This window comes from Dromaius novaehollandiae, unplaced genomic scaffold (assembly GCF_036370855.1).
Source record: "Dromaius novaehollandiae isolate bDroNov1 unplaced genomic scaffold, bDroNov1.hap1 HAP1_SCAFFOLD_27, whole genome shotgun sequence".
Classification (NCBI taxonomy): domain Eukaryota; kingdom Metazoa; phylum Chordata; class Aves; order Casuariiformes; family Dromaiidae; genus Dromaius; species Dromaius novaehollandiae.
The window spans coordinates 3,450,435-3,521,392 of NW_026991415.1; positions in this window are offsets into that span (position 1 = coordinate 3,450,435).

The window sequence follows — 70,958 nt, forward strand, 5'->3', positions numbered from 1 at the left end:
TGCATTTGTGTATATCTGGGCTGCAGAACCTCAGCTGTGGCACCAGGGCTGAGCGCAGCGTTGTTGCTGTGAAACCTGTTCCCAAGAGCCAAGGACACCAGGTATGCAAAGGCCAAAGTTCAGCACAGGGACGTGCTGGTGTAGATGGCAGACAGCAATGTAATGATGATATGAGGCACCGACTAAGAGAGCAAACCCTGCAGTACCCAAGGCCAGAGAGAAACAGAGCTGGGCCATGCAGCCATGGCAGGAGAGGTGTTTGGTGCCTGAGCTGAGTCTGTAGCACCTTGGGACCTGTGACGGAGGTGACCAGATGTCCAGGAAGGACAAGGTACCCCTGAGAAAGTCCATGGGCCTGACCAGCCTGTGATCCAGCCATGCTGCAGCTGAATCATTAGCACAGTCCCTGCTCATATCATTGGGAATCAGAAAAGGTTTAGGGAGAGGAAAATGAACAGGGTTTGAGAGTCTAGGCATATGCGCGCAGACCTCAGTGTGATGTGCCTTCCTGCTGGACACCTCATGCATTTGACAGCCCTGCAGGCCTCTTGTCATTGCATTAATTCAAATATCTGCCCTGAATTACATGAGCTATTTGCAATGTTTGGAATCTGCATATATTCTAGCTTCAGAGCGAGGGGAGCTCTTGCAGTAGTAGACATCAAGTGTCATTTCAGATGGCCAAGACAATTCTCCACCCGGCCCCTAGCTGATGCTCCACAAGGATGGGGGTCTCCTAGTTGCTCCATCAGAGCAAGGGACACTGGCACATGTGTTGGACCACCTCTGGCACCTCAAATGTCCAAAAGTGTGTGTGTGTAAACAACTGGCACCCACCCTTCATCTCCATTGATCACAGTGGAAGCTTAGAAAAGGAGATTGTGTGCAGACACCCATTCTATGCACCCCAAACCTTGGGCAAGGGGAATCCCACCTCCTGTGAGTTTGTGGAGTGCATGGGAGGCTGAATCCCAGTCCATCCCAAGGGACTTCTCAAGGGGCATTGGATATATTGATTTCTTCCTCTAAATCAGTCCCTGAAGCACAAGTCAAGGAACTGGCTTCTTGTCTTTTGCAGGTGTCCTGTCTTCTTATGAGACGGGAGCAGGGCCTTCCAGAGTTGGACATTGCCACCTCTCTCATATAACTAGCTTCTGGTGAGAGCAACTGCAATCCTGAAATCAGTCTCTCTCCATTGTTTAGGGAGGGACCATCGGTGAGTATTTTCGTCCACTTCAGTGGACATTTCCCTTGGGTGACCCTGCTGCCTTTCAGGAGCTGTCAGCCCTGGAGCCCCAGGAACATCTCGAGGGTGCACACGGTACAGAGAAAGTCACCTCTTCAGCTGGGCCTCTGCTCCTGAGCTGGGCCTGGCTCCTGGGACTGCAGGAGCCCATGGCAACCTGGCAGGTGCTGCAGACAGCTCTGTCCTGGTGCAGCTCCTCTTAAAGGAGCAGCAAGACTCAGGGTGCTGCCTGCAGGTGCCAGGATGAGATGAGCGATTCAGAAGTTAAAGACAGTCAGCAACAGGAGGATGGCTGAGAGCTCACTGTGAGGAGAAATCTTCACCGCCCTTGACACAGTAAGTCTCTGTCTGCAGGACAACGCTGCTGTGGTTCCCGGCGGGCTCTTCTGCAGCTGGCACCTTCCACAGCTGATAGGGTCGGTCAGGGAGGCTATCCCAGCTTCTCCTGTTTGGAGCAGGTAGTGCTTAAGAGCAGAGATTCCCAGCCACACCATCACATTGACAGGGCATCACAGCTACATTCTTCAGAGGGTGGTGCAGGGGTGTGAAGCCAGGGAGTGCACCCAGGTCTGCCCAATGCTGCGTTTCAGAGCAGTGTCCCTGCACCCCTGGGTGCTGTGTGCCTGGGGCAGTGATTCTGCTGCCTGCAATGGTCAGCACTCAGCCTGCCCAGGGAACTCCCCATGATGGTGCTGCAGGGAGAAGCTGTGGGTGGAAGGAGCGACCCGCATCAGGGCAGGTTCCTTCTCATGTTGAGAGGGTGCTGCATGGGTCAGGGCTGCTCTCAGCTCCAGCTCACCCACAGCACATTTTCTGAAGGGGAATTTTCGGAAGGAAAGTATATGCTGGTCAAACCTGCAAAGGGCAGAGCTTTCCTTCCTGAGTCTGTGCTTAAGCTTTCCTTCTTTGAACAGGTTTGGAAACAGAGGTGCTGGGTTTAGACAAGAAACTGCAAGCCCTGAACTGTTGTTACACTGAGAGATCAAAAAGTCTGCAAGGAACCTCAACAAATCCTTTCAGCCACCCCTCTGACTATGACCAGCACAACCAAAATGTTTATTAGCCTCTTCAGGGTTGGTCCTAGCTGCTGCTTAGCACCTGCAAATGTGGAGATGCCCCTGGGACAGTGCCAGGCAGCAGCAGGATGATGCATGAAGGAGAGGAAACCTTTAACAGGAAAGGCTATGGGGGAGAGGGTGGATGTGGGCAATTCCCTCACAGTTTCTGCAATGCAGGTGCCTTGCCCTGAATGACCATCCCATTTCTCCTCTGCCACCCAGCAGAGCCTCTGCCCTCAAGGCAAGGGATCCAGGACATGAGTCACCCCCTCTGCAGCCTGACCTCCAGGAGAACAGATGTGTGACACAGTGGCTGAGAGTAAAACCTCCTCTGCAGGGTGGTCTGCACAGCTGGGTAAGATGCAGGCTTTCCTGCGTGCCCATCCGGAGGTGTTTGCATGGGAGGGAGGTGTCCAAGACCCCTTCTAGTCTGTGGGTCTTTGGGCCATGCAGTCTGTAGGGCTGGGGAATGCACCAAGGCTCCCTGAGGAGACATCCTCTTTTGGGCAATGCACTAACCCAAATATTTTTGCCCCTCAGCATTCTGTAGTAATGGGAAAAGCAAAGGATTTCTATCCCTTAAGTAGATGTGCCCCATGTGTGGTGAAAAACTGCCCCCCACACCCCACCCCCAAATGCATGCTGCTCTTTGCTATCTCCATGCACCCAGTGTGGCAGAGCATCTGGTGAGAGCTAGGAGACTGAAGTTACAGGTGAGTTTCAGATATGAAAAATCCGTTTTGTTCTGGAGTCATACTTGTGGTTGGGCTGGGTACCAGGGCTACGCTTGTGTGCACATCCAGAGCACTTCGGTTCTCAGCTCCTTGCCTGGCCCGAGAATTTCCTGGCCAGTCATCTGCACAGATGGGAGAACAGGTTGTCATGAGACAATGGACCACCTTGAAACTAGGTGACTGACTGGACCTAGGCAATTAAATATTTGACTGAGAGTTATGGCAGCCCTGCAGGTGGGAATTTCTGAAGGTTCTAGAAATCCACCCCATGGCAAATCCTGCTGTGTCTAGTCCAATTTGTATGCTGAAATGTGTTGATAACATCCTGGGTGGAGTGTCCCAAAGTGTCCTTGCTGCAACAGTGGTCAGCTTGTGCATAGCTAAGACACTTGTAAAGAGTCAAATAAAAAATGTTCCTGCAGTAATTGTCACATACTATGCGGTTAAGGTGTATCAAGAGCAATGAATTATGCATGGACTGGGTGGTCACATCAGTCCCCAGCCAAGGGGATTGGAACTGAGCCAAACAGCAGTTCAGCAGTCTCACCTTCTCCAGCTGACAGCCCTGCAAGGACACTTTGTCACTGCACAATGACTGACCTTCCTGCTTTGATTCTGAGTGTCTGTGTAACAAGCAGGGCTGACTCCTCTGGAGCCCATGGACAGAGGACTCTGCTCCTCATGGCAGACTCAGAAAGCACAGACTAGAGCACAAGTAGAGGAGGTAAAGGAAGGTCCTGCTGTTAAGGAGAAAGGAAATGTGGGGAGTTGCTCTGAGAAATGCTGTGGGTTTTGTTCCAAGTCAGTCCTAACTTGTCAATATCTTTTCCTCCCTGCACAGTCCCCTCTGCCCAGAGGCAGCAAATGTCCAACAGCAGCTCCTTCAACGAGTTCCTCCTCTTGGCGTTTGCGGACACACGGGAGCTGCAGCTCTTGCACTTCTCACTCTTCCTGGGCATCTACCTGGCTGCCCTCCTGGGCAACGGCCTCATCATCACAGCCATAGCCTGTGACCACCGCCTCCACACCCCCATGTACTTCTTCCTCCTCAACCTCTCCCTCCTCGACCTTGGCTGCATCTCCACCACTGTCCCCAAAGCCATGGCCAATTCCCTGTGGGACACCAGGGCCATTTCCTACTCAGGATGTGCTGCCCAGCTCTTCCTGTTTGTCTTCTTCTTAGGAGGAGAGTTTTCTCTCCTCACTGTCATGGCCTATGACCGCTACGTTGCCATCTGCAAACCCCTGCACTACAGGACCCTCATGGGCAGCAGAGCTTGTGTCAAAATGGCAGCAGCTGCCTGGGGCACTGTTTTTCTCAATGCTCTCCTGCAGACTGCTAACACATTTTCAATACCACTCTGCCAAGGCAATGTTGTGAAGCAGTTCCTCTGTGAGATTCCCCAGATCCTCAGGCTCTCCTGCTCAGAATCTTACCTCAGGGAAGCTGGCCTTCTTGTGGTTAGTCTTTGTTTAGGCTTTGGGTGTTTCATTTTCATTGTGCTGTCCTACGTGCAGATCTTCACTGCTGTGCTGAGGATCCCCTCCGAGCAGGGCCGGCACAAAGCCTTTTCCATGTGCCTCCCGCACCTGGCTGTGGTCTCCCTGTGTGTCAGCACTGGCATCTTTGCCTACCTGAAGCCCCCCTCCCTCTCCTCCCCATCTCTGGATCTGGTGGTGGCTGTTCTGTACTCGGTGGTGCCTCCAGCAGTGAACCCCCTCATCTACAGCATGAGGAACAAGGAGCTCAAGGAGGCACTGAAGAAATTGATCCAATGGGTCGAAGATCAGCAGCAATAACTGGGGATCTGGAATCAGGACTCTGTGTTGCACATGTCTCTTTTTTCTTACTTTTCTCTGATACGTTCTTGCAAAAAGAAAAAAAAAAAGGTCAGTTTAGTGTGACTTGTCCTCAGATATCTCATCTTTGAATCTGACCCAGAGGCTGTGTTGAAGCGGGAAGCCAGACTTCCCCCTTCATTAGCAGAGATGGGGGAACCTCAGAGCTCCCTACTCTGAGCTGCTCAGACGCCCTCAGGGCAATGAGGAGGGTTTCCCTCTGCAGGGTCTCTTCAAGGGAGTTCAAGGGCACAGAGTCAGGCTCACACGAGTGTAGGCAGGGTGAGACCACAGGTTCCATGTCCATTAGGAGAGCTCAGCTCCCCTGGACACAGGGTGTGTTCTCACACCCCTCTCCTGCAAGAGTGGCAGCCAAGTGTCACCGTGGGCTGGTCCCTTCCCTCTACAGCGCCCCAACACTACAAGTAGAGGGGGAGGGGAGGGGAGGGGAGGGGAGGGGAGTCAAGCAGCAGCTTGTGGAAATAGACCGCGTGCTTGGCAGTATCATCCCCCCACTGCTGCAGCAGGCGTTTCCTCACTGCAGCCTTCCTGTGGGGGCTGCAGCTTTCCTGGAGACATCTCCTCGCACAGCAGCAGGACTTTCTCTTTTTAGAGCTCTTCTCTTCATTTCCATGCTGGCCTTCTGTGCTCTGTGCTGTGGATATGGTGGATAGGGTCCAGGAGTTCTCCTGACCTGGTGGTGCTTGGGTTGTGTTTCCATGTGCGTGTGTCCTGGAAGTACAGGCAGGACCAGACACTGGGCACCCTTATGCCAGACCTGGCCTGCAGAACAACATTTCCATAATAAAAGGGGATCTCCCCTGTGATGTGCCTGAAGTCTGTCCTTTCTTCAGAAGATGGAGTCAAAAATAAACCCAAGGGATTGCACCACAAAAGGGCCTGTTCTTCTGCTTGTGAACTCCATGGGATCCAGGAGACAAGCTCAGAGTTCTTGGCTTATCTGTTAGGGACTGAGGGCTGGATTCAGGGTTCATCTGTCAGTGACCAGTGGAGATGGGGAATGGTCTCTGAATTGCCTGCATGGGGCTGTCCCACAGGTGACAGTGCTGATAAGATATGCCCATCCTTCTGGAGGGGAATCTGAGCCCCAGGAGAGCTCAGGGGATCTCCAGGGACAGTGTGTGCGTGGGGGTGGGCAGTGAGTGGAGCCTCACAAAGTGAGGGATGGACCATGGTGGGGTAACCAGAAGGTAAAGCACTAAATCCAGGTATGCATGGGGAAAGGAGGGCTCTGCAATCCCTGCAGAGGCAGTGGGGACCCAGGAGGCCCAGGGAAGGGGCACTGGAGAGTGATTCCTGCACCCTCAGTGAAACACCACAGGCTGGAGCTGGTGCCCACCCAAACACATCTGCCATTGCAAATGTCCTGGGTCCCTCTGAGCACTGTCCATGAGCACATAGCTGTGCCAGCCAGTATCAGTGGTGGTGATCCCTGCCCAGCTGGGTCTGCTTCCGGCTCCAACCAGCATTGCCTGAGCTGAGTCAGGAGCCACCCCATGGCCACATGACCCCACAGCCTGCTAGGGAACAGCTCTCTAGGGAGCAGAGACATTTCAGCAGAAAAGCGGACGGCATTCAGAGATAGGAAACGAGGAGAAACAGGTTTCTCTGTGCACCAGCTCGGGGCAGGCGGGTCTGTCCCTGGGGCAACAGGAGCTGCTGGAGGGGGCTGCAGGGCCAGGACTCTCGTGCTGTGCTGGGCAGCGGGGTGGGCATGGAGGGGCTGCAGGCAGACAGGGAGGGGGATGTGCTGGGCACAAGAGCAGGGGAGACAGAGAGTGACTGGCCTCACTGCAGGGCCTCATCCCCCTTGCCAGGGAGCTGCTGTCCTTGTCCTTGGGGCTGGCCTGAGTGACACTGTGGACATGTCTGTGCCTGGCCCTGCACCTCTCAGGTGCTGACCAGACCCTGTCCCCATTCTGCTGACCTGACTCCCCATCTCTGCTTTGGACCTGCCCTCTCCCTGAAGTCAGGAAAGCCTTGGCAAGGAGACCTGTTGAGGGAGAGTTAAGGCACGGACTCCTGATGCGGGTGAATCAGAAGACCCTTTATTGAGGTTTTACATGTATACTTCTACTCATACAGATTTTTCATACATAATCTTTCTTATCCGTGATTCGCTAAAGATCATTTTTCATACATCTAGCTCTAGTCTATAATTGGGTTAAGCTACAGGGACACGCGGCACATTGTCTGGATTAGTAAGATGCTGACTTTGTCTTTCTCTGCTTCTTACTTCCCCATTTTCATCCTGCACAAACACCCTTCTTCCTCTTTTCTCATCGTTCACGGTCCTTCAGGGACTTTCCAGCAGCTCTATCGAGCTGCCTGCTAGCTCCTCCACATCCAAAAATGCTGCTCTGTCTTTGCTGGACAGCCACGGCCCAAGACAGAACGACGCATGGGACTGGAGACGCTCACGTGTCCCTAGCTGGCACCTGGCAGAAAAATACCCTCTGCCCAGCAATGGGTGCTTCCTGATCACACTCCTTGTGCTGAGCCTCAGCATCAAATCTGTTCCTCAGTCCTGCACCACCTGCTGCCAAAAGGAGGCTTTTCACCAGAAAATGTCACAGATGGGGCTGCATGTCCCCGTTATACCATGAAGTGTGACCCAACTTGCCTGACAGGAGCAGAAGTACCCGCTTCCAGCACACAGAATCTACAATGCCTGCCCAAAGCTGGGAATCTGGTTGGAAGATGGACACACGTGCAACAGGAAAACAGCCCAGCTAGGAATGAGCATCTCCCATGGCCTCCTCCTCCTCCTCCTTCAGCAAATACTGCTGCAGGGAAAGGTGTCATGAGGAAAAGCAAATAAGAGGAAAGGAGGGGAAAAGCAGCCTTGGTTCAGATCTCAGAGCAAGCAGAAACACTCCCTGGCATTTATTCTGCATCCTGCCTGCAGATCCTGGCAAGAGCTTTGCAAGCTCAAGGCCTGAACCTCAGTGCACAGAAGGCAGCAGGCTGCCAGCATCCCTGGCTCTCGCCACCAGGGCAGCCTGGGCCCTACAAGGCAAATCACGTCCTCACCTCCAAGGGCTCCCCAGCTCCCCAGCCTGGCAGCACTCCCCACCCACAGCACTGCTCTCTCCAGGCACCTCCTCCTGGGATGAGCACCAAGACGCTGGGGCCACCACCCATCCCCACCACAGGGCACCCCACCACTGTGACACGCTGCACCCCCCACCCCTCCCTTCACAAAAGGCTCCCAGCCAACACGCGCCTCTGCAGCAGGGACACACAGGGCACAGCACCACACAGGGCAGCAGCCAGGGCACCCCCAGGGCCACAAAACACACACACACCAACTCTCCAGCCCTTCCATTCCCTTCCAGTCCTCCAAGGCCTTGCAACAGGCCCTTCCTCTCAGCAGCCAGGCACAGCCCTGCACTGCTCACTTCCCACCTCCAGGAAGCAGAGGACAGAGATATCGTTCCGGTCTTGGAGGAGAATCTCTGAAGCAGCCTGGTGTTTTTGTGGTGCAGAATTATTACAGCACACAGACCCTGGAAAGCAGTGATTACTAACATCACTGCTCACACTAGCACATCATTCATTTAGCAGCATAAACATTCTAGCAGGACTCCCTCATCCACCAGTAGCAGGTTGTAAGCCCACATTATTAGCAAGAACTACAGAGTCAACCCTCATGCCTATGTTTACCAGAGAACATCATCCACATTTTAAATGTAGCACTACTAATTCACAATGATGGAGTGGAATAAGATTTGTATCAGATGGTGTAGAACGTTATTGTCTACCTCTGCTTGTTTTATTAGTTGCATCTCTATACTGCTGTAGAGCTCTGCAGGTGTCAATGCCTCCTCCTGGCACACTCACCACACCCAGAAGTGACCTCACCACCAACATCCAAGCCATGGGCCTTCTCCTGGCCTAGCAGCTGCTCAGATGGAAGTAGCCTCACAGGTTCATACCACCACCAGGTGCCTGCTGATGGCCTATGGCTTTCAGACAAGGAAGTTTCCTGAAGTTATTTCCCCTGCCATGAACATGCTGCTGCCCTACCAGGTACTTTGATCAAGGAGACCTCACAGTCTCCTTCCACACCCATCTGCCTGCTGCTGGCCTATCAGGGACTCAGGTAGAAGTGACCTCACAAACAAATGCCCAAGCCATTAGCCAATTGTGAGCCTTGCAGAGACAAGTGACCCCACAGCGACTCTCCCAGCAATGTGCCTCCACACAGCCTACCAGGCACTGAAACAGAGCTGAGCTCACAAACATCTCTCCACCACATCCTGCTGCTGGCCTCCCTGCTGCTCTGGAGGAAATGACCTCAAAGTCCATTCCCACCAAGGGGCCTGCTACTGGCCTATCACATACTGACACACAGCTGACCTCACCAGCACATTCCCCACTTCACAGCCTGCTGCTGGCCTATCAGCTTCTCACCCAGAAGGCACCTCACAGGCACCTTTACAGCCAGGCGCCTGCTGCAGCTGCAGAGGCTGCTGGGACAGGAGGGACCTCAGAGTCAGTTCCCAGCCAGGTGCCAGCTGCTGGCCTGCCAGCTGCTCTGTCTGCAGTGACCTCACAAGGACCTTCGCAGGCAGGGGCCTGCTGCTGGCCTATCAGGGCCTCAGAAGGAGATGACCTCACAGTCCCCTTCACAGCCAAGTGCCTGTCACTGGCCTACAAGCCTCTGAGACAGCAGCTACCTCACGATAACTTCCCCAGCCATGAGCCAAATCCTGGCTTGTCAGCTGCTCAGGCAGAAATGATCTTAAAACCATAAACCTGAGCCACAGGTCTCCTGCTGGCCTGGCAGCTACTGACCAAGAGCTGATTTGACAGTGGGGATCTCCTGGCCCAGCTCTCGCAGACAGCCATGACCTCCCTGCCCACAGCCCGGCCACACGGCTATTGCCACCTGCAGCTGCCCCTGCCTCCCCCAAGGCTCAGCCAGCTCCTGAGCAGCCGCCCGGACTCACCCCCATGGCCTCACAAGGATCACAGTGCAGCAAAACACCCACAGTGCACCAGTTACTGCCCCAAGAGAACATCAGCTCCTGCCTATGTATCATCCAGCCCATCAAACCTAGGAATTGGAGGAAGGCCTGCAAGTAATTCTTGGCAACGTCTCCTAACAGGAGGATTGCATGGGAGCAGCGACCATGGAGCTGGAGACAGCAGGGCCTCATGGCCCAGGCAGAGGGAGAAGCCTTCCCGCAACTCCCCAGTCTGGTTCCTGCCCCAGTGCTGAACACACCCAGCAAATCCTCCCCACCCCCAGGACAACAAGCACTCTCCTGCTTGGGGCCCAGACACTCTGAGACACGGGGAAGGACTGCGGCCAGGGCATCTCAGCGGGGGAAACCAGCAGAGCCGGGATTCAGCAGCTCTGCAGCCCGGCCTGGGAGAAGGGCTAATGGCATCGGCCAGGGCAGCACTGGCCGCCCAGCAGCTGCCAAGGCCCTGCAGGAGCCCAGCAGCTCCCAGCACAGAGCTGCTCTGCAAACACCCTCCCGGCTGCTGCCAGGGCCACAGGGCTGCGGCCCAGCAAGAGGCCCAGAGCAGCCGCCGCGGCTGGGGCCCGGCGGGACCCGTGGGGACAGCCTCTCTGCGAGCCCTGGGAAACGCCCTGTTCAGGACCAAAGCGAGCGTGGGGCAGGGCCCTGGTGAGGCCCCCAGCAGCCTGCTGCACTCCCATTGGCTGACGGAGCCATCAGTCCAGCCCAGCCCGCCCTCCTCCCCTTGCCGGCCAGTCGGAGGGCAGCACTGGGGGCGATGCCATGGCAACACTGTGGCCCTGTGTGACCCGGTGGGCAGCCCCTCCCCTCCCCTCCTCCCCCCTCCCCGCGGTGGGGTGCCATGTTGTGGGCGGCAATGCGGGGCGCAGCGGGGCCTGGGGGCAGCCCGGCACCATGTGCCCAGGCAATGCTGGGCCCCGGGGCCCAGCTGCTGCCCCACAGGGGCTGGACTCTGCTGCAGGGGCCCCGCGGGGCTCCTGGCTGCCCTGCACCTGCGGGCCATGTTGGGTGTGGGGGAGCAGCCCCGGGGCTGCTGCTGGTGCTGGCTCTGCTGCCGGTGCGGGAGCCCTGGGCATGGCCAGGGTGCCAGAGCCCATTGGCAGCGTCCTGTAGGAACTCTGCAACAGGGCTGTCACGGCAGCCCCCACCCTGTGCAGCCACCCCCACAGCCCGGGACCCACAGCCCATTCTGCAGTTAACAGTCTCTGTGCGACCCCTCAGGAAGGAGCGCCCAAAGCCCTTACCCTCAGTGCAGAGCCGCAGGAGCGTTGGGAACAAGGAACTGCAGTCTGGGCTCTTGGTGGTGTTCGAGCAGTCCTCCATCTCAGTGCACCCTTGCCCTCGGCTCACCTCTCCAGATGAGGGGGAAGGACGCTCTTCCTGTCTCATCACCCAAAACTCCTCTCCAGCATGCCCCTGCTCCTCTGCCTGTTGGTGAGGGGCCCCAGTGCAGCTCTTATCATCTCTCCTTGCCATAGAGTGGCTCCAAAGGGCAGTGGTGGAGAGTGCACAAGTGGTCCCCAGCAGTGGTTGGGCCTCGCAGGGAAGTGAGGGCACTGCTGTGCCACCAGGGAGACCTCTCTGTGATGCAGCACATCCCACTGTGACCTCAGCTAGTGTCATCTGGGGGCTCAGGAGGTCACTGCCGTGGAGATGGCACAGCCAGGGAGAGAGCAGAGAGATTTCTCCTCATGTCCTGGAAAGCCGTCACCTCCCTTCACCCCAGTTATTTTCCAGAACTTGCTGATAAATCCTTCAGGAATGTCTCCAGATGGTGGCAAAGGCTGTGAAATATCTAAAATGGGGCACTGGAGAAGTCACTTCTGCACCCCTCCACTGACAGATCTCTACCTTGGGAAGACTTCTGGGGAAGCCAGGGCTTCAGGGCTGGTTTAAGTTTTGGCATTTTTCAAAGCCAGGATCAAATTCATGTGAGATCAAACAGCACAAAGCACGGCCAAGGGCTGAGGTGCTTTGGTGAGCTTCAAAACTGGTTTCTGTTGTGGGTCGGGCTGAGGTGCTTTGGTGAGCTTCAAAACTGGTTTCTGTTGTGGGTCGCTCTTTTGTCAAAGTAGGGTGTAGGACAATATGGGACAGGACTTAGCCTGCCTCCTTTAGGCACCGAAGCAGGCTCTTTGTTTTTAAGAGTCCTCAGCAAGGTTTCTCCATCTGTGGTGCTTAAGGTGAAGATGATAGGCCAGAGAAGAGCAAATGTGCCCTTAATGCACATCATCTGGAGGGTCAGGCCAAGGGGCAAATCTGGGGAAGTTTTTCCTTTTCCCATGCATTTTGTCCAGCTTTGGGCTTTCTGGCTGAGCCTTCCCTGAGCCTAGGGAAAGCCCTTTCTCCTCCCTGGTTCTCTTTTGGGCCTTGGGCTTTTCAGTGTCCCCTCAAAGCAGTGCTTCTTGCCTGAGGGTCACTAAAGCCTCTGGCACCCTGGACATACCCAGCTGCCAGCCAAACTCTCCTGGGGAGCTTTACAGCCCTGGCACCCTGCATCTCCCACAGTTTTGACTGTGGGCATCTCAGGACATGCCCACACACCCCAGTGCTGCTGTCCAGGCTCCAGTGCAGAGCCTGTAAGTCGGTGCAGTGCCTCAGGACCTGGAATTTGGCTCCTTCAGAAGTTTGTGAGGTGACCAGCTCCCACCTCTGCAGCTGCTGAAGCTTGAGAACATCCCTACAACCAGTCTTCCTCCCCTTCCTAGTGTTGGCATAGTCCCAGGGTGACTCTTGCAGAAGGGAGACTCCATCCCCCTTGAATGCTGTCAGAGATGGGGCTTTCCAAGTCACTGCCAAAGGAAGGACTCGTTTACTTCTTTGGGTTGCTTATGCAGCCTGTGGCACCCCCTCTGTGACGCTGTGAGCCCAGCTGTGCACCCTGAGGTCTCTGCCCTTTCTCTGCCCTGTCTCCTGGGTGTCTACCCAAAGTCTTGCCAGTGCACCAGGGCCATGGGAAGTGTTGCTTTAGAGAGCTCACTTGAAGCTATGACATGTTGTGGAGCTGAAGGCCTGATGGAAGCTAGTCTGGGACACTGCCATGCTCCCATGCCCCCTCCTGCTCTTGGCCCGAGGCTTCATGAAGTTCTCTGGGGAAAGTGGTGGGTTTGGTGTGGGTGGGATGGGTTTCCCTTGACATGCCTGAGTCTTGCCTGGGTTGCTTTGAGGGCCCAGGAAAATCCCTCTTCTGTAGGGGCTTACAGAGTGTGTTTTCCAGACCTTTGTACATTAACACAACCTGGTGCAAGATGCCCAAGAGCAGGATGACCCCCAGCATGGCCATGGACTGCCAGGAGCTTTATGACTCTCTCTTGTTTCCACGTGTCCTGATTACATTAACAATTTCTAACATCCCCTTTACAGCACGCTGTCTGGATACTGTAACATTGCAACTCCTTCCATTACCCTTCGTTCATTCCCGTACTGTGCTGCTGATTTACACTTTGGGGAGTTTAAAGCTTGTTCCGTCTTTCAGGAGTTTGTTCCTCTGGGCAAGTCCTTCATTCTGTTTCTATCTGGCATTTCCTATCTATCCAAAAGATTTCTAGTCAGGATATCCCTTCTGGACCTCACTGGAGGCAGCTTGGACTTAGCATACAGTTGAGGAGTGTAATTATTTTTAGGAAACTGCATCATGTTTTTAATTTTTTTTTTGCTTGCAATGAAGAAAAATTCTTCTGTGTCTATTTGCAGCTCGTTCTCTAAGGAAAGCAGGTGGGAAGTGGAGCATATGAGCTGTAACATTCTGTTGCAGACTTCAGTGGAGAAAGGTTTGACTTTAACAGGAGTGATGCAAGTCCCAGGGGGCTGATGAGGGAAAAGGCAGGTTTAAGGAGATGGGGAAGAAGATTGCCCATACAGCGTCTGACCTCTGGGACACTGCTTTTCCTACATGTCCACACTTCATTAGGAGACACTCTGGATCTATGTCATTTGGAGAATGTTGCTGTCACTTATTGTGAAAGCTGAATAAAAATACTAATCATAAAAAGCTTAAAAAGCAGAAATACCTTTACACTACGTTCTAACTGATGTCACTGTCTTTCAACTACACTGCTGAAACCAATTAGCCATACATTACTTGAAGAAAATTATAGAGAGAGACGTGGTTCATCAGGGCTTTTTGCATTGTAATGAGCCCCATGGTGTATTTGGTGCTGAGTCCATGAACCTCAGCTATTGCGAGGAGATGGAGCAAAATGTTCAAGTCAAAGTCAGAAGCAAATCTCAAACTGTTGTAGAGTGTTAATAGATCCCTCTGAGGGCCATTACCAGCAAAGACTCACTGGGGGTTGATGAGAGCAGAACATTGTAATCACCGATTACAGGCAGGCAAAGGAAATGTGCAGGTGGCTCTGACACCATGTTAACCCTTGGTGTGTTTTTCAAGCAAAACGGCCAAGCATGGACACTGAGACTCTGGGAAGGGAGATCCTTTCCCCCACATGTTTTCCATGGCTCTTCCTGGGGGCAGTGTGCAGGTGCGGGTGTGCAATGTTGAGTGCAGGACAATGACATGAGACCTGCTGGGCTCCTCAGGGGACAAGGGGACAGTGAGGCCCTGGTGCCTACTCACAGGCCTCAGTGGCAGAGACAACAGCCATAGGGGACAAAGACATCAGGTCTGTCGGAGGCTTTCAGCCTGTTTCAGGCAGTTGGCCTTCCTTGCTGCCCGGGCACACTGCTGTCTGACTAACTTGCATACTAACTGGTGTGCAAGTATACTGTGGGAGAAAGTGTCAAAAGCCTTCCTAAAGTCAAGGTACACAGTGCTTTTAACACAGAAGGCCATCAGGTTGGTGAGGCATCATTTCCCCTCAGTAAATCTTTGCTGACTGTTCCCGTCACCTTCTTCTCCTTTGTTTACCTAGAAAGGGGATCAGAGAAGACTTGGTCCATGACACACTCCTGTCACCCTTGCTGACCTATCTGGCTTGGCTGTGCTCAGAACGTGTCCTCCACACCCTCCAGAATCCTCTTGGACTCTTTCTAGCCTGCAGCATTGTCATCCCAGGATATGCCAGGGAGATTAAAGTCTTCCCATAGGAGCCAGGGTCTGTGATCCACAGACTGCCTCAGGTTGCCTAAGGTTGCTTTTGTAGTTCTGCAACAGCTGGTGCATCTCCCCTTCTTCTTGTTTTGTGGCCCAGGCTTTGTGCATTTGTGTATATCTGGGCTGCAGAACCTCAGCTGTGGCACCAGGGCTGAGCGCAGCGTTGTTGCTGTGAAACCTGTTCCCAAGAGCCAAGGACACCAGGTATGCAAAGGCCAAAGTTCAGCACAGGGACGTGCTGGTGTAGATGGCAGACAGCAATGTAATGATGATATGAGGCACCGACTAAGAGAGCAAACCCTGCAGTACCCAAGGCCAGAGAGAAACAGAGCTGGGCCATGCAGCCATGGCAGGAGAGGTGTTTGGTGCCTGAGCTGAGTCTGTAGCACCTTGGGACCTGTGACGGAGGTGACCAGATGTCCAGGAAGGACAAGGTACCCCTGAGAAAGTCCATGGGCCTGACCAGCCTGTGATTCAGCCATGCTGCAGCTGAATCATTAGCACAGTCCCTGCTCATATCATTGGGAATCAGAAAAGGTTTAGGGAGAGGAAAATGAACAGGGTTTGAGAGTCTAGGCATATGCGCGCAGACCTCAGTGTGATGTGCCTTCCTGCTGGACACCTCATGCATTTGACAGCCCTGCAGGCCTCTTGTCATTGCATTAATTCAAATATCTGCCCTGAATTACATGAGCTATTTGCAATGTTTGGAATCTGCATATATTCTAGCTTCAGAGCAAGGGGAGCTCTTGCAGTAGTAGACATCAAGTGTCATTTCAGATGGCCAAGACAATTCTCCACCCGGCCCCTAGCTGATGCTCCACAAGGATGGGGGTCTCCTAGTTGCTCCATCAGAGCAAGGGACACTGGCACATGTGTTGGACCACCTCTGGCACCTCAAATGTCCAAAAGTGTGTGTGTGTAAACAACTGGCACCCACCCTTCATCTCCATTGATCACAGTGGAAGCTTAGAAAAGGAGATTGTGTGCAGACACCCATTCTATGCACCCCAAACCTTGGGCAAGGGGAATCCCACCTCCTGTGAGTTTGTGGAGTGCATGGGAGGCTGAATCCCAGTCCATCCCAAGGGACTTCTCAAGGGGCATTGGATATATTGATTTCTTCCTCTAAATCAGTCCCTGAAGCACAAGTCAAGGAACTGGCTTCTTGTCTTTTGCAGGTGTCCTGTCTTCTTATGAGACGGGAGCAGGGCCTTCCAGAGTTGGACATTGCCACCTCTCTCATATAACTAGCTTCTGGTGAGAGCAACTGCAATCCTGAAATCAGTCTCTCTCCATTGTTTAGGGAGGGACCATCGGTGAGTATTTTCGTCCACTTCAGTGGACATTTCCCTTGGGTGACCCTGCTGCCTTTCAGGAGCTGTCAGCCCTGGAGCCCCAGGAACATCTCGAGGGTGCACACGGTACAGAGAAAGTCACCTCTTCAGCTGGGCCTCTGCTCCTGAGCTGGGCCTGGCTCCTGGGACTGCAGGAGCCCATGGCAACCTGGCAGGTGCTGCAGACAGCTCTGTCCTGGTGCAGCTCCTCTTAAAGGAGCAGCAAGACTCAGGGTGCTGCCTGCAGGTGCCAGGATGAGATGAGCGATTCAGAAGTTAAAGACAGTCAGCAACAGGAGGATGGCTGAGAGCTCACTGTGAGGAGAAATCTTCACCGCCCTTGACACAGTAAGTCTCTGTCTGCAGGACAACGCTGCTGTGGTTCCCGGCGGGCTCTTCTGCAGCTGGCACCTTCCACAGCTGATAGGGTCGGTCAGGGAGGCTATCCCAGCTTCTCCTGTTTGGAGCAGGTAGTGCTTAAGAGCAGAGATTCCCAGCCACACCATCACATTGACAGGGCATCACAGCTACATTCTTCAGAGGGTGGTGCAGGGGTGTGAAGCCAGGGAGTGCACCCAGGTCTGCCCAATGCTGCGTTTCAGAGCAGTGTCCCTGCACCCCTGGGTGCTGTGTGCCTGGGGCAGTGATTCTGCTGCCTGCAATGGTCAGCACTCAGCCTGCCCAGGGAACTCCCCATGATGGTGCTGCAGGGAGAAGCTGTGGGTGGAAGGAGCGACCCGCATCAGGGCAGGTTCCTTCTCCTGTTGAGAGGGTGCTGCATGGGTCAGGGCTGCTCTCAGCTCCAGCTCACCCACAGCACATTTTCTGAAGGGGAATTTTCGGAAGGAAAGTATATGCTGGTCAAACCTGCAAAGGGCAGAGCTTTCCTTCCTGAGTCTGTGCTTAAGCTTTCCTTCTTTGAACAGGTTTGGAAACAGAGGTGCTGGGTTTAGACAAGAAACTGCAAGCCCTGAACTGTTGTTACACTGAGAGATCAAAAAGTCTGCAAGGAACCTCAGCAAATCCTTTCAGCCACCCCTCTGACTATGACCAGCACAACCAAAATGTTTATTAGCCTCTTCAGGGTTGGTCCTAGCTGCTGCTTAGCACCTGCAAATGTGGAGATGCCCCTGGGACAGTGCCAGGCAGCAGCAGGATGATGCATGAAGGAGAGGAAACCTTTAACAGGAAAGGCTATGGGGGAGAGGGTGGATGTGGGCAATTCCCTCACAGTTTCTGCAATGCAGGTGCCTTGCCCTGAATGACCATCCCATTTCTCCTCTGCCACCCAGCAGAGCTTCTGCCCTCAAGGCAAGGGATCCAGGACATGAGTCACCCCCTCTGCAGCCTGACCTCCAGGAGAACAGATGTGTGACACAGTGGCTGAGAGTAAAACCTCCTCTGCAGGGTGGTCTGCACAGCTGGGTAAGATGCAGGCTTTCCTGCGTGCCCATCCAGAGGTGTTTGCATGGGAGGGAGGTGTCCAAGACCCCTTCTAGTCTGTGGGTCTTTGGGCCATGCAGTCTGTAGGGCTGGGGAATGCACCAAGGCTCCCTGAGGAGACATCCTCTTTTGGGCAATGCACTAACCCAAATACTTTTGCCCCTCAGCATTCTGTAGTAATGGGAAAAGCAAAGGATTTCTATCCCTTAAGTAGATGTGCCCCATGTGTGGTGAAAAACTGCCCCCCACACCCCACCCCCAAATGCATGCTGCTCTTTGCTATCTCCATGCACCCAGTGTGGCAGAGCATCTGGTGAGAGCTAGGAGACTGAAGTTACAGGTGAGTTTCAGATATGAAAAATCCGTTTTGTTCTGGAGTCATACTTGTGGTTTGGCTGGGTACCAGGGCTACGCTTGTGTGCACATCCAGAGCACTTCGGTTCTCAGCTCCTTGCCTGGCCCGAGAATTTCCTGGCCAGTCATCTGCACAGATGGGAGAACAGGTTGTCATGAGACAATGGACCACCTTGAAACTAGGTGACTGACTGGACCTAGGCAATTAAATATTTGACTGAGAGTTATGGCAGCCCTGCAGGTGGGAATTTCTGAAGGTTCTAGAAATCCGCCCCATGGCAAATCCTGCTGTGTCTAGTCCAATTTGTATGCTGAAATGTGTTGATAACATCCTGGGTGGAGTGTCCCAAAGTGTCCTTGCTGCAACAGTGGTCAGCTTGTGCATAGCTAAGACACTTGTAAAGAGTCAAATAAAAAATGTTCCTGCAGTAATTGTCACATACTATGCGGTTAAGGTGTATCAAGAGCAATGAATTATGCATGGACTGGGTGGTCACATCAGTCCCCAGCCAAGGGGATTGGAACTGAGCCAAACAGCAGTTCAGCAGTCTCACCTTCTCCAGCTGACAGCCCTGCAAGGACACTTTGTCACTGCACAATGACTGACCTTCCTGCTTTGATTCTGAGTGTGTGTGTAACAAGCAGGGCTGACTCCTCTGGAGCCCATGGACAGAGGACTCTGCTCCTCATGGCAGACTCAGAAAGCACAGACTAGAGCACAAGTAGAGGAGGTAAAGGAAGGTCCTGCTGTTAAGGAGAAAGGAAATGTGGGGAGTTGCTCTGAGAAATGCTGTGGGTTTTGTTCCAAGTCAGTCCTAACTTGTCAATATCTTTTCCTCCCTGCACAGTCCCCTCTGCCCAGAGGCAGCAAATGTCCAACAGCAGCTCCTTCAACGAGTTCCTCCTCTTGGCGTTTGCGGACACACGGGAGCTGCAGCTCTTGCACTTCTCACTCTTCCTGGGCATCTACCTGGCTGCCCTCCTGGGCAACGGCCTCATCATCACAGCCATAGCCTGTGACCACCGCCTCCACACCCCCATGTACTTCTTCCTCCTCAACCTCTCCCTCCTCGACCTTGGCTGCATCTCCACCACTGTCCCCAAAGCCATGGCCAATTCCCTGTGGGACACCAGGGCCATTTCCTACTCAGGATGTGCTGCCCAGCTCTTCCTGTTTGTCTTCTTCTTAGGAGGAGAGTTTTCTCTCCTCACTGTCATGGCCTATGACCGCTACGTTGCCATCTGCAAACCCCTGCACTACAGGACCCTCATGGGCAGCAGAGCTTGTGTCAAAATGGCAGCAGCTGCCTGGGGCACTGTTTTTCTCAATGCTCTCCTGCAGACTGCTAACACATTTTCAATACCACTCTGCCAAGGCAATGTTGTGAAGCAGTTCCTCTGTGAGATTCCCCAGATCCTCAGGCTCTCCTGCTCAGAATCTTACCTCAGGGAAGCTGGCCTTCTTGTGGTTAGTCTTTGTTTAGGCTTTGGGTGTTTCATTTTCATTGTGCTGTCCTACGTGCAGATCTTCACTGCTGTGCTGAGGATCCCCTCCGAGCAGGGCCGGCACAAAGCCTTTTCCATGTGCCTCCCGCACCTGGCTGTGGTCTCCCTGTGTGTCAGCACTGGCATCTTTGCCTACCTGAAGCCCCCCTCCCTCTCCTCCCCAGCTCTGGATCTGGTGCTGGCTGTTCTGTACTCGGTGGTGCCTCCAGCAGTGAACCCCCTCATCTACAGCATGAGGAACAAGGAGCTCAAGGAGGCACTGAAGAAATTGATCCAATGGGTCGAAGATCAGCAGCAATAACTGGGGATCTGGAATCAGGACTCTGTGTTGCACATGTCTCTTTTTTCTTACTTTTCTCTGATACGTTCTTGCAAAAAGAAAAAAAAAAAAGGTCAGTTTAGTGTGACTTGTCCTCAGATATCTCATCTTTGAATCTGACCCAGAGGCTGTGTTGAAGCGGGAAGCCAGACTTCCCCCTTCATTAGCAGAGATGGGGGAACCTCAGAGCTCCCTACTCTGAGCTGCTCAGACGCCCTCAGGGCAATGAGGAGGGTTTCCCTCTGCAGGGTCTCTTCAAGGGAGTTCAAGGGCACAGAGTCAGGCTCACACGAGTGTAGGCAGGGTGAGACCACAGGTTCCATGTCCATTAGGAGAGCTCAGCTCCCCTGGACACAGGGTGTGTTCTCACACCCCTCTCCTGCAAGAGTGGCAGCCAAGTGTCACCGTGGGCTGGTCCCTTCCCTCTACAGCGCCCCAACACTACAAGTAGAGGGGGAGGGGAGGGGAGGGGAGGGGAGGGGAGTCAAGCAGCAGCTTGTGGAAATAGACCGCGTGCTTGGCAGTATCATCCCCCCACTGCTGCAGCAGGCGTTTCCTCACTGCAGCCTTCCTGTGGGGGCTGCAGCTTTCCTGGAGACATCTCCTCGCACAGCAGCAGGACTTTCTCTTTTTAGAGCTCTTCTCTTCATTTCCATGCTGGCCTTCTGTGCTCTGTGCTGTGGATATGGTGGATAGGGTCCAGGAGTTCTCCTGACCTGGTGGTGCTTGGGTTGTGTTTCCATGTGCGTGTGTCCTGGAAGTACAGGCAGGACCAGACACTGGGCACCCTTATGCCAGACCTGGCCTGCAGAACAACATTTCCATAATAAAAGGGGATCTCCCCTGTGATGTGCCTGAAGTCTGTCCTTTCTTCAGAAGATGGAGTCAAAAATAAACCCAAGGGATTGCACCACAAAAGGGCCTGTTCTTCTGCTTGTGAACTCCATGGGATCCAGGAGACAAGCTCAGAGTTCTTGGCTTATCTGTTAGGGACTGAGGGCTGGATTCAGGGTTCATCTGTCAGTGACCAGTGGAGATGGGGAATGGTCTCTGAATTGCCTGCATGGGGCTGTCCCACAGGTGACAGTGCTGATAAGATATGCCCATCCTTCTGGAGGGGAATCTGAGCCCCAGGAGAGCTCAGGGGATCTCCAGGGACAGTGTGTGCGTGGGGGTGGGCAGTGAGTGGAGCCTCACAAAGTGAGGGATGGACCATGGTGGGGTAACCAGAAGGTAAAGCACTAAATCCAGGTATGCATGGGGAAAGGAGGGCTCTGCAATCCCTGCAGAGGCAGTGGGGACCCAGGAGGCCCAGGGAAGGGGCACTGGAGAGTGATTCCTGCACCCTCAGTGAAACACCACAGGCTGGAGCTGGTGCCCACCCAAACACATCTGCCATTGCAAATGTCCTGGGTCCCTCTGAGCACTGTCCATGAGCACATAGCTGTGCCAGCCAGTATCAGTGGTGGTGATCCCTGCCCAGCTGGGTCTGCTTCCGGCTCCAACCAGCATTGCCTGAGCTGAGTCAGGAGCCACCCCATGGCCACATGACCCCACAGCCTGCTAGGGAACAGCTCTCTAGGGAGCAGAGACATTTCAGCAGAAAAGCGGACGGCATTCAGAGATAGGAAACGAGGAGAAACAGGTTTCTCTGTGCACCAGCTCGGGGCAGGCGGGTCTGTCCCTGGGGCAACAGGAGCTGCTGGAGGGGGCTGCAGGGCCAGGACTCTCGTGCTGTGCTGGGCAGCGGGGTGGGCATGGAGGGGCTGCAGGCAGACAGGGAGGGGGATGTGCTGGGCACAAGAGCAGGGGAGACAGAGAGTGACTGGCCTCACTGCAGGGCCTCATCCCCCTTGCCAGGGAGCTGCTGTCCTTGTCCTTGGGGCTGGCCTGAGTGACACTGTGGACATGTCTGTGCCTGGCCCTGCACCTCTCAGGTGCTGACCAGACCCTGTCCCCATTCTGCTGACCTGACTCCCCATCTCTGCTTTGGACCTGCCCTCTCCCTGAAGTCAGGAAAGCCTTGGCAAGGAGACCTGTTGAGGGAGAGTTAAGGCACGGACTCCTGATGCGGGTGAATCAGAAGACCCTTTATTGAGGTTTTACATGTATACTTCTACTCATACAGATTTTTCATACATAATCTTTCTTATCCGTGATTCGCTAAAGATCATTTTTCATACATCTAGCTCTAGTCTATAATTGGGTTAAGCTACAGGGACACGCGGCACATTGTCTGGATTAGTAAGATGCTGACTTTGTCTTTCTCTGCTTCTTACTTCCCCATTTTCATCCTGCACAAGCACCCTTCTTCCTCTTTTCTCATCGTTCACGGTCCTTCAGGGACTTTCCAGCAGCTCTATCGAGCTGCCTGCTAGCTCCTCCACATCCAAAAATGCTGCTCTGTCTTTGCTGGACAGCCACGGCCCAAGACAGAACGACGCATGGGACTGGAGACGCTCACGTGTCCCTAGCTGGCACCTGGCAGAAAAATACCCTCTGCCCAGCAATGGGTGCTTCCTGATCACACTCCTTGTGCTGAGCCTCAGCATCAAATCTGTTCCTCAGTCCTGCACCACCTGCTGCCAAAAGGAGGCTTTTCACCAGAAAATGTCACAGATGGGGCTGCATGTCCCCGTTATACCATGAAGTGTGACCCAACTTGCCTGACAGGAGCAGAAGTACCCGCTTCCAGCACACAGAATCTACAATGCCTGCCCAAAGCTGGGAATCTGGTTGGAAGATGGACACACGTGCAACAGGAAAACAGCCCAGCTAGGAATGAGCATCTCCCATGGCCTCCTCCTCCTCCTCCTTCAGCAAATACTGCTGCAGGGAAAGGTGTCATGAGGAAAAGCAAATAAGAGGAAAGGAGGGGAAAAGCAGCCTTGGTTCAGATCTCAGAGCAAGCAGAAACACTCCCTGGCCTTTATTCTGCATCCTGCCTGCAGATCCTGGCAAGAGCTTTGCAAGCTCAAGGCCTGAACCTCAGTGCACAGAAGGCAGCAGGCTGCCAGCATCCCTGGCTCTCGCCACCAGGGCAGCCTGGGCCCTACAAGGCAAATCACGTCCTCACTTCCAAGGGCTCCCCAGCTCCCCAGCCTGGCAGCACTCCCCACCCACAGCACTGCTCTCTCCAGGCACCTCCTCCTGGGATGAGCACCAAGACGCTGGGGCCACCACCCATCCCCACCACAGGGCACCCCACCACTGTGACACGCTGCACCCCCCACCCCTCCCTTCACAAAAGGCTCCCAGCCAACACGCGCCTCTGCAGCAGGGACACACAGGGCACAGCACCACACAGGGCAGCAGCCAGGGCACCCCCAGGGCCACAAAACACACACACACCAACTCTCCAGCCCTTCCATTCCCTTCCAGTCCTCCAAGGCCTTGCAACAGGCCCTTCCTCTCAGCAGCCAGGCACAGCCCTGCACTGCTCACTTCCCACCTCCAGGAAGCAGAGGACAGAGATATCGTTCCGGTCTTGGAGGAGAATCTCAGAAGCGCCCTGGTGTTTTTGTGGTGCAGAATTATTACAGCACACAGACCCTGGAAAGCAGTGATTACTAACATCACTGCTCACACTAGCACATCATTCATTTAGCAGCATAAACATTCTAGCAGGACTCCCTCATCCACCAGTAGCAGGTTGTAAGCCCACATTATTAGCAAGAACTACAGAGTCAACCCTCATGCCTATGTTTACCAGAGAACATCATCCACATTTTAAATGTAGCACTACTAATTCACAATGATGGAGTGGAATAAGATTTGTATCAGATGGTGTAGAACGTTATTGTCTACCTCTGCTTGTTTTATCAGTTGCATCTCTATACTGGTGTAGAGCTCTGCAGGTGTCAATGCCTCCTCCTGGCACACTCACCACACCCAGAAGTGACCTCACCACCAACATCCAAGCCATGGGCCTTCTCCTGGCCTAGCAGCTGCTCAGATGGAAGTAGCCTCACAGGTTCATACCACCACCAGGTGCCTGCTGATGGCCTATGGCTTTCAGACAAGGAAGTTTCCTGAAGTTATTTCCCCTGCCATGAACATGCTGCTGCCCTACCAGGTACTTTGATCAAGGAGACCTCACAGTCTCCTTCCACACCCATCTGCCTGCTGCTGGCCTATCAGGGACTCAGGTAGAAGTGACCTCACAAACAAATGCCCAAGCCATTAGCCAATTGTGAGCCTTGCAGAGACAAGTGACGCCACAGCGACTCTCCCAGCAATGTGCCTCCACACAGCCTACCAGGCACTGAAACAGAGCTGAGCTCACAAACATCTCTCCACCACATCCTGCTGCTGGCCTCCCTGCTGCTCTGGAGGAAATGACCTCAAAGTCCATTCCCACCAAGGGGCCTGCTACTGGCCTATCACATACTGACACACAGCTGACCTCACCAGCACATTCCCCACTTCACAGCCTGCTGCTGGCCTATCAGCTTCTCACCCAGAAGGCACCTCACAGGCACCTTTACAGCCAGGCGCCTGCTGCAGCTGCAGAGGCTGCTGGGACAGGAGGGACCTCAGAGTCAGTTCCCAGCCAGGTGCCAGCTGCTGGCCTGCCAGCTGCTCTGTCTGCAGTGACCTCACAAGGACCTTCGCAGGCAGGGGCCTGCTGCTGGCCTATCAGGGCCTCAGAAGGAGATGACCTCACAGTCCCCTTCACAGCCAAGTGCCTGTCACTGGCCTACAAGCCTCTGAGACAGCAGCTACCTCACGATAACTTCCCCAGCCATGAGCCAAATCCTGGCTTGTCAGCTGCTCAGGCAGAAATGATCTTAAAACCATAAACCTGAGCCACAGGTCTCCTGCTGGCCTGGCAGCTACTGACCAAGAGCTGATTTGACAGTGGGGATCTCCTGGCCCAGCTCTCGCAGACAGCCATGACCTCCCTGCCCACAGCCCGGCCACACGGCTATTGCCACCTGCAGCTGCCCCTGCCTCCCCCAAGGCTCAGCCAGCTCCTGAGCAGCCGCCCGGACTCACCCCCATGGCCTCACAAGGATCACAGTGCAGCAAAACACCCACAGTGCACCAGTTACTGCCCCAAGAGAACATCAGCTCCTGCCTATGTATCATCCAGCCCATCAAACCTAGGAATTGGAGGAAGGCCTGCAAGTAATTCTTGGCAACGTCTCCTAACAGGAGGATTGCATGGGAGCAGCGACCATGGAGCTGGAGACAGCAGGGCCTCATGGCCCAGGCAGAGGGAGAAGCCTTCCCGCAACTCCCCAGTCTGGTTCCTGCCCCAGTGCTGAACACACCCAGCAAATCCTCCCCACCCCCAGGACAACAAGCACTCTCCTGCTTGGGGCCCAGACACTCTGAGACACGGGGAAGGACTGCGGCCAGGGCATCTCAGCGGGGGAAACCAGCAGAGCCGGGATTCAGCAGCTCTGCAGCCCGGCCTGGGAGCAGGGCTAATGGCACCGGCCAGGGCAGCACTGGCCGCCCAGCAGCTGCCAAGGCCCTGCAGGAGCCCAGCAGCTCCCAGCACAGAGCTGCTCTGCAAACACCCTCCCGGCTGCTGCCAGGGCTGCAGGGCTCTGGCCCAGCAAGAGGCCCGGAGCAGCCGCCGCGGCTGGGGCCCGGCGGGACGCGTGGGGACAGCCTCTCTGCGAGCCCTGGGAAACGCCCTGTTCAGGACCAAAGCGAGCGTGGGGCAGGGCCCTGGTGAGGCCCCCAGCAGCCTGCTGCACTCCCATTGGCTGACGGAGCCATCAGTCCAGCCCAGCCCGCCCTCCTCCCCTTGCCGGCCAGTCGGAGGGCAGCACTGGGGGCGATGCCATGGCAACACTGTGGCCCTGTGTGACCCGGTGGGCAGCCCCTCCCCTCCCCTCCTCCCCCCTCCCCGCGGTGGGGCGCCATGTTGTGGGCGGCAATGCGGGGCGCAGCGGGGCCTGGGGGCAGCCCGGCACCATGTGCCCAGGCAATGCTGGGCCCCGGGGCCCAGCTGCTGCCCCACAGGGGCTGGACTCTGCTGCAGGGGCCCCGCGGGGCTCCTGGCTGCCCTGCACCTGCGGGCCATGTTGGGTGTGGGGGAGCAGCCCCGGGGCTGCTGCTGGTGCTGGCTCTGCTGCCGGTGCGGGAGCCCTGGGCATGGCCAGGGTGCCAGAGCCCATTGGCAGCGTCCTGTAGGAACTCTGCAACAGGGCTGTCACGGCAGCCCCCACCCTGTGCAGCCACCCCCACAGCCCGGGACCCACAGCCCATTCTGCAGTTAACAGTCTCTGTGCGACCCCTCAGGAAGGAGCTCCCAAAGCCCTTACCCTCAGTGCAGAGCCGCAGGAGCGTTGGGAACAAGGAACTGCAGTCTGGGCTCTTGGTGGTGTTCGAGCAGTCCTCCATCTCAGTGCACCCTTGCCCTCGGCTCACCTCTCCAGATGAGGGGGAAGGACGCTCTTCCTGTCTCATCACCCAAAACTCCTCTCCAGCATGCCCCTGCTCCTCTGCCTGTTGGTGAGGGGCCCCAGTGCAGCTCTTATCATCTCTCCTTGCCACAGAGTGGCTCCAAAGGGCAGTGGTGGAGAGTGCACAAGTGGTCCCCAGCAGTGGTTGGGCCTCGCAGGGAAGTGAGGGCACTGCTGTGCCACCAGGGAGACCTCTCTGTGATGCAGCACATCCCACTGTGACCTCAGCTAGTGTCATCTGGGGGCTCAGGAGGTCACTGCCGTGGAGATGGCACAGCCAGGGAGAGAGCAGAGAGATTTCTCCTCATGTCCTGGAAAGCCGTCACCTCCCTTCACCCCAGTTATTTTCCAGAACTTGCTGATAAATCCTTCAGGAATGTCTCCAGATGGTGGCAAAGGCTGTGAAATATCTAAAATGGGGCACTGGAGAAGTCACTTCTGCACCCCTCCACTGACAGATCTCTACCTTGGGAAGACTTCTGGGGAAGCCAGGGCTTCAGGGCTGGTTTAAGTTTTGGCATTTTTCAAAGCCAGGATCAAATTCATGTGAGATCAAACAGCACAAAGCACGGCCAAGGGCTGAGGTGCTTTGGTGAGCTTCAAAACTGGTTTCTGTTGTGGGTCGGGCTGAGGTGCTTTGGTGAGCTTCAAAACTGGTTTCTGTTGTGGGTCGCTCTTTTGTCAAAGTAGGGTGTAGGACAATATGGGACAGGACTTAGCCTGCCTCCTTTAGGCACCGAAGCAGGCTCTTTGTTTTTAAGAGTCCTCAGCAAGGTTTCTCCATCTGTGGTGCTTAAGGTGAAGATGATAGGCCAGAGAAGAGCAAATGTGCCCTTAATGCACATCATCTGGAGGGTCAGGCCAAGGGGCAAATCTGGGGAAGTTTTTCCTTTTCCCATGCATTTTGTCCAGCTTTGGGCTTTCTGGCTGAGCCTTCCCTGAGCCTAGGGAAAGCCCTTTCTCCTCCCTGGTTCTCTTTTGGGCCTTGGGCTTTTCAGTGTCCCCTCAAAGCAGTGCTTCTTGCCTGAGGGTCACTAAAGCCTCTGGCACCCTGGACATACCCAGCTGCCAGCCAAACTCTCCTGGGGAGCTTTACAGCCCTGGCACCCTGCATCTCCCACAGTTTTGACTGTGGGCATCTCAGGACATGCCCACACACCCCAGTGCTGCTGTCCAGGCTCCAGTGCAGAGCCTGTAAGTCGGTGCAGTGCCTCAGGACCTGGAATTTGGCTCCTTCAGAAGTTTGTGAGGTGACCAGCTCCCACCTCTGCAGCTGCTGAAGCTTGAGAACATCCCTACAACCAGTCTTCCTCCCCTTCCTAGTGTTGGCATAGTCCCAGGGTGACTCTTGCAGAAGGGAGACTCCATCCCCCTTGAATGCTGTCAGAGATGGGGCTTTCCAAGTCACTGCCAAAGGAAGGACTCGTTTACTTCTTTGGGTTGCTTATGCAGCCTGTGGCACCCCCTCTGTGACGCTGTGAGCCCAGCTGTGCACCCTGAGGTCTCTGCCCTTTCTCTGCCCTGTCTCCTGTGTGTCTACCCAAAGTCTTGCCAGTGCACCAGGGCCATGGGAAGTGTTGCTTTAGAGAGCTCACTTGAAGCTATGACATGTTGTGGAGCTGAAGGCCTGATGGAAGCTAGTCTGGGACACTGCCATGCTCCCATGCCCCCTCCTGCTCTTGGCCCGAGGCTTCATGAAGTTCTCTGGGGAAAGTGGTGGGTTTGGTGTGGGTGGGATGGGTTTCCCTTGACATGCCTGAGTCTTGCCTGGGTTGCTTTGAGGGCCCAGGAAAATCCCTCTTCTGTAGGGGCTTACAGAGTGTGTTTTCCAGACCTTTGTACATTAACACAACCTGGTGCAAGATGCCCAAGAGCAGGATGACCCCCAGCATGGCCATGGACTGCCAGGAGCTTTATGACTCTCTCTTGTTTCCACGTGTCCTGATTACATTAACAATTTCTAACATCCCCTTTACAGCACGCTGTCTGGATACTGTAACATTGCAACTCCTTCCATTACCCTTCGTTCATTCCCGTACTGTGCTGCTGATTTACACTTTGGGGAGTTTAAAGCTTGTTCCGTCTTTCAGGAGTTTGTTCCTCTGGGCAAGTCCTTCATTCTGTTTCTATCTGGCATTTCCTATCTATCCAAAAGATTTCTAGTCAGGATATCCCTTCTGGACCTCACTGGAGGCAGCTTGGACTTAGCATACAGTTGAGGAGTGTAATTATTTTTAGGAAACTGCATCATGCTTTTAATTTTTTTTTTGCTTGCAATGAAGAAAAATTCTTCTGTGTCTATTTGCAGCTCGTTCTCTAAGGAAAGCAGGTGGGAAGTGGAGCATATGAGCTGTAACATTCTGTTGCAGACTTCAGTGGAGAAAGGTTTGACTTTAACAGGAGTGATGCAAGTCCCAGGGGGCTGATGAGGGAAAAGGCAGGTTTAAGGAGATGGGGAAGAAGATTGCCCATACAGCGTCTGACCTCTGGGACACTGCTTTTCCTACATGTCCACACTTCATTAGGAGACACTCTGGATCTATGTCATTTGGAGAATGTTGCTGTCACTTATTGTGAAAGCTGAATAAAAATACTAATCATAAAAAGCTTAAAAAGCAGAAATACCTTTACACTACGTTCTAACTGATGTCACTGTCTTTCAACTACACTGCTGAAACCAATTAGCCATACATTACTTGAAGAAAATTATAGAGAGAGACGTGGTTCATCAGGGCTTTTTGCATTGTAATGAGCCCCATGGTGTATTTGGTGCTGAGTCCATGAACCTCAGCTATTGCGCGGAGATGGAGCAAAATGTTCAAGTCAAAGTCAGAAGCAAATCTCAAACTGTTGTAGAGTGTTAATAGATCCCTCTGAGGGCCATTACCAGCAAAGACTCACTGGGGGTTGATGAGAGCAGAACATTGTAATCACCGATTACAGGCAGGCAAAGGAAATGTGCAGGTGGCTCTGACACCATGTTAACCCTTGGTGTGTTTTTCAAGCAAAACGGCCAAGCATGGACACTGAGACTCTGGGAAGGGAGATCCTTTCCCCCACATGTTTTCCATGGCTCTTCCTGGGGGCAGTGTGCAGGTGCGGGTGTGCAATGTTGAGTGCAGGACAATGACATGAGACCTGCTGGGCTCCTCAGGGGACAAGGGGACAGTGAGGCCCTGGTGCCTACTCACAGGCCTCAGTGGCAGAGACAACAGCCATAGGGGACAAAGACATCAGGTCTGTCGGAGGCTTTCAGCCTGTTTCAGGCAGTTGGCCTTCCTTGCTGCCCGGGCACACTGCTGTCTGACTAACTTGCATACTAACTGGTGTGCAAGTATACTGTGGGAGAAAGTGTCAAAAGCCTTCCTAAAGTCAAGGTACACAGTGCTTTTAACACAGAAGGCCATCAGGTTGGTGAGGCATCATTTCCCCTCAGTAAATCTTTGCTGACTGTTCCCGTCACCTTCTTCTCCTTTGTTTACCTAGAAAGGGGATCAGAGAAGACTTGGTCCATGACACACTCCTGTCACCCTTGCTGACCTATCTGGCTTGGCTGTGCTCAGAACGTGTCCTCCACACCCTCCAGAATCCTCTTGGACTCTTTCTAGCCTGCAGCATTGTCATCCCAGGATATGCCAGGGAGATTAAAGTCTTCCCATAGGAGCCAGGGTCTGTGATCCACAGACTGCCTCAGGTTGCCTAAGGTTGCTTTTGTAGTTCTGCAACAGCTGGTGCATCTCCCCTTCTTCTTGTTTTGTGGCCCAGGCTTTGTGCATTTGTGTATATCTGGGCTGCAGAACCTCAGCTGTGGCACCAGGGCTGAGCGCAGCGTTGTTGCTGTGAAACCTGTTCCCAAGAGCCAAGGACACCAGGTATGCAAAGGCCAAAGTTCAGCACAGGGACGTGCTGGTGTAGATGGCAGACAGCAATGTAATGATGATATGAGGCACCGACTAAGAGAGCAAACCCTGCAGTACCCAAGGCCAGAGAGAAACAGAGCTGGGCCATGCAGCCATGGCAGGAGAGGTGTTTGGTGCCTGAGCTGAGTCTGTAGCACCTTGGGACCTGTGACGGAGGTGACCAGATGTCCAGGAAGGACAAGGTACCCCTGAGAAAGTCCATGGGCCTGACCAGCCTGTGATTCAGCCATGCTGCAGCTGAATCATTAGCACAGTCCCTGCTCATATCATTGGGAATCAGAAAAGGTTTAGGGAGAGGAAAATGAACAGGGTTTGAGAGTCTAGGCATATGCGCGCAGACCTCAGTGTGATGTGCCTTCCTGCTGGACACCTCATGCATTTGACAGCCCTGCAGGCCTCTTGTCATTGCATTAATTCAAATATCTGCCCTGAATTACATGAGCTATTTGCAATGTTTGGAATCTGCATATATTCTAGCTTCAGAGCGAGGGGAGCTCTTGCAGTAGTAGACATCAAGTGTCATTTCAGATGGCCAAGACAATTCTCCACCCGGCCCCTAGCTGATGCTCCACAAGGATGGGGGTCTCCTAGTTGCTCCATCAGAGCAAGGGACACTGGCACACATGTTGGACCACCTCTGGCACCTCAGGTGTCCAAAAGTGTGTGTGTGTAAACAACTGATGCCCACCCTTCATCTGCATTGATCACAGTGGGAGCTTGGGCAAGGAGATTGCCTGCAGACACCCATTTTATGCACCCCAAAACCTGGGCAAGGGGAATCCCACCTGCTGTGAGTTTGTGGAGTGCACAGGAGGCTGAATGCCAGTCCATCCCAAGGGGCTTCTCATGGGACATTGGATGTGTTGATTGCTTCCTCTAAATCAGTCCCTGAAGCACAAGTCAGTGAACTGGCTTCTTGTCTTTTGCAGGTGTCCTGTCTTCTTATGAGAGGGGAGCAGGACCTTCCAGAGTGAGACATTGCCACCTCTCTCAGATAACCATCCTCTGGTGAAAGCAACTGCAATCAGTCTCTCCACTGTTTAGAGATGGACGATTAGTGATTATTTTAGTCCACTTCAGTGGACATTTCCCTTGGGTGACCCTGCTGCCTTTCAGGAACTGCCAGCCCTGGAGCCCCGGGAACATCTCGAGAATGCACAGGGCACAGAGAAAGTCACCTCTTCAGCTGGGCCTCTGCTCCTGAGCTGGGCCTGGCTCCTGGGACTGCAGGAGCCCATGGCAACCTGGCAGGTGCTGCAGACAGCTCTGTCCTGGTGCAGCTCCTCTTAAAGGAGCAGCAAGACTCAGGGTGCTGCCTGCAGGTGCCAGGATGAGATGAGCGATTCAGAAGTTAAAGACAGTCAGCAACAGGAGGATGGCTGAGAGCTCACTGTGAGGAGAAATCTTCACCGCCCTTGACACAGTAAGTCTCTGTCTGCAGGACAACGCTGCTGTGGTTCCCGGCGGGCTCTTCTGCAGCTGGCACCTTCCACAGCTGATAGGGTCGGTCAGGGAGGCTATCCCAGCTTCTCCTGTTTGGAGCAGGTAGTGCTTAAGAGCAGAGATTCCCAGCCACACCATCACATTGACAGGGCATCACAGCTACATTCTTCAGAGGGTGGTGCAGGGGTGTGAAGCCAGGGAGTGCACCCAGGTCTGCCCAATGCTGCGTTTCAGAGCAGTGTCCCTGCACCCCTGGGTGCTGTGTGCCTGGGGCAGTGATTCTGCTGCCTGCAATGGTCAGCACTCAGCCTGCCCAGGGAACTCCCCATGATGGTGCTGCAGGGAGAAGCTGTGGGTGGAAGGAGCGACCCGCATCAGGGCAGGTTCCTTCTCATGTTGAGAGGGTGCTGCATGGGTCAGGGCTGCTCTCAGCTCCAGCTCACCCACAGCACATTTTCTGAAGGGGAATTTTCGGAAGGAAAGTATATGCTGGTCAAACCTGCAAAGGGCAGAGCTTTCCTTCCTGAGTCTGTGCTTAAGCTTTCCTTCTTTGAACAGGTTTGGAAGCAGAGGTGCTGGGTTTAGACAAGAAACTGCAAGCCCTGAACTGTTGTTACACTGAGAGATCAAAAAGTCTGCAAGGAACCTCAGCAAATCCTTTCAGCCACCCCTCTGACTATGACCAGCACAACCAAAATGTTTATTAGCCTCTTCAGGGTTGGTCCTAGCTGCTGCTTAGCACCTGCAAATGTGGAGATGCCCCTGGGACAGTGCCAGGCAGCAGCAGGATGATGCATGAAGGAGAGGAAACCTTTAACAGGAAAGGCTATGGGGGAGAGGGTGGATGTGGGCAATTCCCTCACAGTTTCTGCAATGCAGGTGCCTTGCCCTGAATGACCATCCCATTTCTCCTCTGCCACCCAGCAGAGCCTCTGCCCTCAAGGCAAGGGATCCAGGACATGAGTCACCCCCTCTGCAGCCTGACCTCCAGGAGAACAGATGTGTGACACAGTGGCTGAGAGTAAAACCTCCTCTGCAGGGTGGTCTGCACAGCTGGGTAAGATGCAGGCTTTCCTGCGTGCCCATCCGGAGGTGTTTGCATGGGAGGGAGGTGTCCAAGACCCCTTCTAGTCTGTGGGTCTTTGGGCCATGCAGTCTGTAGGGCTGGGGAATGCACCAAGGCTCCCTGAGGAGACATCCTCTTTTGGGCAATGCACTAACCCAAATACTTTTGCCCCTCAGCATTCTGTAGTAATGGGAAAAGCAAAGGATTTCTATCCCTTAAGTAGATGTGCCCCATGTGTGGTGAAAAGCTGCCCCCCACACCCCACCCCCAAATGCATGCTGCTCTTTGCTATCTCCATGCACCCAGTGTGGCAGAGCATCTGGTGAGAGCTAGGAGACTGAAGTTACAGGTGAGTTTCAGATATGAAAAATCCGTTTTGTTCTGGAGTCATACTTGTGGTTTGGCTGGGTACCAGGGCTACGCTTGTGTGCACATCCAGAGCACTTCGGTTCTCAGCTCCTTGCCTGGCCCGAGAATTTCCTGGCCAGTCATCTGCACAGATGGGAGAACAGGTTGTCATGAGACAATGGACCACCTTGAAACTAGGTGACTGACTGGACCTAGGCAATTAAATATTTGACTGAGAGTTATGGCAGCCCTGCAGGTGGGAATTTCTGAAGGTTCTAGAAATCCGCCCCATGGCAAATCCTGCTGTGTCTAGTCCAATTTGTATGCTGAAATGTGTTGATAACATCCTGGGTGGAGTGTCCCAAAGTGTCCTTGCTGCAACAGTGGTCAGCTTGTGCATAGCTAAGACACTTGTAAAGAGTCAAATAAAAAATGTTCCTGCAGTAATTGTCACATACTATGCGGTTAAGGTGTATCAAGAGCAATGAATTATGCATGGACTGGGTGGTCACATCAGTCCCCAGCCAAGGGGATTGGAACTGAGCCAAACAGCAGTTCAGCAGTCTCACCTTCTCCAGCTGACAGCCCTGCAAGGACACTTTGTCACTGCACAATGACTGACCATCCTGCTTTGATTCTGAGTGTGTGTGTAACAAGCAGGGCTGACTCCTCTGGAGCCCATGGACAGAGGACTCTGCTCCTCATGGCAGACTCAGAAAGCACAGACTAGAGCACAAGTAGAGGAGGTAAAGGAAGGTCCTGCTGTTAAGGAGAAAGGAAATGTGGGGAGTTGCTCTGAGAAATGCTGTGGGTTTTGTTCCAAGTCAGTCCTAACTTGTCAATATCTTTTCCTCCCTGCACAGTCCCCTCTGCCCAGAGGCAGCAAATGTCCAACAGCAGCTCCTTCAACGAGTTCCTCCTCTTGGCGTTTGCGGACACACGGGAGCTGCAGCTCTTGCACTTCTCACTCTTCCTGGGCATCTACCTGGCTGCCCTCCTGGGCAACGGCCTCATCATCACAGCCATAGCCTGTGACCACCGCCTCCACACCCCCATGTACTTCTTCCTCCTCAACCTCTCCCTCCTCGACCTTGGCTGCATCTCCACCACTGTCCCCAAAGCCATGGCCAATTCCCTGTGGGACACCAGGGCCATTTCCTACTCAGGATGTGCTGCCCAGCTCTTCCTGTTTGTCTTCTTCTTAGGAGGAGAGTTTTCTCTCCTCACTGTCATGGCCTATGACCGCTACGTTGCCATCTGCAAACCCCTGCACTACAGGACCCTCATGGGCAGCAGAGCTTGTGTCAAAATGGCAGCAGCTGCCTGGGGCACTGTTTTTCTCAATGCTCTCCTGCAGACTGCTAACACATTTTCAATACCACTCTGCCAAGGCAATGTTGTGAAGCAGTTCCTCTGTGAGATTCCCCAGATCCTCAGGCTCTCCTGCTCAGAATCTTACCTCAGGGAAGCTGGCCTTCTTGTGGTTAGTCTTTGTTTAGGCTTTGGGTGTTTCATTTTCATTGTGCTGTCCTACGTGCAGATCTTCACTGCTGTGCTGAGGATCCCCTCCGAGCAGGGCCGGCACAAAGCCTTTTCCATGTGCCTCCCGCACCTGGCTGTGGTCTCCCTGTGTGTCAGCACTGGCATCTTTGCCTACCTGAAGCCCCCCTCCCTCTCCTCCCCATCTCTGGATCTGGTGGTGGCTGTTCTGTACTCGGTGGTGCCTCCAGCAGTGAACCCCCTCATCTACAGCATGAGGAACAAGGAGCTCAAGGAGGCACTGAAGAAATTGATCCAATGGGTCGAAGATCAGCAGCAATAACTGGGGATCTGGAATCAGGACTCTGTGTTGCACATGTCTCTTTTTTCTTACTTTTCTCTGATACGTTCTTGCAAAAAGAAAAAAAAAAAGGTCAGTTTAGTGTGACTTGTCCTCAGATATCTCATCTTTGAATCTGACCCAGAGGCTGTGTTGAAGCGGGAAGCCAGACTTCCCCCTTCATTAGCAGAGATGGGGGAACCTCAGAGCTCCCTACTCTGAGCTGCTCAGACGCCCTCAGGGCAATGAGGAGGGTTTCCCTCTGCAGGGTCTCTTCAAGGGAGTTCAAGGGCACAGAGTCAGGCTCACACGAGTGTAGGCAGGGTGAGACCACAGGTTCCATGTCCATTAGGAGAGCTCAGCTCCCCTGGACACAGGGTGTGTTCTCACACCCCTCTCCTGCAAGAGTGGCAGCCAAGTGTCACCGTGGGCTGGTCCCTTCCCTCTACAGCGCCCCAACACTACAAGTAGAGGGGGAGGGGAGGGGAGGGGAGGGGAGGGGAGTCAAGCAGCAGCTTGTGGAAATAGACCGCGTGCTTGGCAGTATCATCCCCCCACTGCTGCAGCAGGCGTTTCCTCACTGCAGCCTTCCTGTGGGGGCTGCAGCTTTCCTGGAGACATCTCCTCGCACAGCAGCAGGACTTTCTCTTTTTAGAGCTCTTCTCTTCATTTCCATGCTGGCCTTCTGTGCTCTGTGCTGTGGATATGGTGGATAGGGTCCAGGAGTTCTCCTGACCTGGTGGTGCTTGGGTTGTGTTTCCATGTGCGTGTGTCCTGGAAGTACAGGCAGGACCAGACACTGGGCACCCTTATGCCAGACCTGGCCTGCAGAACAACATTTCCATAATAAAAGGGGATCTCCCCTGTGATGTGCCTGAAGTCTGTCCTTTCTTCAGAAGATGGAGTCAAAAATAAACCCAAGGGATTGCACCACAAAAGGGCCTGTTCTTCTGCTTGTGAACTCCATGGGATCCAGGAGACAAGCTCAGAGTTCTTGGCTTATCTGTTAGGGACTGAGGGCTGGATTCAGGGTTCATCTGTCAGTGACCAGTGGAGATGGGGAATGGTCTCTGAATTGCCTGCATGGGGCTGTCCCACAGGTGACAGTGCTGATAAGATATGCCCATCCTTCTGGAGGGGAATCTGAGCCCCAGGAGAGCTCAGGGGATCTCCAGGGACAGTGTGTGCGTGGGGGTGGGCAGTGAGTGGAGCCTCACAAAGTGAGGGATGGACCATGGTGGGGTAACCAGAAGGTAAAGCACTAAATCCAGGTATGCATGGGGAAAGGAGGGCTCTGCAATCCCTGCAGAGGCAGTGGGGACCCAGGAGGCCCAGGGAAGGGGCACTGGAGAGTGATTCCTGCACCCTCAGTGAAACACCACAGGCTGGAGCTGGTGCCCACCCAAACACATCTGCCATTGCAAATGTCCTGGGTCCCTCTGAGCACTGTCCATGAGCACATAGCTGTGCCAGCCAGTATCAGTGGTGGTGATCCCTGCCCAGCTGGGTCTGCTTCCGGCTCCAACCAGCATTGCCTGAGCTGAGTCAGGAGCCACCCCATGGCCACATGACCCCACAGCCTGCTAGGGAACAGCTCTCTAGGGAGCAGAGACATTTCAGCAGAAAAGCGGACGGCATTCAGAGATAGGAAACGAGGAGAAACAGGTTTCTCTGTGCACCAGCTCGGGGCAGGCGGGTCTGTCCCTGGGGCAACAGGAGCTGCTGGAGGGGGCTGCAGGGCCAGGACTCTCGTGCTGTGCTGGGCAGCGGGGTGGGCATGGAGGGGCTGCAGGCAGACAGGGAGGGGGATGTGCTGGGCACAAGAGCAGGGGAGACAGAGAGTGACTGGCCTCACTGCAGGGCCTCATCCCCCTTGCCAGGGAGCTGCTGTCCTTGTCCTTGGGGCTGGCCTGAGTGACACTGTGGACATGTCTGTGCCTGGCCCTGCACCTCTCAGGTGCTGACCAGACCCTGTCCCCATTCTGCTGACCTGACTCCCCATCTCTGCTTTGGACCTGCCCTCTCCCTGAAGTCAGGAAAGCCTTGGCAAGGAGACCTGTTGAGGGAGAGTTAAGGCACGGACTCCTGATGCGGGTGAATCAGAAGACCCTTTATTGAGGTTTTACATGTATACTTCTACTCATACAGATTTTTCATACATAATCTTTCTTATCCGTGATTCGCTAAAGATCATTTTTCATACATCTAGCTCTAGTCTATAATTGGGTTAAGCTACAGGGACACGCGGCACATTGTCTGGATTAGTAAGATGCTGACTTTGTCTTTCTCTGCTTCTTACTTCCCCATTTTCATCCTGCACAAACACCCTTCTTCCTCTTTTCTCATCGTTCACGGTCCTTCAGGGACTTTCCAGCAGCTCTATCGAGCTGCCTGCTAGCTCCTCCACATCCAAAAATGCTGCTCTGTCTTTGCTGGACAGCCACGGCCCAAGACAGAACGACGCATGGGACTGGAGACGCTCACGTGTCCCTAGCTGGCACCTGGCAGAAAAATACCCTCTGCCCAGCAATGGGTGCTTCCTGATCACACTCCTTGTGCTGAGCCTCAGCATCAAATCTGTTCCTCAGTCCTGCACCACCTGCTGCCAAAAGGAGGCTTTTCACCAGAAAATGTCACAGATGGGGCTGCATGTCCCCGTTATACCATGAAGTGTGACCCAACTTGCCTGACAGGAGCAGAAGTACCCGCTTCCAGCACACAGAATCTACAATGCCTGCCCAAAGCTGGGAATCTGGTTGGAAGATGGACACACGTGCAACAGGAAAACAGCCCAGCTAGGAATGAGCATCTCCCATGGCCTCCTCCTCCTCCTCCTTCAGCAAATACTGCTGCAGGGAAAGGTGTCATGAGGAAAAGCAAATAAGAGGAAAGGAGGGGAAAAGCAGCCTTGGTTCAGATCTCAGAGCAAGCAGAAACACTCCCTGGCCTTTATTCTGCATCCTGCCTGCAGATCCTGGCAAGAGCTTTGCAAGCTCAAGGCCTGAACCTCAGTGCACAGAAGGCAGCAGGCTGCCAGCATCCCTGGCTCTCGCCACCAGGGCAGCCTGGGCCCTACAAGGCAAATCACGTCCTCACTTCCAAGGGCTCCCCAGCTCCCCAGCCTGGCAGCACTCCCCACCCACAGCACTGCTCTCTCCAGGCACCTCCTCCTGGGATGAGCACCAAGACGCTGGGGCCACCACCCATCCCCACCACAGGGCACCCCACCACTGTGACACGCTGCACCCCCCACCCCTCCCTTCACAAAAGGCTCCCAGCCAACACGCGCCTCTGCAGCAGGGACACACAGGGCACAGCACCACACAGGGCAGCAGCCAGGGCACCCCCAGGGCCACAAAACACACACACACCAACTCTCCAGCCCTTCCATTCCCTTCCAGTCCTCCAAGGCCTTGCAACAGGCCCTTCCTCTCAGCAGCCAGGCACAGCCCTGCACTGCTCACTTCCCACCTCCAGGAAGCAGAGGACAGAGATATCGTTCCGGTCTTGGAGGAGAATCTCAGAAGCGCCCTGGTGTTTTTGTGGTGCAGAATTATTACAGCACACAGACCCTGGAAAGCAGTGATTACTAACATCACTGCTCACACTAGCACATCATTCATTTAGCAGCATAAACATTCTAGCAGGACTCCCTCATCCACCAGTAGCAGGTTGTAAGCCCACATTATTAGCAAGAACTACAGAGTCAACCCTCATGCCTATGTTTACCAGAGAACATCATCCACATTTTAAATGTAGCACTACTAATTCACAATGATGGAGTGGAATAAGATTTGTATCAGATGGTGTAGAACGTTATTGTCTACCTCTGCTTGTTTTATCAGTTGCATCTCTATACTGCTGTAGAGCTCTGCAGGTGTCAATGCCTCCTCCTGGCACACTCACCACACCCAGAAGTGACCTCACCACCAACATCCAAGCCATGGGCCTTCTCCTGGCCTAGCAGCTGCTCAGATGGAAGTAGCCTCACAAGTTCATACCACCACCAGGTGCCTGCTGATGGCCTATGGCTTTCAGACAAGGAAGTTTCCTGAAGTTATTTCCCCTGCCATGAACATGCTGCTGCCCTACCAGGTACTTTGATCAAGGAGACCTCACAGTCTCCTTCCACACCCATCTGCCTGCTGCTGGCCTATCAGGGACTCAGGTAGAAGTGACCTCACAAACAAATGCCCAAGCCATTAGCCAATTGTGAGCCTTGCAGAGACAAGTGACCCCACAGCGACTCTCCCAGCAATGTGCCTCCACACAGCCTACCAGGCACTGAAACAGAGCTGAGCTCACAAACATCTCTCCACCACATCCTGCTGCTGGCCTCCCTGCTGCTCTGGAGGAAATGACCTCAAAGTCCATTCCCACCAAGGGGCCTGCTACTGGCCTATCACATACTGACACACAGCTGACCTCACCAGCACATTCCCCACTTCACAGCCTGCTGCTGGCCTATCAGCTTCTCACCCAGAAGGCACCTCACAGGCACCTTTACAGCCAGGCGCCTGCTGCAGCTGCAGAGGCTGCTGGGACAGGAGGGACCTCAGAGTCAGTTCCCAGCCAGGTGCCAGCTGCTGGCCTGCCAGCTGCTCTGTCTGCAGTGACCTCACAAGGACCTTCGCAGGCAGGGGCCTGCTGCTGGCCTATCAGGGCCTCAGAAGGAGATGACCTCACAGTCCCCTTCACAGCCAAGTGCCTGTCACTGGCCTACAAGCCTCTGAGACAGCAGCTACCTCACGATAACTTCCCCAGCCATGAGCCAAATCCTGGCTTGTCAGCTGCTCAGGCAGAAATGATCTTAAAACCATAAACCTGAGCCACAGGTCTCCTGCTGGCCTGGCAGCTACTGACCAAGAGCTGATTTGACAGTGGGGATCTCCTGGCCCAGCTCTTGCAGACAGCCATGACCTCCCTGCCCACAGCCCGGCCACACGGCTATTGCCACCTGCAGCTGCCCCTGCCTCCCCCAAGGCTCAGCCAGCTCCTGAGCAGCCGCCCGGACTCACCCCCATGGCCTCACAAGGATCACAGTGCAGCAAAACACCCACAGTGCACCAGTTACTGCCCCAAGAGAACATCAGCTCCTGCCTATGTATCATCCAGCCCATCAAACCTAGGAATTGGAGGAAGGCCTGCAAGTAATTCTTGGCAACGTCTCCTAACAGGAGGATTGCATGGGAGCAGCGACCATGGAGCTGGAGACAGCAGGGCCTCATGGCCCAGGCAGAGGGAGAAGCCTTCCCGCAACTCCCCAGTCTGGTTCCTGCCCCAGTGCTGAACACACCCAGCAAATCCTCCCCACCCCCAGGACAACAAGCACTCTCCTGCTTGGGGCCCAGACACTCTGAGACACGGGGAAGGACTGCGGCCAGGGCATCTCAGCGGGGGAAACCAGCAGAGCCGGGATTCAGCAGCTCTGCAGCCCGGCCTGGGAGCAGGGCTAATGGCACCGGCCAGGGCAGCACTGGCCGCCCAGCAGCTGCCAAGGCCCTGCAGGAGCCCAGCAGCTCCCAGCACAGAGCTGCTCTGCAAACACCCTCCCGGCTGCTGCCAGGGCTGCAGGGCTCTGGCCCAGCAAGAGGCCCGGAGCAGCCGCCGCGGCTGGGGCCCGGCGGGACCCGTGGGGACAGCCTCTCTGCGAGCCCTGGGAAACGCCCTGTTCAGGACCAAAGCGAGCGTGGGGCAGGGCCCTGGTGAGGCCCCCAGCAGCCTGCTGCACTCCCATTGGCTGACGGAGCCATCAGTCCAGCCCAGCCCGCCCTCCTCCCCTTGCCGGCCAGTCGGAGGGCAGCACTGGGGGCGATGCCATGGCAACACTGTGGCCCTGTGTGACCCGGTGGGCAGCCCCTCCCCTCCCCTCCTCCCCCCTCCCCGCGGTGGGGCGCCATGTTGTGGGCGGCAATGCGGGGCGCAGCGGGGCCTGGGGGCAGCCCGGCACCATGTGCCCAGGCAATGCTGGGCCCCGGGGCCCAGCTGCTGCCCCACAGGGGCTGGACTCTGCTGCAGGGGCCCCGCGGGGCTCCTGGCTGCCCTGCACCTGCGGGCCATGTTGGGTGTGGGGGAGCAGCCCCGGGGCTGCTGCTGGTGCTGGCTCTGCTGCCGGTGCGGGAGCCCTGGGCATGGCCAGGGTGCCAGAGCCCATTGGCAGCGTCCTGTAGGAACTCTGCAACAGGGCTGTCACGGCAGCCCCCACCCTGTGCAGCCACCCCCACAGCCCGGGACCCACAGCCCATTCTGCAGTTAACAGTCTCTGTGCGACCCCTCAGGAAGGAGCTCCCAAAGCCCTTACCCTCAGTGCAGAGCCGCAGGAGCGTTGGGAACAAGGAACTGCAGTCTGGGCTCTTGGTGGTGTTCGAGCAGTCCTCCATCTCAGTGCACCCTTGCCCTCGGCTCACCTCTCCAGATGAGGGGGAAGGACGCTCTTCCTGTCTCATCACCCAAAACTCCTCTCCAGCATGCCCCTGCTCCTCTGCCTGTTGGTGAGGGGCCCCAGTGCAGCTCTTATCATCTCTCCTTGCCACAGAGTGGCTCCAAAGGGCAGTGGTGGAGAGTGCACAAGTGGTCCCCAGCAGTGGTTGGGCCTCGCAGGGAAGTGAGGGCACTGCTGTGCCACCAGGGAGACCTCTCTGTGATGCAGCACATCCCACTGTGACCTCAGCTAGTGTCATCTGGGGGCTCAGGAGGTCACTGCCGTGGAGATGGCACAGCCAGGGAGAGAGCAGAGAGATTTCTCCTCATGTCCTGGAAAGCCGTCACCTCCCTTCACCCCAGTTATTTTCCAGAACTTGCTGATAAATCCTTCAGGAATGTCTCCAGATGGTGGCAAAGGCTGTGAAATATCTAAAATGGGGCACTGGAGAAGTCACTTCTGCACCCCTCCACTGACAGATCTCTACCTTGGGAAGACTTCTGGGGAAGCCAGGGCTTCAGGGCTGGTTTAAGTTTTGGCATTTTTCAAAGCCAGGATCAAATTCATGTGAGATCAAACAGCACAAAGCACGGCCAAGGGCTGAGGTGCTTTGGTGAGCTTCAAAACTGGTTTCTGTTGTGGGTCGGGCTGAGGTGCTTTGGTGAGCTTCAAAACTGGTTTCTGTTGTGGGTCGCTCTTTTGTCAAAGTAGGGTGTAGGACAATATGGGACAGGACTTAGCCTGCCTCCTTTAGGCACCGAAGCAGGCTCTTTGTTTTTAAGAGTCCTCAGCAAGGTTTCTCCATCTGTGGTGCTTAAGGTGAAGATGATAGGCCAGAGAAGAGCAAATGTGCCCTTAATGCACATCATCTGGAGGGTCAGGCCAAGGGGCAAATCTGGGGAAGTTTTTCCTTTTCCCATGCATTTTGTCCAGCTTTGGGCTTTCTGGCTGAGCCTTCCCTGAGCCTAGGGAAAGCCCTTTCTCCTCCCTGGTTCTCTTTTGGGCCTTGGGCTTTTCAGTGTCCCCTCAAAGCAGTGCTTCTTGCCTGAGGGTCACTAAAGCCTCTGGCACCCTGGACATACCCAGCTGCCAGCCAAACTCTCCTGGGGAGCTTTACAGCCCTGGCACCCTGCATCTCCCACAGTTTTGACTGTGGGCATCTCAGGACATGCCCACACACCCCAGTGCTGCTGTCCAGGCTCCAGTGCAGAGCCTGTAAGTCGGTGCAGTGCCTCAGGACCTGGAATTTGGCTCCTTCAGAAGTTTGTGAGGTGACCAGCTCCCACCTCTGCAGCTGCTGAAGCTTGAGAACATCCCTACAACCAGTCTTCCTCCCCTTCCTAGTGTTGGCATAGTCCCAGGGTGACTCTTGCAGAAGGGAGACTCCATCCCCCTTGAATGCTGTCAGAGATGGGGCTTTCCAAGTCACTGCCAAAGGAAGGACTCGTTTACTTCTTTGGGTTGCTTATGCAGCCTGTGGCACCCCCTCTGTGACGCTGTGAGCCCAGCTGTGCACCCTGAGGTCTCTGCCCTTTCTCTGCCCTGTCTCCTGGGTGTCTACCCAAAGTCTTGCCAGTGCACCAGGGCCATGGGAAGTGTTGCTTTAGAGAGCTCACTTGAAGCTATGACATGTTGTGGAGCTGAAGGCCTGATGGAAGCTAGTCTGGGACACTGCCATGCTCCCATGCCCCCTCCTGCTCTTGGCCCGAGGCTTCATGAAGTTCTCTGGGGAAAGTGGTGGGTTTGGTGTGGGTGGGATGGGTTTCCCTTGACATGCCTGAGTCTTGCCTGGGTTGCTTTGAGGGCCCAGGAAAATCCCTCTTCTGTAGGGGCTTACAGAGTGTGTTTTCCAGACCTTTGTACATTAACACAACCTGGTGCAAGATGCCCAAGAGCAGGATGACCCCCAGCATGGCCATGGACTGCCAGGAGCTTTATGACTCTCTCTTGTTTCCACGTGTCCTGATTACATTAATAATTTCTAACATCCCCTTTACAGCACGCTGTCTGGATACTGTAACATTGCAACTCCTTCCATTACCCTTCGTTCATTCCCGTACTGTGCTGCTGATTTACACTTTGGGGAGTTTAAAGCTTGTTCCGTCTTTCAGGAGTTTGTTCCTCTGGGCAAGTCCTTCATTCTGTTTCTATCTGGCATTTCCTATCTATCCAAAAGATTTCTAGTCAGGATATCCCTTCTGGACCTCACTGGAGGCAGCTTGGACTTAGCATACAGTTGAGGAGTGTAATTATTTTTAGGAAACTGCATCATGCTTTTAATTTTTTTTTTGCTTGCAATGAAGAAAAATTCTTCTGTGTCTATTTGCAGCTCGTTCTCTAAGGAAAGCAGGTGGGAAGTGGAGCATATGAGCTGTAACATTCTGTTGCAGACTTCAGTGGAGAAAGGTTTGACTTTAACAGGAGTGATGCAAGTCCCAGGGGGCTGATGAGGGAAAAGGCAGGTTTAAGGAGATGGGGAAGAAGATTGCCCATACAGCGTCTGACCTCTGGGACACTGCTTTTCCTACATGTCCACACTTCATTAGGAGACACTCTGGATCTATGTCATTTGGAGAATGTTGCTGTCACTTATTGTGAAAGCTGAATAAAAATACTAATCATAAAAAGCTTAAAAAGCAGAAATACCTTTACACTACGTTCTAACTGATGTCACTGTCTTTCAACTACACTGCTGAAACCAATTAGCCATACATTACTTGAAGAAAATTATAGAGAGAGACGTGGTTCATCAGGGCTTTTTGCATTGTAATGAGCCCCATGGTGTATTTGGTGCTGAGTCCATGAACCTCAGCTATTGCGCGGAGATGGAGCAAAATGTTCAAGTCAAAGTCAGAAGCAAATCTCAAACTGTTGTAGAGTGTTAATAGATCCCTCTGAGGGCCATTACCAGCAAAGACTCACTGGGGGTTGATGAGAGCAGAACATTGTAATCACCGATTACAGGCAGGCAAAGGAAATGTGCAGGTGGCTCTGACACCATGTTAACCCTTGGTGTGTTTTTCAAGCAAAACGGCCAAGCATGGACACTGAGACTCTGGGAAGGGAGATCCTTTCCCCCACATGTTTTCCATGGCTCTTCCTGGGGGCAGTGTGCAGGTGCGGGTGTGCAATGTTGAGTGCAGGACAATGACATGAGACCTGCTGGGCTCCTCAGGGGACAAGGGGACAGTGAGGCCCTGGTGCCTACTCACAGGCCTCAGTGGCAGAGACAACAGCCATAGGGGACAAAGACATCAGGTCTGTCGGAGGCTTTCAGCCTGTTTCAGGCAGTTGGCCTTCCTTGCTGCCCGGGCACACTGCTGTCTGACTAACTTGCATACTAACTGGTGTGCAAGTATACTGTGGGAGAAAGTGTCAAAAGCCTTCCTAAAGTCAAGGTACACAGTGCTTTTAACACAGAAGGCCATCAGGTTGGTGAGGCATCATTTCCCCTCAGTAAATCTTTGCTGACTGTTCCCGTCACCTTCTTCTCCTTTGTTTACCTAGAAAGGGGATCAGAGAAGACTTGGTCCATGACACACTCCTGTCACCCTTGCTGACCTATCTGGCTTGGCTGTGCTCAGAACGTGTCCTCCACACCCTCCAGAATCCTCTTGGACTCTTTCTAGCCTGCAGCATTGTCATCCCAGGATATGCCAGGGAGATTAAAGTCTTCCCATAGGAGCCAGGGTCTGTGATCCACAGACTGCCTCAGGTTGCCTAAGGTTGCTTTTGTAGTTCTGCAACAGCTGGTGCATCTCCCCTTCTTCTTGTTTTGTGGCCCAGGCTTTGTGCATTTGTGTATATCTGGGCTGCAGAACCTCAGCTGTGGCACCAGGGCTGAGCGCAGCGTTGTTGCTGTGAAACCTGTTCCCAAGAGCCAAGGACACCAGGTATGCAAAGGCCAAAGTTCAGCACAGGGACGTGCTGGTGTAGATGGCAGACAGCAATGTAATGATGATATGAGGCACCGACTAAGAGAGCAAACCCTGCAGTACCCAAGGCCAGAGAGAAACAGAGCTGGGCCATGCAGCCATGGCAGGAGAGGTGTTTGGTGCCTGAGCTGAGTCTGTAGCACCTTGGGACCTGTGACGGAGGTGACCAGATGTCCAGGAAGGACAAGGTACCCCTGAGAAAGTCCATGGGCCTGACCAGCCTGTGATTCAGCCATGCTGCAGCTGAATCATTAGCACAGTCCCTGCTCATATCATTGGGAATCAGAAAAGGTTTAGGGAGAGGAAAATGAACAGGGTTTGAGAGTCTAGGCATATGCGCGCAGACCTCAGTGTGATGTGCCTTCCTGCTGGACACCTCATGCATTTGACAGCCCTGCAGGCCTCTTGTCATTGCATTAATTCAAATATCTGCCCTGAATTACATGAGCTATTTGCAATGTTTGGAATCTGCATATATTCTAGCTTCAGAGCGAGGGGAGCTCTTGCAGTAGTAGACATCAAGTGTCATTTCAGATGGCCAAGACAATTCTCCACCCGGCCCCTAGCTGATGCTCCACAAGGATGGGGGTCTCCTAGTTGCTCCATCAGAGCAAGGGACACTGGCACACATGTTGGACCACCTCTGGCACCTCAGGTGTCCAAAAGTGTGTGTGTGTAAACAACTGATGCCCACCCTTCATCTGCATTGATCACAGTGGGAGCTTGGGCAAGGAGATTGCCTGCAGACACCCATTTTATGCACCCCAAAACCTGGGCAAGGGGAATCCCACCTGCTGTGAGTTTGTGGAGTGCACAGGAGGCTGAATGCCAGTCCATCCCAAGGGGCTTCTCATGGGACATTGGATGTGTTGATTGCTTCCTCTAAATCAGTCCCTGAAGCACAAGTCAGTGAACTGGCTTCTTGTCTTTTGCAGGTGTCCTGTCTTCTTATGAGAGGGGAGCAGGACCTTCCAGAGTGAGACATTGCCACCTCTCTCAGATAACCATCCTCTGGTGAAAGCAACTGCAATCAGTCTCTCCACTGTTTAGAGATGGACGATTAGTGATTATTTTAGTCCACTTCAGTGGACATTTCCCTTGGGTGACCCTGCTGCCTTTCAGGAACTGCCAGCCCTGGAGCCCCGGGAACATCTCGAGAATGCACAGGGCACAGAGAAAGTCACCTCTTCAGCTGGGCCTCTGCTCCTGAGCTGGGCCTGGCTCCTGGGACTGCAGGAGCCCATGGCAACCTGGCAGGTGCTGCAGACAGCTCTGTCCTGGTGCAGCTCCTCTTAAAGGAGCAGCAAGACTCAGGGTGCTGCCTGCAGGTGCCAGGATGAGATGAGCGATTCAGAAGTTAAAGACAGTCAGCAACAGGAGGATGGCTGAGAGCTCACTGTGAGGAGAAATCTTCACCGCCCTTGACACAGTAAGTCTCTGTCTGCAGGACAACGCTGCTGTGGTTCCCGGCGGGCTCTTCTGCAGCTGGCACCTTCCACAGCTGATAGGGTCGGTCAGGGAGGCTATCCCAGCTTCTCCTGTTTGGAGCAGGTAGTGCTTAAGAGCAGAGATTCCCAGCCACACCATCACATTGACAGGGCATCACAGCTACATTCTTCAGAGGGTGGTGCAGGGGTGTGAAGCCAGGGAGTGCACCCAGGTCTGCCCAATGCTGCGTTTCAGAGCAGTGTCCCTGCACCCCTGGGTGCTGTGTGCCTGGGGCAGTGATTCTGCTGCCTGCAATGGTCAGCACTCAGCCTGCCCAGGGAACTCCCCATGATGGTGCTGCAGGGAGAAGCTGTGGGTGGAAGGAGCGACCCGCATCAGGGCAGGTTCCTTCTCCTGTTGAGAGGGTGCTGCATGGGTCAGGGCTGCTCTCAGCTCCAGCTCACCCACAGCACATTTTCTGAAGGGGAATTTTCGGAAGGAAAGTATATGCTGGTCAAACCTGCAAAGGGCAGAGCTTTCCTTCCTGAGTCTGTGCTTAAGCTTTCCTTCTTTGAACAGGTTTGGAAACAGAGGTGCTGGGTTTAGACAAGAAACTGCAAGCCCTGAACTGTTGTTACACTGAGAGATCAAAAAGTCTGCAAGGAACCTCAGCAAATCCTTTCAGCCACCCCTCTGACTATGACCAGCACAACCAAAATGTTTATTAGCCTCTTCAGGGTTGGTCCTAGCTGCTGCTTAGCACCTGCAAATGTGGAGATGCCCCTGGGACAGTGCCAGGCAGCAGCAGGATGATGCATGAAGGAGAGGAAACCTTTAACAGGAAAGGCTATGGGGGAGAGGGTGGATGTGGGCAATTCCCTCACAGTTTCTGCAATGCAGGTGCCTTGCCCTGAATGACCATCCCATTTCTCCTCTGCCACCCAGCAGAGCTTCTGCCCTCAAGGCAAGGGATCCAGGACATGAGTCACCCCCTCTGCAGCCTGACCTCCAGGAGAACAGATGTGTGACACAGTGGCTGAGAGTAAAACCTCCTCTGCAGGGTGGTCTGCACAGCTGGGTAAGATGCAGGCTTTCCTGCGTGCCCATCCAGAGGTGTTTGCATGGGAGGGAGGTGTCCAAGACCCCTTCTAGTCTGTGGGTCTTTGGGCCATGCAGTCTGTAGGGCTGGGGAATGCACCAAGGCTCCCTGAGGAGACATCCTCTTTTGGGCAATGCACTAACCCAAATACTTTTGCCCCTCAGCATTCTGTAGTAATGGGAAAAGCAAAGGATTTCTATCCCTTAAGTAGATGTGCCCCATGTGTGGTGAAAAACTGCCCCCCACACCCCACCCCCAAATGCATGCTGCTCTTTGCTATCTCCATGCACCCAGTGTGGCAGAGCATCTGGTGAGAGCTAGGAGACTGAAGTTACAGGTGAGTTTCAGATATGAAAAATCCGTTTTGTTCTGGAGTCATACTTGTGGTTTGGCTGGGTACCAGGGCTACGCTTGTGTGCACATCCAGAGCACTTCGGTTCTCAGCTCCTTGCCTGGCCCGAGAATTTCCTGGCCAGTCATCTGCACAGATGGGAGAACAGGTTGTCATGAGACAATGGACCACCTTGAAACTAGGTGACTGACTGGACCTAGGCAATTAAATATTTGACTGAGAGTTATGGCAGCCCTGCAGGTGGGAATTTCTGAAGGTTCTAGAAATCCGCCCCATGGCAAATCCTGCTGTGTCTAGTCCAATTTGTATGCTGAAATGTGTTGATAACATCCTGGGTGGAGTGTCCCAAAGTGTCCTTGCTGCAACAGTGGTCAGCTTGTGCATAGCTAAGACACTTGTAAAGAGTCAAATAAAAAATGTTCCTGCAGTAATTGTCACATACTATGCGGTTAAGGTGTATCAAGAGCAATGAATTATGCATGGACTGGGTGGTCACATCAGTCCCCAGCCAAGGGGATTGGAACTGAGCCAAACAGCAGTTCAGCAGTCTCACCTTCTCCAGCTGACAGCCCTGCAAGGACACTTTGTCACTGCACAATGACTGACCTTCCTGCTTTGATTCTGAGTGTGTGTGTAACAAGCAGGGCTGACTCCTCTGGAGCCCATGGACAGAGGACTCTGCTCCTCATGGCAGACTCAGAAAGCACAGACTAGAGCACAAGTAGAGGAGGTAAAGGAAGGTCCTGCTGTTAAGGAGAAAGGAAATGTGGGGAGTTGCTCTGAGAAATGCTGTGGGTTTTGTTCCAAGTCAGTCCTAACTTGTCAATATCTTTTCCTCCCTGCACAGTCCCCTCTGCCCAGAGGCAGCAAATGTCCAACAGCAGCTCCTTCAACGAGTTCCTCCTCTTGGCGTTTGCGGACACACGGGAGCTGCAGCTCTTGCACTTCTCACTCTTCCTGGGCATCTACCTGGCTGCCCTCCTGGGCAACGGCCTCATCATCACAGCCATAGCCTGTGACCACCGCCTCCACACCCCCATGTACTTCTTCCTCCTCAACCTCTCCCTCCTCGACCTTGGCTGCATCTCCACCACTGTCCCCAAAGCCATGGCCAATTCCCTGTGGGACACCAGGGCCATTTCCTACTCAGGATGTGCTGCCCAGCTCTTCCTGTTTGTCTTCTTCTTAGGAGGAGAGTTTTCTCTCCTCACTGTCATGGCCTATGACCGCTACGTTGCCATCTGCAAACCCCTGCACTACAGGACCCTCATGGGCAGCAGAGCTTGTGTCAAAATGGCAGCAGCTGCCTGGGGCACTGTTTTTCTCAATGCTCTCCTGCAGACTGCTAACACATTTTCAATACCACTCTGCCAAGGCAATGTTGTGAAGCAGTTCCTCTGTGAGATTCCCCAGATCCTCAGGCTCTCCTGCTCAGAATCTTACCTCAGGGAAGCTGGCCTTCTTGTGGTTAGTCTTTGTTTAGGCTTTGGGTGTTTCATTTTCATTGTGCTGTCCTACGTGCAGATCTTCACTGCTGTGCTGAGGATCCCCTCCGAGCAGGGCCGGCACAAAGCCTTTTCCATGTGCCTCCCGCACCTGGCTGTGGTCTCCCTGTGTGTCAGCACTGGCATCTTTGCCTACCTGAAGCCCCCCTCCCTCTCCTCCCCATCTCTGGATCTGGTGGTGGCTGTTCTGTACTCGGTGGTGCCTCCAGCAGTGAACCCCCTCATCTACAGCATGAGGAACAAGGAGCTCAAGGAGGCACTGAAGAAATTGATCCAATGGGTCGAAGATCAGCAGCAATAAGTGGGGATCTGGAATCAGGACTCTGTGTTGCACATGTCTCTTTTTTCTTACTTTTCTCTGATACGTTCTTGCAAAAAGAAAAAAAAAAAGGTCAGTTTAGTGTGACTTGTCCTCAGATATCTCATCTTTGAATCTGACCCAGAGGCTGTGTTGAAGCGGGAAGCCAGACTTCCCCCTTCATTAGCAGAGATGGGGGAACCTCAGAGCTCCCTACTCTGAGCTGCTCAGACGCCCTCAGGGCAATGAGGAGGGTTTCCCTCTGCAGGGTCTCTTCAAGGGAGTTCAAGGGCACAGAGTCAGGCTCACACGAGTGTAGGCAGGGTGAGACCACAGGTTCCATGTCCATTAGGAGAGCTCAGCTCCCCTGGACACAGGGTGTGTTCTCACACCCCTCTCCTGCAAGAGTGGCAGCCAAGTGTCACCGTGGGCTGGTCCCTTCCCTCTACAGCGCCCCAACACTACAAGTAGAGGGGGAGGGGAGGGGAGGGGAGGGGAGGGGAGTCAAGCAGCAGCTTGTGGAAATAGACCGCGTGCTTGGCAGTATCATCCCCCCACTGCTGCAGCAGGCGTTTCCTCACTGCAGCCTTCCTGTGGGGGCTGCAGCTTTCCTGGAGACATCTCCTCGCACAGCAGCAGGACTTTCTCTTTTTAGAGCTCTTCTCTTCATTTCCATGCTGGCCTTCTGTGCTCTGTGCTGTGGATATGGTGGATAGGGTCCAGGAGTTCTCCTGACCTGGTGGTGCTTGGGTTGTGTTTCCATGTGCGTGTGTCCTGGAAGTACAGGCAGGACCAGACACTGGGCACCCTTATGCCAGACCTGGCCTGCAGAACAACATTTCCATAATAAAAGGGGATCTCCCCTGTGATGTGCCTGAAGTCTGTCCTTTCTTCAGAAGATGGAGTCAAAAATAAACCCAAGGGATTGCACCACAAAAGGGCCTGTTCTTCTGCTTGTGAACTCCATGGGATCCAGGAGACAAGCTCAGAGTTCTTGGCTTATCTGTTAGGGACTGAGGGCTGGATTCAGGGTTCATCTGTCAGTGACCAGTGGAGATGGGGAATGGTCTCTGAATTGCCTGCATGGGGCTGTCCCACAGGTGACAGTGCTGATAAGATATGCCCATCCTTCTGGAGGGGAATCTGAGCCCCAGGAGAGCTCAGGGGATCTCCAGGGACAGTGTGTGCGTGGGGGTGGGCAGTGAGTGGAGCCTCACAAAGTGAGGGATGGACCATGGTGGGGTAACCAGAAGGTAAAGCACTAAATCCAGGTATGCATGGGGAAAGGAGGGCTCTGCAATCCCTGCAGAGGCAGTGGGGACCCAGGAGGCCCAGGGAAGGGGCACTGGAGAGTGATTCCTGCACCCTCAGTGAAACACCACAGGCTGGAGCTGGTGCCCACCCAAACACATCTGCCATTGCAAATGTCCTGGGTCCCTCTGAGCACTGTCCATGAGCACATAGCTGTGCCAGCCAGTATCAGTGGTGGTGATCCCTGTCCAGCTGGGTCTGCTTCCGGCTCCAACCAGCATTGCCTGAGCTGAGTCAGGAGCCACCCCATGGCCACATGACCCCACAGCCTGCTAGGGAACAGCTCTCTAGGGAGCAGAGACATTTCAGCAGAAAAGCGGACGGCATTCAGAGATAGGAAACGAGGAGAAACAGGTTTCTCTGTGCACCAGCTCGGGGCAGGCGGGTCTGTCCGTGGGGCAGCAGGAGCTGCTGGAGGGGGCTGCAGGGCCAGGACTCTCGTGCTGTGCTGGGCAGCGGGGTGGGCATGGAGGGGCTGCAGGCAGACAGGGAGGGGGATGTGCTGGGCACAAGAGCAGGGGAGACAGAGAGTGACTGGCCTCACTGCAGGGCCTCATCCCCCTTGCCAGGGAGCTGCTGTCCTTGTCCTTGGGGCTGGCCTGAGTGACACTGTGGACATGTCTGTGCCTGGCCCTGCACCTCTCAGGTGCTGACCAGACCCTGTCCCCATTCTGCTGACCTGACTCCCCATCTCTGCTTTGGACCTGCCCTCTCCCTGAAGTCAGGAAAGCCTTGGCAAGGAGACCTGTTGAGGGAGAGTTAAGGCACGGACTCCTGATGCGGGTGAATCAGAAGACCCTTTATTGAGGTTTTACATGTATACTTCTACTCATACAGATTTTTCATACATAATCTTTCTTATCCGTGATTCGCTAAAGATCATTTTTCATACATCTAGCTCTAGTCTATAATTGGGTTAAGCTACAGGGACACGCGGCACATTGTCTGGATTAGTAAGATGCTGACTTTGTCTTTCTCTGCTTCTTACTTCCCCATTTTCATCCTGCACAAACACCCTTCTTCCTCTTTTCTCATCGTTCACGGTCCTTCAGGGACTTTCCAGCAGCTCTATCGAGCTGCCTGCTAGCTCCTCCACATCCAAAAATGCTGCTCTGTCTTTGCTGGACAGCCACGGCCCAAGACAGAATGACGCACGGGACTGGAGACGCTCACGTGTCCCTAGCTGGCACCTGGCAGAAAACTACGCTCTGCCCAGCAATGGGTGCTTCCTGATCACACTCCTTGTGCTGAGCCTCAGCATCAAATCTGTTCCTCAGTCCTGCACTGCCTGCTGCCAAAAGGAGGCTTTTCACCAGAAAATGTCACAGATGGGGCTGCATGTCCCCGTTATACCATGAAGTGTGACCCAACTTGGCTGACAGGAGCAGAAGTACCCGCTTCCAGCACACAGGATCTACAATGCCTGCCCAAAGCTGGGAATCTGGTTGCAAGATGGACGCACATGCAACAGGAGAAAAGCCCAGCTGGGAATGAGCATCTCCCATGGCCTCCTCCTCCTCCTCCTTCAGCAAATACTGCTGCAGGGAAAGGTGTCATGAGGAAAAGCAAATAAGAGGAAAGGAGGGGAAAGCAGCCTTGGTTCAGATCTCAGAGCAAGCAGAAACACTCCCTGGCCTTTTTTCTGCATCCTGCCTGCACATCCTGGCAAGAGCTTTGCAAGCTCAAGGCCTGAACCGCAGCACACAGAAGGCAGCAGGCTGCCAGCACCCCTGGCTCTCGCCACCAGGGCAGCCTGGGCCCTACAAGGCAAATCACGTCCTCACCTCCAAGGGCTCCCCAGCTCCCCAGCCTGGCAGCACTCCCCACCCACAGCACTGCTCTCTCCAGGCACCTCCTCCTGGGACGAGCACCAAGACGCTGGGGCCACCACTCATCCCCACCACAGGACACCCCACCACTGTGACACCCCCACCACCCACCCCTCACCTCACAGAGGGTTCCCAGCCAACACGTGCCTCTGCAGCAGGGACACACAGGGCACAGCACCACACATGGCAGCAGCCAGGGCACCCCCAGGGCCCCAAACACGCACACACCAACTCTCCAGCCCTGCCATTCCCTTCCAGTCCTCCAAGGCCTTGCAACAGGCCCTTCCTCTCAGCAGCCAGGCACAGCCCTGCACTGCTCACTTCCCACCTCCAGCTATCAGAGGACAGAGATATCATTCCGGTCTTGGAGGAGAATCTCAGAAGCGCCCTGGTGTTTTTGTGGTGCAGAATTATTACAGCACACAGACCCTGGAAAGCAGTGATTACTAACATCACTGCTCACACCAGCACATCATTCATTTAGCAGCATAAACATTCTAGCAGGACTCCCTCATCCACCAGTAGCAGGTTGTAAGCCCACATTGTTAGCAAGAACTACAGAGTCAACCCTCATGCCTATGTTTACCAGAGAACATCATCCACATTTTAAATGTAGCACTACTAATTCACAATGATGGAGTGGAATAAGATTTGTATCAGATGGTGTAGAACATTACTGTCTACTTCTGCTTATTTTATTAGTTGCATCTCTACACTGCTGTAGAGCTCTGCAGGTGTCAATCCCTCCTCCTGGCACACTCACCAAACCCAGGAGTGACCTCACCACCAACATCCAAGCCATGGGCCTTCTCCTGGCCTAGCAGCTGCTCAGATGGAAGTAGCCTCACAGGTTCATACCACCACCAGGTGCCTGCTGATGGCCTATGGCTTTGAGACAAGGAAGTTTCCTGAAGTTATTTCCCCTGCCATGAACATGCTGCTGTCCTACCAGCTACTCTGACCAAGGAGACCTCACAGTCTCCTTCCACACCCATCTGCCTGCTGCTGGCCTATCAGGGACTCAGGTAGAAGTGACCTCACAAACAAATGCCCAAGCCATTAGCCAAGTGTGAGCCTTGCACAGACAAGTGACCCCACAGCCACTCTCCCAGCAATGCACCTCCACACAGTCTACCAGGCACTGAGACAGATGCCTGCTGCTGGCCTCCCTACTGCTCAGGAGTAAATGACCTCAAAGTCCATTCCCACCAAGGGGCCTGCTACTGGCCTATCACATACTGACACACAACTGACCTCACTATAACTTTCCCACCTCTGAGCCAAATGACCTATGAGCTGCTCTGGCAGAAGTGAGCTCCAAAACACATGTCCCAGACATGGACCTGCTGCTGTCCCACCAACTGCTGAGCTGGAAGTGACCTCAGTCACCTTTCCAGCCACAGCTCTGCTGCTGTCCAATCAGGTAATCGGTCACAAATGACCTCACCATCAACATCCAAGCCTTGCTCCTGCTGCTGGCCTATCAGCTACTCCAGCAGAAGTGACCTCATCATCAACATCTGAGCAACATAGCTCCTGCTGGCCTGGCAGCTACTGACCAAGAGCTGATTTGACACTGGGGATCTCCTGGCCCAGCTCTCGCAGACGGCCGTGACCTCCCTGCCCACAGCCCGGCCACGCAGCTATTGCCACCTGCAGCTGCTCCTGCCTCCCCCAAGGCTCAGCCAGCTCCTGAGCGGCCGCCCGGACTCCCCCCGGGGCCTCACAACGCTCATCGGGCAGCGAAATACCCACTATGGACCAGTTACTGCCCCCAAAGCAGCAGCTCCGGAAAAGGCTGGACAAGGGGTCTGTGACCCAGGGCAGGGGCAAAGCTTCCTGCCCCCAACCCCCCCCAGCCACCCTGGCCCAGCTGCTCGGGGGCATCCAGCACGTCTGGCTCGCAGGGCAGCTGCCCCGCGGCCAGGGCGCTTTGTCCCATGCTCCCGGCCCCACCAGCCCCTGCTGCAGCTCCTGGAGCTTCACCAGAAAGCCTTCAAGGGGTGAGAAGTTTCTCTGGCAGTCAGTGAAATCCCAAAGACTCATGGAAGCATCAAGAGCATCATAAACTGCAAGCCTGAACCTCAGCTGACAGAAACCACCAAACTACGAGCATCCCTGGCTCGCAGCAGGATGCTCCAAGGAGGGAACACGGTCACCAACAGTCCTCACCCAGGTCTCCCAGAAGGACTCCGTGATGGCAGGCTGGGCCCTGGGAGCAGAGCACTGCTCTCTCCAGCCACCTCCTCCCATGCTGAGCAGCGAAACATTGGGGCCACCACCCAGTTCCACCACAGGGCACCCCGCACCGTGACACACCGCTACCCCCGCACCTCACAGAGGTTTGGCAGCCAACACGTGCTTCTGCATCAGCGACACACAGGGCACAGCACCACACAGGGCAGCAGACAGGGCACCCACAAGCACCCCAAAACACAGAAAGCCCCACTCTCCATCCCTTCAATTCCCTTCTAGTCCTCCAAGGCCTTGCAACAGGCACTGCCTCTGAACAGCCACTCACAGCCCGGGGCCTGCTCACTTCCCACCTCCAGGAAGAAGAGGAGAAGGGCTCTCACAGGGGCTCATCAGGCAGCTCTTGCCTCTCGCTTGTGCCTCAACTTCTCTGAAAGCCTCTCTCAAAGCAACCTGGAAATGCATTTTTCAGAACAGAAGAGACCCCTGGGAAGGGCCCCTCACGAGGACACCAGCAGCCTGCTCAGCCTTTGCCCAGCAGCTCCCAAACGCAGCTCTGAGCAGCACCTGGGGGCTGCGGTGGCAGCAGCAGCTCAGGGAAAGGCTGGACAAGGGGTCTGCGACCCAGGACAGGGGCAAAGCTTCCTGCCCCCAACCCCACCCAGCCCCCTGGCACAGCTGCTCGGGGGCAGCCGGCACGTCTGGCTCGCAGGGCAGCTGCCCCGGGGCCAGGGCGCTTTGTCCCGTGCTCCCGGCCCCACCAGCCCCTGCTGCAGCTCCGGGAGGAAAGCAGCCCCAGGGCAGCACCGCTGCCCCTGCCCCGGCGGGAGGGCACCTGCCGCCATCGGGACGCACCCATAGCCCCACCAGCCCCACTCGCGCCCTCTTTGATCCCGCCCTGCTTCCGGGTCTGGGTTTTTCCACATGCTGCAGTCCGATTGGCTGACAGAGCCATCAGTCAAACCCATCCTGCCCTCCTCCTCACACCAGCCAATAGGAGGCATCATTGGGGCGTTGCCGGGGAAACATTGCAGCCTCCTGCTCTGGCGGCCAGCTCTGCCCCTCCCCTCCCTTCCAACCCGCCCCCTCAGTGAGGCACCATGTTGTGGGCGGCAGCGCGGGGCATGGCGGGGTGTGGTGGGGCCTGGGGGCATCCCGGTGCCGTGTGCCTGGGCAGTGCGGGGCCCCGGGGTGCGGCCACTGCCCCACACGGGCTGGGCTCTGCTGCAGGGGCCCCGCGGGGCTCCTGGCTGCCGTGTGCCCAGGGGCTGTGCTGGGTGCGGCGGAGCAGCCCCGGGGCCAGTCCTGGTGCTGGTCCTGGTGCTGGTGTGGGGATCCTGGGCATGGCCAGGGCGCTGGAGCCCGTGGGGAGCATTCTGCTGCCCTCCGGGCAGGGCAGGGCAGGGCCCTTTGGCCTCTGTGGCCCCAGCCCCCTGCCTGTGGCAGCCCTGGGGCTCGGCAGCCCTCGCGCTGCGCCTGGCAGGGCTGGGCCGCAGCCAGGCAGGGGCTGCTCTCTGCGGTCCTGGGCTGGGCCCCAGCGCGTCGCTCTGCAGGGCTGAGGAGCCCCGGGGCCCCGGGGCAGCCAGGGCCAGAGCAGCTCTGGGCCTGCCGGTGCTGGGCAGTGGAGGTGTGGGGCTGGGAGGGGGCGGGGGAGATGGCCCTGCTGGGCTGCCCCCAGCACTGCTCCCCATGGCTCAGAGAAACAGGCTTGGGGTCAGCAGGGACTTGTGGGGTGGCCATGGCACCCCCACCTGTTCCCAAGCTGCTCCCCCAAACAGGCTGTCTTTTGGGTGCAGAGTTTGGACCCCCATTTGCAGGAGGACAGGGACTGTGTCCATGTGAGGACAACATCTCTGAGCCCAAAACATGCTCTGCCAAGCTGCAAGCATAAAAGGATCCAGCGAGGAGGAAGAGAGGTTCTCCCGAACAAGTAGATGGTTTGTGCTTATTACAAGGTGAAGGTTTCATTTCCTATATGGGCATTTCCAGCAGGCTCTTGAGAGCCCCCCGGGAGCTGCAGGAGACCTCAGCCTCCAGGACACAGAACCCCTTTCCTGCCAGAGCCAGATCCCAACAGGGGACCCACTCCCAGGGAAGCCTGGCCATGGATTGCCCCCTACCCTCCACAAGGGGATGGAGCCAGCCCCACAGGAGCCTTGGGGCTCAGGGCAGCCCCAGCCCCAGGCCTCAGGAGTCCTGGCTGCCACATGGTCCCCGGAGCCAGGTGGGACCCTCAGGCAGGGCTCTTGTGGCAGCCCCAAGCACTTTCCAGCCACTCCCAGAGCCCAGGATCCACAGCCATTTTTGCAGTTAACGGTCTCTGCACCACACCTAAGCAAGGAGTTTCTGAAGCCCTTACCCTTGTTGAAGAGCCATAGGAGTGCTGGGAAGAAGGAACTGCAGTGCAGGCTGATGGTCTTGGTCCAGCAGCTCTCCATCTCGCTGGCCCCCCTTGCCCGCTTGCCCTCAGATTGCCTCTCCAGCTGGGGAGGAGGGACGGTCTTCCCATCTTGTCACCCAAACTCCTCTCCAATGTGCCCCTTCTCCTCTGCCTGTTGACAAGGGGCCCCAACGTGGTCCTGCTGCCTCCTGTCCCCTCTCCTTGCCATGGAGCAGCTCTGAAGAGCAGCCGTGGGGAGCACGTGCGCAGTGCTCAGCAGCTCCTGGGCCTCCCAGGGAAGTGAGGACACTGCTGCGGCACCGGGGAGACCTCCCTGTGATGTGGCACATCCCATTGTGACCTCAGCTTGTGTCATCTCTGGGCTCAGGAGGTCACCACCATGGAGGTGGCAGAGCCAGGGAGAGAGCAGACAGATTTCCCCTCCGCTCACCTTCCTTCACCTCAGGTATTTTCCAAAACCTTGCTGCTAAATTCTTCAGGAACAACTCCAGAGAGTGCCACATGCTGTGATATATCTAAAAGGGACCCTGGAGAGGTCACTTGTGCACGCCTGCACTGCCAGGTCTCTGCACTGGGCAGACCTGTGTGGGAAGCGGGGTTTGGGGGTTGGTTTGGGGGCTGGCATTTTTTCAAGATGAGATCAAAGGCCTGTGGAATGAAATAGCACAAAGCATAGCGTGGCCACAGGCTGAGATGCTTTGGAGAGCCTCAAAACTGATTCCTACTGTGGGTTGCGCTTTTTGTAGAAGCAGGACCTTATGGGGAGAGGACACAGCCTTCTTCCTTGAGGCACCAAAGCAGCCTCTTTGTTCTTGAAAGTCCTCAGCAAGGTTTCTCAGTGTGCAGTGCTTAGATGATACACCAGAAAAGAGCAAATATGCCCTGAACACACATCATCCTGAGAGCTTTATCTGGGACCCTGGTCCCTGCCATGCTTCATAGCCATGGTTACTGGAGTGCATGAACATGATGCTGCCCATTAAGAGGAAAGAAAAAAAATATATAGAAATAGTAAAAATGTGTGAAGTTTTGAAAAGAGGATTTTTTTTTGTCAATGATCACATTGAGTTATTTTTTGAGATGATTTCAGCTTATGACTGGAATCTCCTTTTGGGGCTTGATTCATCTGACCACACTGAGAGGCTGTTGCTGCCTGAGATGCCCTGGGATAGCTGTTGTGTTCCCACGTGGTGCTGGAGATTTTGGAGGCGGCTTCTACGGGACCTTAGCTTGTCATTAGGAAAAGTATCTCCAAACACCTCAGTTGAGAAATCTATTGCCCTCCATTGACTAGAGAGGGAAGTCCCAACAGCTGGGTTAGACAGAGACATCTGCACTGACGGGGTCTGGCAGGGGGTGAGATCAGCCTCCTCCCTGTTGTCCCCTAAGATGAAGTAGCACTTCACTGACTTCCTGCAGGGAATGTCAAGGGCGTGTGGCTAGATGTTTTAGGGCCTCCTTTCAAACATCACCTTAAGACTGGTATGCTGAGATTTGTGCAAATTTGGCCATGCAAAAATAGACCAAGCGGGTCCCCCTGCTTTCCTCATCAGTTGAGAGAGCCGGATGCCTCCGAGTGCGACATGCTCTGTGCAAAGAGTGAGGAGTGGCATGGACAGCCGTGGGCAGGGGGTGGTTTTCTGAGTACCAGGCCCTGTGTGAGACCAAAAAAAACATCATGTGCATGAACATGGTGCTGCCAATTAATAAGAAAGAAAAAATATTTGGCAATGTTAAAAAATGTGTGAAGTTTTGAAGAGGAATTTTTTGTCAGTTATCACATTGAGTTATTTTTGGAGAAGATTTCAGCTTATGTCCTTTCAGGGCTTTATTGATTCGACCACATACAGAGGCTGCTGCTGCCTGAGATGCCCTGGGATAGCTTTGTTCCAATGCGGTGCTGGAGATTTTGGAGGTGGCTCCTACGGGACCTTAGCTTGTCATTTGGAAATGTATCTCAAAACACCTCAGCTGAGAAACCTATTTCCCTCCATTGACTGGAAAGGGAAGTGCAGACAACTGGGTTAGACAGAGACATCTGCACTGATAGGGTCTGGCAGGGGGTGAGATCAGCCTCCTCCCTGTGGTCCCCTAAAATGAAGTAGCACTTCCTTGACCGTGCAGGGAATGTCAAGGGAGTGTGGCTAGATGTTTTAGGGACTCCTTTCAAAAGGTCACGGTAACACAGCTCTGTTGAGATTTGGGCAAATTTGGCCATCCAAAAATAGATGAAACCGGCCCCCCTGTTTTCCTCATCAGTCAAGAGAGCCCGACACCTCAGAGTGCGACGTGCTCTGTGCAAAGCGTGAGGAGTGGCATGGACGGCTGTGGGCAGTGGGTGGTTTTCTGAGCACTGGGCTCTGTGTGAGACACAAAAATGTCTTGTTTAACAGTGCAGGCCTGATTATAGCAGAACTGTTTAGAAAATGACATTAAAAATGAAACAAGAAAGAAGCTGAAATAAAGAGATTTAAAGCAAAGAAATGCATGGTTATACTTTCCAGCTTTCCATTTCTTTGTTCTTATTGTCTTTCTTGATTTGTTCTGTTTCAGTATACTTGTCTTCTGGGGTGATTATGCATTATCTTTTTGTCTGAAAAGGAAAGTGATTTTGGAACTGGGCTGGGATGCAGTCACAGGGTCATGGATTTTAGGTACCCTGGTGCCCTCTGCCCAGCCTCCATCTGCAGCTCCCAGGGGCTCCGGTCTCCTGCAGGTCTCCTGTGACAGCTGCTTTTCCTGCTCATTGGGACCTCCCCTGATCTCCACAACCTTTCCAAGATGACAGAGAGGAGCCTTGCTGTCATAGCAGCCAGCTCTCTCAGTGTCCATGGATGCCAGCCATCCAATTCCATAGACTTGTAGGGGTTGAGTTCTAGAAACTTAGGCACTGTGGGTTGGTTTTCTCCTCAGGACTCCTGATTCGAGGCACAACAGCTCAGGAGATGTTGTTGGTTAAGACAGAGGCCAGGAAGGACTTGACTTTCCCAGAGCTATCTACATATACCTTTACTAGAATCCCTGCCCCTTTCAGCAGTGAACCCACATCTCCTTGTTGATTCTCTTACTGTCACTGAAGCAGTAGCAGCTCTTCTTCCTGTCCTTCACATCCCCTGCAAGTGTCTCTTGTCTCAGGGGAGCTTTGGCTTCCTTAACACCATTGCTGCTTTGCTGGACAATGTTTCTAAGTTCCTCCTTTGCAGCCTCTCCCTTCTTCCCCTTTCCATATGTTGCTTTACTGCCCTGGAGCTCACTTGGGAGTTCCCTGTTTAGCCATGCTGCAGTCCAGAGATGTCCGCTGATTTTATAAACTGTTCGTTATGCAGCATTCTTGTGCTTGAAGGGTGCTGTCCTGAATTACTTGCTGGCTTTCCTGAGCTCTTCTGCCCTTCAGAGCTGCCTCTCTTGGTCCATCCCATGCAAGAGCTCCATACATCCAAACTGCCCCTCCTGATCTTCCCTGGTGGTCTCTCGTGAAGAACTTGCACCCTGCCATTGAAGAACTCCAGTCATGCAAGTGATCCCACCACATCTCAGCTATTCCAACCATGTGGCATTCCTGTGACAGCTTGTGCATCTCCATTTGCTCCTGCCTGCATCCCAGGCTGCATGTCTTTGCATATATGTTTTCTTCAGCACCTCAGCTGTGGTGCCCATGGAAGATTTATTGCAGGAAAACATGTTACTGAGGACCTTACTTATGCAAAGGCTTTGATTAGAAGTGGTGACCTGCTGGCATGGATAGCAGGTGCAATGTAATGGTGAAAGGAGGCTCCCACTAAGAGAGCAAACCCTGCAGTGCCCAAGGCCAGGGAGAAACAGAGCTGGGCTGTGCAGGAATGCCAGGAGAGGGGTTGGCTGCCCAAGGTGACTTTATGGCACCATTGGACCAGTGACAGACTTCTTGAACCAATCTCCAGGAAGGAAAGGTGCCACTGAAGAAGTCCCTCAGCCTGGACATCCTATGATCCAGTGACCCTGAGGTCATCATTAGCCCAGTCCCTGCTCATATCATCTGGCAGGGTGAGAAGAGGTTCAGGGGAGGACAGCTAGAAGGGTTTGAGAGTGCAGAGGCTAGAGTGGAGACCTTGGTGTGATGTGCCTCTCCCATTTACGAAATACACTTGGATGCAGACAGTAGAGACTGTGCCCGAAGACAGTATTGGAGATTCATTTGTCTGGGGACAGATAAGAAACCCAAGATGCCCTGGGGCACTTGCCCAGCAGCAACTCCAAAGGGACATGGTGTTCCTGAATGTGCCATGCTGTATGTGCTAGAGACATGTGGTTGCGCTGGACTCCTCCAGCATCTGACATGGCCCTGCTGGCCTATTTCTATGACATTAAATTAAGCGTCTGCACTGAATTAGATTACCTGCTTGTAACATTGGAATCTGCTTGTGTCTCAGCTTCACAGTGAGTGGGGCTCTAGTTGCAGTAGGCATCTGGGGTCATTTCAGATGGCCAAGGAAATTCCCCACCTGGCCCCCAACTGAGGCTCTAGGAGGATGCAGGTCTCCCAGTCGCTCCATCAGAGCAAGCAGACACTGCACATGCCTCGGACCACCTCTGTCTTTTCCAATGTCACCAGGTGTCACCAGCTAACTGACTCCCGCCGTCTCCCTACAGTGATTACAATGGGAGTGTAGACAAGGAGCTCACGTGCAGACCCCTGTGTTGTGCACACTTCAACTTGGGAAGAGGAATCTCAGCTCCTGTGTGTTTGTGGAGTTCATGGGAGGGATCTGAATCCCACTCTAGCCCAGGGGCTTTTAACCAGGCTTGAATGTCCAGACTCATCTGAATGAAAACCTGAACCATGTGTCCATGAGCTCCCTCCTTGTCCCCATCCAGGTGTCCTGCCTAGTTAAGAGATGGGAATAGGGGCTTCCAGAGTGGGACATTTCCACCTATCATAGATGAAATAAGTTGCAATGTTGGAATCAGTTTCTCTCCACTCTTTACAGAAGGACAATAGGTGATTATTTTAGTCTACCTGAGTGAACATTTCCCAGGAGGAGGGAGCACAAGGGACAGAGAGGGTCAGGTTCCTGGGACAGAGGGAGCTCCTGGCAACCTGGCAGCACTGCCCAGACACAGCTGTGTGCAGGAGCAGCTCCTCTGCAAGGAGCAGCAGGGCTGCGGGCACTGCCTGCTGCTGCTGACATGAGCTGAGAGAAGGCAGAGAGAAGTGCAAGGCAGTGTGGAGTGGGAGGACAGAGGAGAGCTCCTTGTGCGAGAAATCTTCACAGCCCCCGACACGGTAAGTCTCTGACTGTAGAACAATATTATTGAGGTTCCAGGAGGGGTCTTCTAAACCCAGTCCATCCCCTGAATTGCTCTCCCAGTTCCTCCAGTGCATAGGAAGAGGGGGGGGTGCTGCAGAGCAGGAATTCCCTGCTGCACTGTCACAGGGAAAGGGGATCCTGCTACCTTCTTCCAGGGGTGGCTGCAGGGCTGTGAAGCCTGGGTGTGCACCCAGGTCTGCCCTGGGCTGTAATTCAGAGCAGTGTCCTCTGCCCCAGGGTGCTGTGTGGCCAAGGCAGTGACTCTGCCGCCTGCGAGGGTCAGCACTCAGCCTGCCCGGGGAGCAGCTGACAGTGCTGTGGGGAGAAGCTCTGGGTTGGAGGAGAGACCCCCGGCAGGGCAGGTTCATTCTCCTGCTGAGAGGGTGCTGCGTGGGTCAGGGCTGCTCACAGCTCCAGCTTACCTTGAGCACATTCCTGAGGGGACTTTTCAAGAGGGAGCTCAGGGCAAGGGCTCCTTGAAAGGGAAGGAGCTTCCCTTTTAGGGTGTGTGCTTTCAGTTCCCTCATTTTTGCAAGGAGACAAAAGGAAAGAGTTTTCTAGTTTGACAAAGAACTGGGACCCCTAAACCTTCACTCTCAGAGATCAGTAGGTCTATGAAAAAACATAAAAAGTCCCTTCATCCTCACCCAGCCTACAGACAGCATTGTCATCACCTTTATGGCATTATAAGGGTTTATGTGACGTGCTCCTTAGGACATTTGAGCACAGCAATGCCCCTGGCCAGTGCCCTGTCCCGGGAGGTTTCTGTAGAGCAGAACTGAGCACACAGAGGGTGGAACAGGGTCTAGGAAAAGACGTTAGGACAGAGAAAAAGCTGCCAGGAGGGACAGCTCCAGGCAGCAGAGTTGGGCAGGGAATGAGAGGGAGCTGCTAACAGAATCATCCTGGGAGAATGGATTTGGGCAAATCATGGTGTGTCCCTCCACTGAAGCTAGCTTCCTCAGAGCAAGCTCCCCGTGTTTCCTCTCCCACCCAGCAGAGCCTCTGCCCTGACAGTCATGGGGTCCAGGGCATGAGCTGCCTCCTCTGCAGCCAGATCTCTGGCAGAGGAGAGGAGCCTCTCTCCTGCCACAGGCCCATGCTGTCCTGCCCAACAAATGCGGCCATTTGCAAGGGGGCATGCCCAGCCGGGCAGGTGAAGGCTTTCCCGCGTACCCATCTGTCTCCGTCTCCTTGCCTCCCTTGGCAGCAGGATCGTGGTGTTGCTCCTCATTTCCCCAGCTGTCCATGCTGCTCCCTTTCCTCTCTCGGGCCCTCTGGGGTTGCGGGGCTTTCAGCTGCAGTTCAGACACCGACACTGCAAGTTGGGGAACAGCAGGGTCTGCATGGGAGTGAGCTGTCCCCAGACTCCTTGAAACCTGTGAGGCTACAGAAAAGGGACCCTGTGGGGCTGGGGAATGAGCTGACCTTACCATGCTCTTCATCACTGTCTGCACATCTGGCCTGAGAGAGAAGAAATTGGAACTCTTCCCTGAAAACCTGAAATCCTTCAGTCTCAGCTCAGTGTGTTTTCTTTCTGAGAGGAACGTCTGAGTGTGATTGTCCTTTGGCTGAGAGAGGTGCAAGCACAGGTGAGTGAGGGGCGAGACTCATTGACAGACCACATCCCGGGACTCTGTACAAAGTCATAGCGAGCCCTGTTTTCCCCTTGTGATGCACAAGTGGGATCTGGTGTGACTGATTCAGACACAGACACCTCTGTTCATGAGGGAAAGGCTGGGAGAGATGAATCCTTCTCAAGGGTCTTCTCTTTCAGAGGCAGCTGGCATGAGAACTGTATTCATCTCTGATTCTGGTAAATAGAGAATATTCCCACTGTGTCACGGGACCAAGTCCCCTTTCTGTATGTCATGGCAATCATTTTCTGGTATCCCACCAAATATGTGGGGCTGACTGACACCTCCATTTCCATCCTCTAGCAGAGCAGAACTGACTCCTCTGGAGACCATGGGCAGAGGGCCCTGCATTGCATGTCACGTTCAGTCAGCATGAACCAGAGCTCCAGACAGAACGCTGAATGAATGTAAGGTACAGAGAAAATGTGGGGATTTTTATTACAAATGGAATGGTTTTGGTTCAGAGAAGACTGCTGTAACTTGTCTCTGTCTTTTCCCCCAGAGCCAAATGGGAGCACAATGTCCAACAACACCTCCTTCAATGAGTTCCTCCTCCTGGGGTTTGCAGACACACAGGAGCTGCAGCTCTTGCACTTCGCGCTCTTCCTGGGCATCTACCTGGCTGCCCTCCTGGGCAACGGACTTGTCATCACAGCCGTAGCCTGCGACCACCGCCTCCACACCCCCATGTACTTCTTCCTCCTCAACCTCTCCCTCCTCGACCTTGGCTCTATCTCCACCACTGTCCCCAAATCCATGGCCAATTCCCTGTGGGACACCAGGGCCATTTCCTACTCAGGATGTGCTGCCCAGGTCTTCCTGGTTGTCTTCTCGTTAGGAGGAGAGTATTCTCTTCTCACTGTCATGGCCTATGACCGCTTTGTTGCTATCTGCAGACCGCTGCACTATGGGACCATCATGGACAGCAGAGCTTGTGTCAAAATGGCAGCAGCTGCCTGGGCCAGTGGTTTTCTCAATGCTCTCCTGCAGACTGCTAACACATTTTCGATACCACTCCGCCAAGGCAATGCTGTAGAGCAATTCTTCTGTGAGATTCCTCAGCTTCTCAAGCTCTCCTGCTCAGACTCCTACCTCAGGGAACTTGGGATTACTGTGGTTAGTGCCTGTTTAGCCTTTGGGTGTTTCATTTTCATTGTGATGTCCTACGTGCAGATCTTCACAGTTGTGCTGAGGATCCCCTCTGAGCAGGGCCGGCACAAAGCCTTTTCCATGTGCCTCCCGCACCTGGCCGTGGTCTCCCTGTTCATCAGCACTGGCATGTTTGCCTACCTGAAGGCCCCCTCCTTCTCCTCCCCAGCTCTGGATCTGGTGGTGGCTGTTCTGTACTCGGTGGTGCCTCCAGCAGTGAACCCCCTCATCTACAGCATGAGGAACAAGGAGCTCAAGGAGGCACTGAAGAAACTGATTCAGCTGGTATTAGTTCAGCAGCAATAAGCTGCCCATCCCTCTTCACAGGTGATTTCTAATTTTCTCAGACAACTTTTGTACTTTCGGCATTCTCCCTGTGATAATCACGTTTGTACATTAGTGTTTGAATTCATCCCACTTCTCCAGAGGCGAAAACCCCGTCTGTCTGCCTGAGAGGCCTTCTGTAAATGTGTCTCTCACTGTGTCGGAGCTGGGCGGTCTTGAATAAAAGGGGATTTCCACGGTGCTGTGCTTGGAAGTTGATTTCTTCTTCCAAAGCTGGAGCAAAGAATGCGCTCAAGGACTTTAACCATGAAATGGCGTGTTGCGTTTCTACGGCTCTCCATGGGCCCAAGGCGATGAGCTCATGGGGTGCAGTGTTAGGGAATGAGGGCTGCATTCAGCTCTCACTTGTGGGTGCCCAGTGCTCCTGGAGGTGCTGAGTGGTCAAGCGATATTTGCCTGGGACTGTCTGCGCTATGGCAGGGCTGGTGACAGATGTCCACAGTGGGGACCCTGCAGGCAGAGGGAAGGGAGCCTGGAGAGTGGTTCATGTCACCTTCAATGACCAACCCTGGGCTGCTTCTAGGGACACACCTGAACACAGCCTGAGCCATTTGAAATGTCCTGTGATTGCTCAGAGCATCATCCACAGCCACAGACCCCTTGGTAGGGGGTTGTCAGGTGCAATGATGCCCGTCCAGCTGGGTCTGCTTCCCACCCCAACCACCACGGCCAGTGCAGAGTCACCCCATGGCCCTGGGGCACCACAGCCCGCTCGCTCTGCAGAGCAGCACCACCAGCTCGGGGCCCTGCGGGGAGCACAGGGGAGGCTCCAGGAATGGCCAGGCAGGCCAGCACTGATGCCCTCCCTGGGGTGAGGACACACACCGGTGGGTTTGTGGGGCAGAGCCAGGTCTCGTGGAGGGGAAGCAAGACATGCCGGGTGCAGGAGAGTGGAGGCCATTTGCAGCCCTGGCTGCACACCCCAGGTTTATGGGTGAGTTTTGCTGTGCGGCCAGCTTGTTCCTGCTGGGCTCAGTGCCTGTATGGAGGGGAAGAGCCAGGCCTAGGCAGCCTCTCTGCTGGCCCAGACCCCAGCAGGCCCTGGGCACGGCTGTGTGCTGACCCCTGCGTGGGGCATGGCCAGGGCTGGGCAAGGTGCAGGAACTGTGGAGGCTGCCAAAGCAGGAGGGCTGTGGGGAGATGGGGCACCGAAGGCTGTCGCAGGGCCTGTGCCAGGGGGATGTTTCCCTACCCTTGAATGCACCCAGCCCTGTACGGTGCCTGTACAGTGGGGTCACTGGGGCATGTTGAAGGCAGTGGGGCTGAGCAGGGATTTATACATTTATACAATGTATAAATGATGCCCTCCACTAGCATAAGTAGGAGGGTGTTGGCCTATTCAGCTGGCACAGTTACACTTGGAAGATGTCTGTCCATTGTCTAAAAGGATTGCTGTAATACTTAAAACATTTTACCTGTGTTTTACAAAAACAAAGCAGCTAGCCTCATGTGACCTCAGAGAGAAGTTTCTCTAGCATGATTGCATTAAGTTTGGCAATTTTATTTAGGATAAAGGCAATCCTTCTTTTTCAGACACCTGAGTTTGTGTTCTTTGAATTTCTTACTTGACTCTATTTAAGCCTAGAAGCCTCTTGTTATAGCTGTAGGTGCTTTTTTTGCCAAAAGCACCTAGGTGCTTTCTAGTCTGGTAATTTAGTACATGCTACAAGAAATTTATCTCTCTCTGCTTATTTGATTGTGACTGATCAATAAATCCCCACAAGGTTCAAGGAAGAAGGTAGGGTGTGATGGACCAGAGCTGTTGCAAGGAAAACTGGATTTATCACAGCACAAGGGGGACTGGAGGGTGGCCCTTGTTGTAGATAAGCAGCTCTATCAGTTGAGTGGATCAGCTGGCTATTTCACAGCTGAGTGGATCAACTGCTTGTGTACACGTTTTTCTCTGAGATAATCAAAAGAGAGTGAATGTCTCCCTGAGTCAGCCAGACCAGCATGGGGGCGGGGGGGGGGGGGGCAGGGAGAGGGTGACTTTATACATGCTCCTGCCCAACATAGAGTAGAAGAGCAAACAACTACTAAAAGAACATTGAAGGCAGCAATGGGTCAGTGGTGCTGACCTCCCTACGAGCACCACTGTAATGAAAGGGGCTCTCCTCAGTGCAATGCCAGGAGGCTGGACTCCTCTTCCAAAGCTGGTCTCAAGAATACACCCAACAAATTGCACCCGAACAGGGCCTCTTGCTTTTCTAGGGTTCTCCACAGGTTTGGGGGGGATGAGCTAGAAGCCTGGTGCAAGAACGGCCAGCCAGGCCAGCACTCAGCTGGGGAAAGGCTCTGTGGGGAGCAGGGACATCCAGGGGAAGAGCAGGGGTGCACGTATGTGCAGGGGAAAAGAAGGAGAAACCCTTTTGTGTGTGCACCAGCTCAAGGTAGGTATCTCTGTCACTGGGGCAGCAGGATCTGCCTGAGAAGCCCCAGGGCCAGGACTCTGGTGCTGTCCTGGGCAGGCGCTGGGGCTGGGGGGTGAGTGCCCAGAGCTCTGCAGCCCCCTGAGGTGGGCACTGCTGTGGGGCCACCCCAGCCTGGTCTGCTCTGCTGGGTTGGCTGGGGAGAGGGACAAGGAGGTGGGGAAGGCCGGGGACGGGCTGGGTGGAAAACTCGGGAAAGGAAAAATGCCATCAGGCAGCTACTGTGTGTGAACGGCAGTGTGGGAGCACACAGCTGTGTACTTGCAGAGCAAGTGCAGCTCTCCTGGGAAAGGCAGCAGGACATGGAGGGTGCAGGAGAGTAGAGCCCGGTTTGTTCCCTGTGTTGCATGGACACACTGGGGAAGCTGCCCCAGGGCCATCGTCCCAGACCAGCACCTCACTCCCATCCTCCTTTTCCAGTGCTGGCTGACTACCCCCGCTGTGGGGTGCTCCATGGCCAGCTCCATCCTCCTGCAAGGCTCCATATCACGACGGAGGGGAAAAGACCAGCCTTGCATGACCTCTCTTCTGCACCAAAACCCAGCAGATCCCAGAGCACGGCTGTCTGCTGACGCCCGTGTAGGGCACAACATGGGCTGGGCAGGGGCCAGGTGCTTGGATCCCCCAAACTGTGCAGGATTATTTAAAAGTCATTAATAACAACCCAGCCATTTCCATGTCCCTGATCTCTGGTGTCAGTTCCAGCTCTGCTCTGGCTTTCCTCACTCCATCCCTGCATGCACGGACAAGGTCTCGATGCTCCCCCTGGGCAGCCCTTTCCCCTTCCACCCTCTGTGCACGTCCACCCCGGCACCTGGAGCGCTGGTGCTGCTGCTAGGGCAGAGCTGGAGGATCCCCCGGAGCAGCTCCTCTGGGAGCTCCCCAGGGAAAAGCTGTGCCCAACCCCAGCCCCAGCCCCAGCCCCAGCGTGGCAGAGGGGAGCTGCCCTCTCCTGACCCACCCTGGCAGTGCCAGCCCCACCTTAGCCTGCTCCTGAAAGGCTCCAGCGCAGCCCTGGAGGGAGCTGGAGCTGCCTCGGGCCTGGGGCAGTCTCGCGGCAGGAGGGTTTGACATGGGCACAGCAGCAGTGGTGTCAGGAACAGGGGGAGGAGCAGGGAAATTGGGGTGAAGAGCCCTGCCCTTAGCTGCATGTCCAGGTCACTGGATGGGTGAGGCCTTTGCGGCTGTCCTGGCTCCAGGATCGGGGTGGATGCCAGCTCAAGGGTGTCTCCCCTGCTCTTGTGCCCAGCAGATCCCCCTCCCTCTCTGCCTGCAGCCCCTCCATGCCCACCCCGCTGCCCAGCACAGCACCAGAGCCCTGGCCCTGCAGCCCCTCCGGCAGCTCCTGCTGCCCCAGGGACAGAGCAGCCTGCCCCGAGGTGGTGACCAGAGAAACCTGTTTCTCGTTCTCATTTTCTATGTCTGAGTGCTGCCCTGCTTTTCTCCTGGGACATCCCTGCTCCCCAGAGAGCCTTTCCCCAGGTCACTGTGTCCGTGCTGGCCTGGCCCTTCCTGTACTCCTGCCCCATGCTCCCCACAGGGCCCCTGGCTGGTGGTGCTGCTCTGCAGGGTGAGCAGGCTGTGAGGCTACAGGGTTATTCCACACTGGCCGTGCTGGCTGGGGTGGGAAGCAGACCCAGCTGGGCAGGGACCAGTGATACTGCTGGCACAGCTCTGTGCTCATGGACAGTGCTCAGAGTTACCTCAAGGAGTTTGCAATGGCAGGAGATGTGTTTGGATGGGCACTAGCTCCAGCCTGTGGTGTTTCACTGAGGGTGCAGGAATCACTCTCCAGTGCCCCTTCCCTGGGATTCCTGGGTCCCCACTGCATCTGCAGGGATTGCAGAGCCCTCCTTTCCCCCTGCATACCTGGATTTAATGCTCTACCTTCTGGTTACTCCACCATGGACCATCCCCCATTTTGTGAAGCTCCACTCACTGCCCACCCCATGGGACATGCTGTCCCTGCAGATCCCCTGAGCTCTCTTGGGGATCTCCTGGAGATTCCCTTCCAGAAGGCTGGGCATCTGTCATGAGCACTGTCACCTGTGGGACAGCCAAGGGCAGGTGATTCACAGACCATTCCTCATCTCCACTGGTCACTGAGATATGAGCCTTGAATCCAGCTGTCAGTCCCTAACAGATCACCCAGGGACTGTGACCTCATCCTGCGGAGCCTGTGGAGTTCACAAGCAGAAGAACAAGTCCTTTCATGGTGTAATCCCTTGGGCATATTTTTGACTCCATCTTCTGAAGAAAGGCCAGACTTCAGTGACATCGCAGGGGAGCTCTCCTTTTATTATGGAAGTGTTATTCTGGTATAAGGGTGCCCATTGCTTGGTCCTGCCCGAGGTCACAGAAATGCACAAGGATTAACCACATTACAAGAGTGCTTAGGTCATACACACACATGAGA